This window comes from Saccostrea echinata, unplaced genomic scaffold (genome assembly GCF_033153115.1).
Source record: "Saccostrea echinata isolate AGI-Se365-2 ecotype Australia unplaced genomic scaffold, CSIRO_AGI_Sech_v1 ptg000038l, whole genome shotgun sequence".
Taxonomy (NCBI): Eukaryota; Metazoa; Mollusca; class Bivalvia; order Ostreida; family Ostreidae; genus Saccostrea; species Saccostrea echinata.
The window spans coordinates 1,732,161-1,804,249 of NW_026889787.1; the positions used below are offsets into that span (position 1 = coordinate 1,732,161).

A 72,089-nucleotide genomic window follows, 5' to 3' on the forward strand; every position below is an offset into this window, starting at 1 on the left:
TTGCGACGTCTACGACATTACGTTTTAAACCACAGCGCTATCAAATGATCCCTGAAATCGATATTATGATAAATTCAGAACTTATGAAGTAATTACTATACATTTCTCCGTTTTTTCCCCGATTTTTTTCTTTTCGTAAATAGTTTACAATGTATAAGTACCCAGGACTTTGAGTAAAACGTGATGGAATTTTTAAATGACTTATACACGTATATTTTATACTTAAAGGTATTCCTGTGTGATATGCATTTTTTTTTTTAGCAAAGTGTTTCTTAATGTATGTATGCAGAATTTTGATAAACAAGGTTGTAGATAACATTTTTTCATAAAAATTGCTATGTTTTGGAGAGCATGTGACGAGTCCTTTTATGCACATGCAACAATCCTGTTCGCACATGTGTGCGATCATTTCATGACTATTTACCTTAATGAAAATAATTTATGCATTAATTCAGTGTCCTTCGTCTTAATTAAGTTTGTGTTTAATATTAAGCAGACTCTAGTATAAAGAAAGAATTTTTATTTAAACGTTTTTCCTTCTCATATGTTATAAGCGTAATACATGTAAGTCATATTTTTAAATGCTAACATTATAGAAGTCTCGGCAAAAGTCCTCTCTCACTCTCTCTCTCTCTCTCTAAAGTCCAGGGTGAATTTTTAATTATATAAATTAATTACAGACAACTTTAAATTCGTTTTTTAATTTTTAGGTCTTTCCACCTTTCTGTGGAAAGACCTATTGAAATTGTTCTGTTTATTAGGGCTTTCCACCTTTCTGTGGAAAGTCCTATTGAAATTGTTCTGTTTATTATAATTATTATTTTTCCGCCACGTGTTTTTGAGTTTCAAGATTTATCGAAAAGATTCATGGTCCATAAGAATGTACTTGGTGAAAGACTTTTGCAGTTGACCCTGCGTATATGAACTTTGAACCCTCGAGGAGTTATAACCCCTTTGGCAATAAATCCTTGTTATCGCTACTCCTCCGAAACCATAAACCCTAGAGTTACGAAACCTTCACCGATGTCTTCGACTACTTGAGAAGACTTTTCAATCTTGGTATTGCGAAATGATAGTTCGAGCACTTTGAAGAGTTATTGCCCCCTGAAAGTTTTTGTTCCTCACGAATAATGAAAAAAATTTAAACGATTAATCGTAGAGACACGAAACCAACTGCATTGGATTCTTCATCATCTGACCTTCAAAATCTGTTCAAGGTCAAAGGTCAAGGTCACTCTAAATATGAGAAATATAGCTCTTTTTATATCTCTTTTGTCTTACAACATATATTACATAACATTAAATACATCATATGTCCTTTTAAAACTATTTTCAGATTTCACTTTTCAACCCCTAAGCCTGACGCATTAAAAAGTTCTTGCCCCTTGTGCGAAAAACCTTGTTATCGCTACTCCTCCGAAACCATTGACCGTAGAGATGCGAAACCTTCGACAGTGTCTTCGACTACTTTAGAAACTTTGACCTTGAAATTTAGGTCAAGGTCAAAGGTCAAGGTCATCCAAAATACGAGAAATACAGAATATATGAAAGGGGGGGGGGGTGTTAAACCAATATAAATGTATGAAATAAACTATTCCACGCTTTAATTATCTTGTTTTCTTCTTAAAATGCATGTAGATCATTTTATTTATCATAGCTGCATTTAATATAACCCACATGGAAGCTTGTTTCATTCAGGAATCTTCTTACTGAGCCTGCAACAATCTTAGGATCCGCAGTCAGGTCGCTTTGAGTCCAGTCCATGTTTTCCTATATGACGACCTACATACCATTAGCCTCGAGTCCGATTTATTTCATCGGCACTTTTCTAAGTAGTTTAACTAAATCAGAACATTTAACACCTCAAATTAAACCTTCGAATGCACAGTGCACAAAAATAGAATTACGATATGCACAGTAAAACACATGTCATGCATGCATTGTACTTCCATGGTAACTATGTAAACAAATGCCATCAACACGGAAGCAAAAAGAAAAAAGGAGAGAGAGAGAGAGAGAGAGAGAGAGAGAGAGAGAGAGAGAGAGAGAGAGAGAGAGAGAAAGGAAGAGAAGAGAAAGGAAGAGAGAAGGGGAAAGAGAGAAAAATTGGCCCCTAAATCGCAAAAAAAAAAAAAAAACATCTTTTTTTGGAGATGCGCAAAGACCTTTTGAACTCTACAGAGAAACGAGCCCGACAATAAATGTACAGCAAAATACGAATTTTTGATTTTTTATTTATTTTCTTGCTTTTTTCTTCTTCTTCTTCTTTCTTTCTTTCTTCTGTTCTTTTGAAAGCCAAATGATATGGAAACATGTTTCTCAAAACTATTCAATTCCGATAACTACGTTGTACAACAATTTTTTATTCTTAAATAGGTAGTTTACTGCATACATCTTCATCGGAATTGGTGGCGTAGTGGTTAGCGCGCCTGCCTTTCAAGCTAAGGGTTCCGAGTTCGATCCCTGCTGGAAGAACAATTTTTTTTTTTTTTTTTTTTTTCAGTTTTCTTCTTTTTTTACAGCCCAAATTACATAGAAACACTTAAAAAGGTGGAAAGACCTCTAATTGTTCTGTGAACAATTAGTCTACTAGTTATTATTATTATTAGGTCTTTCCACCTTTCTGTGGAAAGACCTATTGGTTTTCTTCTGTTTCTTATTATTAGGTCTTTCCACCTTTCTGTGGAAAGACCTATTGAAATGCTTATGTTTATTATTATTATTATTATTTTTCCGTTACCGCCTTTTGAACCGAAAGACTTTTCGAAGAACTTTATAGTTCATGATACTCGACATCAAAAGTTATTTCGAAAAACTACCCAACGAGTATGACCTACGACCCCTTTCGGAGTTCTTGCCCTTTGAACGAAAAACCTTGTTATCGCTACTCCTTCGAAACCATAAACCCCAGAGGTACGAAACCGTTACCAATGTTTTCGACTACTTGAGAGGACTTTTCAATCTTTCATTGCGAAATGATTTGTGGAGCCCTTTATTAAGTTATCGCCCCTGAGAGTTTTCGATGTTTACGGATAATGAAATATTTTTCAAAACGACAAGTCGTAAAGACATGGGACCAACTGCATTAAATTCTTTGACATTTGACCTTGAAATTTATATAGAGGTCAAAGGTCAAGGTCATTCAAAATATGAGAAAATTAGCTTTTTAAATATCTCTTTTGTCTTTCGACATATACTGAATACCTTTGCATCTATAATATGTCCTTCTAAAACTATTTTAAGGATTTCATTCTTGTCCCCCAAGCTTGACCCATTCAAAAGTTGTCACCCCTTTCGCAATAAAACCTTGTTATCGCTACTCCTCCGAAACCGTAAACCGTAGAGATTCCAAACCTTCATCAGTGTCTTCGACTCATTTAGTACACTCTTCAATCTATGTAGTGCGAAAGGATACTTTGGCCCCTTGTATGAGTTAATGTCCCTGAAAGTTTTCGCTGTTTACATTTAATGAGCTTTTTTTCAAAGGGTCTATCCTAGAGACATGGGACCAACTGCATGGGCATGTTTGACCTTTGACCTTGAAATGTAGGTCAAGGTCAAAGGTCAAGGTCATTTAAAACCATAAGAAATTCCTTATATGTATGTAAAAATGTAACAATCAACTAAATGACCTTGACCTTGAACTTTGACCTTGACCTTTGACCTTGAACTTTGATGACCTTGGCCTTTGACCAAAAGGTCAGAATCAGTAATTAAATTACTCCTCTTCTCAACAAAAAAAACAAAAAAAAAAAAAAAAAAAAAAAAAAAAAAAAAATCAAACCAATAGCAACGTAGAATATTTCTCAAAAACTCGTACAACACCTTGGATCGACATAAAATTTCGGGGGAACTGCAGAACAGACCTGAAAGAAACTTTCCTGAAAGTTTTACGCTGAATCTCTGAAGCATATAGAAATTATGAATGTTAACGGCAAACACTACATTTTTTCTCGTATCTGAAATTTAGGTGCCGATGAACATAAAAATGAATTGAAGCTTTTATCGGTTATTTCTTCAGTTGTTATGAATAGCAGTCGATTCTCTTGATATGATATGATATTTTAATACCAAGCATTCTTGATTTATTTAGTATGTGGAATTTATTTCAATTTTATTTAGAATTAATATTAATCGAATGAATGTCGAAAACAGCGATTTTTCAGAGCAAATAAATTTTCACGCTCTCATTGACACCTTTTTCTATCTAAAATGCATATCTGAGATTTTAATTTATGCTACTTACATTTAATTCAGTCCACACAGAGATGCTTATTTCAATCTTACCTAGTATTTCAGGATATTCAGTCATATCCGAACCCGATCCGATATTTTCATATATTTGTAAACAAAGTCACGGCACTGCAGTACTAATGCATCATAGGCTCTAAATGATTAACTCAATGCATTCAAATTATACACCAACTCAAATAATTTTTTTAAACCGAAAATCTGCATTCGTATTATACACCAATCGTGTTTCTCAAAACTATCTAATACTGATTACTACATTCCATAACAAACAAATCGCCACGTGCTTTTAGATTCCTATTTATTCCTAAACAATATATTTACTACCTCCATCTTCATCGGAATGCATGGCCAAATGGTTAGCGCACCTGCCTTTCAATCCAAGGGTTTTGGGTTCGATCCCTGCTGGAGGAGCAATTTTTTTTTTTTTTTTTTTTTTTTGCATTTTTTGCATTTTTCTTCTTTTTTTTCAACCCAGATGACACGGAAACACTTAAAAAGGTGGAAAGGCCTCTAATTGTTCTCTGAACAATTAGTCTCCTAGTGCTTTATTAGGTCTTTCCACCTTTCTGTGGAAAGACCTATTGAAATGCTTATGTTTATTATTAGGTCTTTCCACCTTTCTGTGGAAAGACCTATTGAAATTGTTCTGTTTATTATTATTATTATTATTATTATTATTTTTATTATTTTTCCGCCGAATGGTTTTTTGTTTTAAAAGTTATCGAAAAGATTTATGGTTCATAAGAATGCACTTCGCAAAAGATTTTTACAGTTGACCCTGCGTATATGAACTTTGACCCCTCAAGGAGTTACAACCCCTTTCGCAATAAAAGCTTGTTATCGCTACTCTTTCGAAACCCTAAACCGTAGAGATACGAAACCTTCACTAATGTCTTTGACTAATTTAGTAGACTCTTCAATCTATTCAGTGCGAAAGGTTGCATAAACCCCTTTAATTAGTTATTGCCCCTGAAAGTTTTTGATGGTTACGAATAATTAATTTTTTTCTAAACGATTAATCGTAGAGACATGGGACCAATAGCATTGGCATGTGTGACCTTTGACCTTGAAATTTATATAGAGGTCAAAGGTCAAGGTCATTCAAAATATGAGAAAATTAGCTTTTTTAATATCTCTTTTGTCTTTCAACATATACTGAATATCTTTGCATCTATAATATGTCCTTCTAAAACTATTTCAAAGATTTCATTCTTGTCCCCCGAGCTTGACCCATTCAAAAGTTGTCACCCCTTGTGCAACAAAACCTTGTTATCGCTACTCCTCCAAAACCGTAAACCGTAGAGATTCCAAACCTTCATCAGTGTCTTCGACTCATTTAGTACTCTCTTCATTCTATCATTGCAAAAGCATTCTTTGGTCCCTTGTATGAGTTACTGCCCCTGAAAGTTTACGCTGCTTACATTTAATGAATTTTTTTTTAAACGGTGTATCCTAGAGACATGGGATCAACTGCATGGGCATGTTCGACCTTTGACCTTGAAATATAGGTCAAGGTCAAAGGTCAAGGTCATTTAAAAACATTAGAAATTCCTTATATATGTGTAAAATATGGCAATTTACCAAATGACCTTGAACTTTGACCTTGACCTTTCACCTTGACCTTGGGTCAAATGGAAAAGTAAGGACATGCATTCAGCTCCAGTATCAGGTAAAAACATAGAAAAGTAAAGATTTCCCTCTTTTTTTTTTAATGACCTTGACCTTTGACCTTGACTCAAAGGTCACAATAAGGCTTAAGGATGTGGAAGTAGTTACAATTCGTAGTTTAAAAGAGGCATAAAATAAATAATTCACCCCCCCCCCTCCCTTCTTAAAAAAAAAAAAAAATCACATCAACAACAATGTAGAATGTTACTCTAGAATTCAAACCAGACCTCGGATCGACACCAAATTTGGTACAAATGTAGTATAGACCTCAGAGAAACTTTCTGGAGAGTTTTACGGTGAGTCTTATAAGTTTATAGAAGTCATGAAGTTTCACGGCAAAAACTACAAGTTCTGTTGTGTTTGAAATTTAAGTGCAGGTGAACGAAGAAATGATCTAAACCTTTTATCGGCTATTTCTTCAGATGTCTTTAGTGGCATTTAATTCTCCTGATATGATACGACATTTTAATACCAAGCATTCTCTCTTTCTTTTACATTTGGAATTTATTTGATTTTTATTTAGAATTAATCAGTTTCCAGAAATAGCGATTTTCGGTATATTAAAAACAATTCTCGCTTTCAATGTCGTGTTTCCCTTCTAAAAATGCATGTTGGGAATTTAATTTGGGCTACACATATTTAATTTAACCCAAAGAAATGCTTATTTAAATGTTTCATATTTATTTCAGGATATTCAGTCAGAAATGTTCAAATCCGAACCCGATCTTTTAAGCTTACAACGAAGCTATTTACAAAAAATTCAGCATGCTCACAATATCGATGAGTCGGGCTACAGTCCATTAATACATTTTCATTAGGGAACAGTGTTAATGTTTTCTTACGCAGCCCGTCCCTTATTATTTAATATACTGCTTGCAAATTCAGGAACTATTTCCTTTTACGGAACTTCTTTCTTCCCCTACCGATTCTAAAAATACGCTTGCAATTATTCTATAGTCCTAAACATTTTAACGCACTATTGTTATTGGAGTGCGTGGCCTAATGGTTATCGCACCTGCCTTTCAAACCAAGGGTTTTGAGTTCGATCCCAGCTGGAGTTTTTTTTTTTTTTTTTTTTTTTTTTTTTTCTGTTGCATTTATTGCATTTTTCTTCATTTTTTTTCAGCCCAAATGACACGGAAACACTTAAAAAGGTGGAAAGACCTCTAATTGTTCTCTGAACAATTAGTTTACTAGTTCTTCTTCTTATTTTTCCGCCGCAAGATTTTGAGTTTCAAGATTTATCGAAAAGATTTATAGTTCATGAGAATGTACTCCGTAAAAGATTTTTGCAGTTGACCCTGCGTATATGAACTTTGACCCCTTGAGGAGTTACATCCCCTTTCGCAATAAAAGCTTGTTATCACTACTCCTTTGAAACCGTAAACCGTATAGATACGAAACCTTCACCAATGTCCTTGACTAATTTAGGGGACTCTTCAATCTATTCATTGCGAAATTATTCCTCGACCCCTTCAAGGAGTTATTGCCCCTCCAAGTTTTTGATTTTTAGAAATAATTTAAAATTTTTAAAACAATAAGTCATAGAGACATGGGACCAACTGCATAAGATTCATTGACCTATGACCTTAAAATATATGCAAAGGTCAAAGGTCAAGGTCATTCAAAATATGAGAAATTAAGCTCTTTTTATATCTCTTTTTTCTTTCAACATATACTTAATATCTTTGCATCATTAATATGTCCTCTTAAAGCTATTTCAAACATTTCATACTTGTTCCCTAAGATTTACCCCTTTAAAAGTAATTGCCCCTTTTACTGAAAACCTTGTTATCGCTACTCCTCCGAAACCGTAAACCGTAGAGACACAAAACCTTCACTAATGTCTTCAGGGTCTTTAGACACAACTTCAATCTATTCAGAGCGAAAGTATCCGATGACCCCTTATATGAGTTATCACCCCTTAAAGTCTTTGTGATAACTATTAAACCTTATAACTTTAAAAGTAAAAGTCGTAGAAGCATGGGGTCAAGTGCAATGTGACCCTTGACCTTTGACCTTGAATATTTGTTCAGGATCAAAGGTCAAGGTCATTTCAAAATTTTTAAAATTTTCATTTTTTCCATCTCTCAAGCCATTTATGAATTCTTTTTGTATAAAAATTAAGTTTAGAGAGTAAAATATGAAAAATATATGAAATTTAAAGAAGGTGGAAAGACCTCTAATTGTTCGAGAACAATTAGTCTACTAGTTATTTTTATTATTTTTCCGCCGAATGGTTTTTTGTTTCAAAAGTTATCAAAAAGATTTATGGTCCATAAGAATGCACTTCGTAAAAGATTTTTATAGTTGACCCTGCGTATATGAACTTTGACCCCTCAAGGAGTTACAACCCCTTTCGCAATAAAAGCTTGTTATCGCTACTCCTTCGAAACCTCAAACCGTAGAGATACGAAACCTTCACTAATGTCTTTGACTAATTTAGAAGACTCTTCACTCTTTCATTGCGAAAGGATTCGTAAACCCCTTTTATGAGTTATTGCCCCTGAAAGTTTTTGGAGTTTGCGAATAGGTAAAAAAAATGAAAGCGATTAATCATAGAGACATGGGACCAATGGCATTGGCATGTGTGACCTTTGACCTTGAAATTATATAGAGGTCAAAGGTCAAGGTCACTCAAAATATGAGAAAATTAGCTTTTTTAATATTTCTTTTGTCTTTCAACATATACTGAATATCTTTGCATCTTTAATATGTCCTTCTAAAACTATTTCAAAGATTTCATTCTTGTCCCCCGAGCTTGACCCATTCAAAAGTTGTCACCCCTTTTGCAACAAAACCTTATTATCGCTACTCCTCCGAAACCATAAACTTAGAGATTCCAAACCTTCATCAGTGTCTTCGACTCATTTAGTACTCTCTTCATTCTATCATTGCGAAAGCATTCTTTGGTCCCTTGTATGAGTTACTGCCCCTGAAAGTTTATGCTACTTACATTTAATGAACTTATTTTTAACCTAGCGACATGGGACCAACTGCATAGGCATATTTGACCTTTGACCTTGAAATATAGGTCAAGGTCAAAGGTCAAGGTCATTTAAAAACATAAGAAATCCCTCATATATGTGTAAAATATAGAAATTCACCAAATGACCTTGACCTTCGACCTTGACCTTTGACCTTGACATCGGGTCAAATAGAAAAGTTAGGACATGCATCCAGCTCCAGTATCAGGTAAAAATACAGAAAGTAAAGATTTTTTTTTGGGGGGGGGAATGACCTTGACCTTTGACCTTGACTCAAAGGTCACAATAAGGCTTAAGGATGTGGAAGTAGTTACAATTCTTAGTTTAAAAGAGGCACAAAATAAATAATTCCCCCCCCACCCAACTTCTTTAAAAAAAAAAAATCACATCAACAACAATGTAGAATATTACTCTAGAGTTCAAACCAGACCTCGGATCGACACCAAATTTGGTACAAATGTAGTATAGACCTCAGAGAAACTTTCTGGAGAGTTTTACGGTGAGTCTTATAAGTTTATAGAAGTCATGAAGTTTCACGGCAAAAACCTCAAGTTCTGTTGTGTTTGAAATTTAAGTGCAGGTGAACGAAGAAATGATCGAAACCCTTTATCGGCTATTTCTTCAGATGTCGTTAGTAGCATTCAATTCTCCTGATATGATACGACATTTTAATACCAAGCATTCTCTCTTTCTTTTGGAATTTATTTGATTTTTATTTAGAATTAATCAGTTTCCAGAAATAGCGATTTTCGGTATATTAAAAACAATTCTCGCTTTCATTGTCGTGTTTCCCTTCTAAAAATGCATGTTGGGAATTTAATTTGGGCTACACTTATTTAATTAGACCCAAAGAAATGCTTATTTAAATGTTTCATATTTATTTCAGGATATTCAGTCAGAAATGTTCAAATCCGAACCCGATCTTTTAAGCTTACAACGAAGCTATTTACAAAAAATTCAGCATGCTCACAATATCGATGAATCGGGCTACAGTTCATTAATACATTTTTCATTAGGGAACAGTGTTAACGTTTTCTTACGCAGCACGTCCCTTATTATTTTATATACTGCTTGCAAATTCAGGAACTATTTCCTTTTACGGAACTTCTTTCTTCCCCTACCGATTCTAAAAATACGCTTGAATTTCTTCTATAGTCTTAAACAATTAACATACCGATTTTATCGGAATGCGTAGCGCAGTGGTTAGCGCACCTGCCTTTCAAACCAATGGTACCGGGTTCGATCCCTGCTGGAGGAGCAAATTTTTTTTTTTTTTTTTTTTTCATTTTTTTCATTTTTCTTCTTTTTTTCAACCCAAATGACACGGAAACACTTAAAAAGGTGGAAAGGCCTCTAATTGTTCTGTGAACAATTAGTTTACTAGTTTTATTTTAGTTTTATACAATGTTGAGTATAAAAATAACACAAAAAGGAAAATCAAACGATATTCGATAAATAACACGACGGTCGTCTAGATTTTATCGACAGGTGTTACAAAATCCTTTTTTTTGGGGGGGGGGGGATTGTTAAACACGAAATATATATTATATCATTTTAATTTATTTGATTTAGTTTAACACTACATGCTGTAAAATAAATTATACATAGCGTTAAATAAAAAGAAATTAGTTAAATAGCACTAGATCAGGCTACGGGCCGGGATCATACTTAAAGTCCTAGGCGAACTAATAAATAAAATCAAATAGATAAAATTAAAATAAAGTATATATTTTAAAATATGTAGGTTTACTCAGCGGGTTAATTTTCTACCGACAACCTTTAGCAGTCGTACTTCAGCGTTTTCGCCTTCGTGCAACAAAGAAACACAGTGTCTGCAACCTCTTTATTCATATCATGGCATAGTGTCACACTTGTCACACTGTCAGCACCGTAATGGCGGCCGACGACAACGCAGCCGTGTGGCAAAGAGCGATAGCTCTGTAAAACTTGGGAAAGGGAATCGTGTATAGTTGGTAAATCTGTTGTATCTTCTTTTCGGAAGGTTGTCTCTCGGTTTTCTACTGAATTTTTTCTTGGTTGACCTGTTTTTTCGGTTTTGATTTTTGGGAGTTTTTGGTTATTTCGTTGCCGTAATTTTCTTTGTATTGATCTCACCATATATTTTTTTATTCCAATTTTTTTTTATGATTTTCCCTCTTCTCTTGACACATCCTTAAGCCATAATTCTAGCAGTTTTTCCTCCATTTTGCCAATACGACATTTTCGTATTTCTTCGGCCATGTTTTTAACAGAATGTTCGAACTTATTTTTGAATTTAGGAACTCTCAGTCTAAGTAAAGTAATTTCCGTCTCAAATCGTTGCAGCGCTAAATTAATTCTAATTTGTGTTTTTACACTGGATTCCGAGTCGGTGTTTTTTATCTTAAGCCTCCTGGAAAAAAACAATGTCTTCTTCATTTTTCCGGCTTCTGTAGGTGTCTGCAAGATTTTCATTCTTGATAGCATTCTAATACACCTGTTTCCGTTGGTCAATCCGGAAATATGAAAACTTTAATACAACCAAAAGATATTATCAATAGCTGACGACAGGCACCTAATATTAAAACTTTTTTAACCAAGGTCCGTTTTACTACACAGGAGGAAATTTCAACCATTAAAAAAATGCGGAGATCCAAGATGCGGAGCGTGTACAAATGTAGAAGAGGGAAATAAAAATTCAACTTAAATCAGGAATGGAAATTAGAACCAACTCATCAATGAACTGTAAATCTATAAACGTTATCTACTGTGCAATCTGTCCGACGTGCAAAGAATGCTATATTGAACATACGGGAAAATAAATGCCCGAGTTCGTTAACACAAACAAATAATTAAAGAACCTAGTGTGCGTAATACACCATGTTGTGAACATTTTGCAAAATGCGGCGAAGGAGTATTTCCCTTTTTATAAACTTCCCAATGAGAACGCAAATCTGCGTTTGTCAAGAGAGGACTACTTTATTAAACTCTTTAAGCCAAAGCTTAATCGCAAATGATACTTCATTTTCTATCATATTGTAAGATTTTATTTATATTTTGTGTTAAAGTTAATGCAATATTTGTACATCATCCAATACGGCAACTTTACGCTACCTTGATCTACACAATGAACTTTTGCTTTTGGACGTTGCCAGGTAACCTACCTGACATTTGCATAACTGCCTGAAGAGCCTAACAAGGCGAACGCGCTTCAAAAGATTCAAAATGTTCACTACACGTCATACAATATGGAAGGTTTCTAGATTTACACGTCATAGAGGATTTTACGTAGAACTTCATTCCCTTTTTAAAAATCATGGATTGGCCGGTTTGTAGGATTTGACAGGTTCCGCATTGAAGATCCTCGCACTTTGAAACTTTCGGTTTTTCAGGGTTTGGTGTAAATTTGGCTGTAGTATTTTTTTTTTTCAAATAAGGTGGTCTAAAAACCTTATATATTATATGACGTGTCCTACATGTGAGGAAAATTATATAGGACAAACCGGAACCAAATTAGTCGACCGTGTTCTCGTGCTTAAGCAACAGATTAGGGACCCGACCATAAGAAACATGCCATGTAGTGAACATTTTGAATTTTGCGGCCAAGGCAGTTCTTATGTATTCTTTTTTTTTTTACAAAGTAAAAGAGGAAGATGAACAATTACGCAAAGCCAAAGAGCATTATTTCATAAAACTGTTTAAACGAAAACTTAACTGTTAAATTAATTTTATTTCAAATTATTTTATTATGCACATTATACATATTACGAGAATGACGTCATAATGTAACGGGACTCAAGATAGACAGGACGCGATTTATTGCGCTCCAGATTTCTTACTTCACAACTGTTTATAAACTTCAAATTAAACATGTGACACTGTAAATATTTAGTGTTAGGGAAGTTTAGTAGTAGTGCTAGTTCTTTTTTGTTTCTCTGTTTCCTTTGTTTTCATGACTTCTTAACTTTTTTCTTTGTCCTGAGGAAGGGACAGGTCGTCCCGAAAATTTAACAATTTTTATTGTTCGTGTCGTTGGTCATTTTTAGTGCTTTATATATATATATATAATATGCGCGGATCTAGAGGGGGGTCGAGGGTCCGGACTCCCCCCTGGAATTTGCAGAGTTACAAAATATATATACCAAACCAAGAAAAGGTGACCTTGGAACCCCCTCCCCCCTAGAAATCGCGGGTACGTGTGAAATTGGTATGAACAGTCATAGTTATGAAGCTTTAGAATTAACCCCCACGAAAAAACGTTTATCACGTTTGGGAAATAACTTAACGTTTTGGTTTTTTTTATATTGTGCTTGTCAAAAAATTTCTGGGTTGGATTTTTTTTGCTGGGTCGAATTTTTTTTTTTATTTCTTTTTTTATTTATTTCTTTTTTTTTTTTTTTTTGACCAGGGTGGACCCCCCTCCCCTCCCCCAGGAAAACATTTCTTGATCCGCGCTTGTATATATATATATATATATATATATATATATATATATATATATATATATATATATATATAAAGCACTAAAAATGACCAACGACACGAACAATAATAATTGTCAAATTTTCGGGACAACTTGTCCCTTCCTCAGGACAAAGAAAAAAGTTAAGAAGTCATAAAAATAAAGGAAATAGAGAAGCAAAAACATCTAGCACTACTACTAAACTACCAAACACTAAATATTTACAATGTTACATGTTTAATTTCGAGTTTATAAACAGTTGTGAACAAAGAAATCCGGAGCGCTATGAATTGCTTCCGGTCTATCGGGTGTACTCTGGTGAAGTGTGATTTACATAATTGAACGAATTAATTATCGCTAATTAATTACGACCAACAGTAAATCGTACATTGTCTTATTCTCTCAAAATAGCGTAGCTTTACATGATAAAAAGAAATTAAAGAAAGATAATATGGAAGGACAATTTTGAAATATGAATTTGGATATATTATAAATTTGGAAATCGGAAAAAAGAAATAAACAAAAATATAAGCTGTAAATATTTGGGTAAGTTGTTCCAGGATTGCTAAAACGAATTAACGGTAAATTTTACACTATATAGAGAGAATGAACTTGTTTGTTACAATCCGGGATTGGATCTAGTTCACGTTCATCCTGGTGAAGTCATTAAGTTTGTTAATACCATTAGGGCGGAATGACTTCAGCCTGTGCATCCAGAACTTTTCCTTGCCTTTTCTCTGCGCGTCTGTCCATCTTGGATTATGGTCAATAACCACTACTGTCATGTCCTCCCATTTGTGACCTTCAAGGCTGAAATGTTCCCCAACGGGTTCATTGAGTTTTTTGGTCCTAATGGTAGAACGGTGATTATTGACTCTCCTGCGGAGATCTCCTGTTTCACCAACTTACTGTTTGGAGCAAACTTTGCAACTGATGAGATAAATGCAGTTGTCTGTTTGACAGGACAAATTCCCTAGTATTTTGTAGCTGCGGCCTGTTACGGGGCTGTTTTAACTGTCTGTGTCAGAGCTGTACCCACAGAGAAGACATCTTCTGTCAGAGCAAGTTTTAAAGCCCCCGTTAGGTAATGGATTGTCCAATCTGGTTCTTACTACCATGTCATTTAGGTTCCTCGGGCGTCTGTATGCAGCCAATGGGGGCTCCTTAAAGACCTCTGCCATTCGTTTATTTGAGTAGAGAATTGGCAGATTCGTTTGAAGGATACCGCTGAGGTTCTTAAGGACGGGATGGTATGTGGTTACCAGAGGGACCCTGTCGCTATTGTCTTTTTCCTTGTAGCGTAATAGGTTTTGCCTGTCATGTCATTGTAGCCTCTCTTGCATAAATGGGACTTAGGGAGACCGCTTTGTTCTTGATATAAGGCAGGGGATGAACAGATGCGCCGAATTCTGGTGGCTAGACCCTTAGGCACACCCTTAAATGTGTGTGGGGGATGACAGCTAGTTGGCATAAGATACAGATGGGAATCTGTGGGTTTCGTGTGGAGACTGAACTCGATTTCACCATCAGTCAGGGTAGATGTAGTATCTAGGAATATGTTTTTCGAATTAGATACGTCTACTGTAAATTTGATAGACTGATGAAAGGTGTTGGCAAACGAAATGAATGCCTCGAGGCTCTCGCGACATTCCACCCACTTCATCTCTATATCGTCAATGAAACGCAACCAGCTAAGGGGCCTCTAAATGGTGCTTGAAGTAGCAAGTTGCGTTCCAGTCTGCCCATGAAAATATTGGCATAAGATGGTGCCATTTTCGTACCCATAGCAGTGCCATTACCCTGCAGGTAATGTTCTCCATTAAACATGAAGTTGTTATACTTGAGAACATGTTCAAGGAGCTTGGCAAGGAACTCGGTAGAAGGAATTTGTATGGATCTACTATCCCAGACTTCTCTACAGGCTTCGATACCCTCATCGTGCGGAATATTGGTGTACAAAGATGTGACGTCCACACTTCACCAGCGTACACCCGATAGACCGGACGCAATTCATAGCGCTCCGGATTTCTTTGTTCACAACTGTTTATAAACTCGAAATTAAACATGTAACATTGTAAATATTTAGTGTTTCGTAGTTTAGAAGTAGTGCTAGTTGTTTTTGCTTCTCTATTTCCTTTGTTTTTATGACTTCTTAACTTTTTTCTTTGTCCTGAGGAAGGGACAGGTTGTCCCAAAAATTTGACAATTATTATTGTTCGTGTCGTTGGTCATTTTTAGTGCTTTTTATAAATTTCCATCCGTGACCTTGTATCTACTTAGTAGATCCGACACTTAGGATATACAGTGTTGTTGGTTTTTAGTGCTTTATATATATACAGTCAAACCTGTATTAAGCAGTCACCTACGGGATCCATTAAAAGTGACCTTTGGATAGAGATTCATCGTTTTTTTTTCAAAGAATTTCTATACAAATATCTCGGTTCTGTGTTTATATTATTACACTATAGAACATAAAGAAATATAGGTAGGACATCAGTGGTCTCACTTATTTTTTAAAAACTTTATTCCGTAGATCCATGACTTGCTATGGAATTTATTTCATGAGTGGGACAGGATTTTTTGATATTTTCACGAGTGCGAAGCACGAGTGAAAATATCAAAAAATCCTGTCCCACTCATGAAATAAATTCCATATTCATCTACAAAACATTGAATTTTCTGTTTAATACATTTTCTTTGATTTACCCTTTGCCTCTGTCTTTTCTTAACACAGTGTCATAGGCTTGACGTCATAGTTTAGCGGTTGAGACGTCGATCGTAGCTTAGCAGTTGTGTGATTGAAAACATTACATAGCATGGATTTTAGCAACATATTTGGGAAGAAATTTGCAGTTTTAGCTCTATCAAGATGCTTAGTTACTATCTCTATCTCATGACAGGCCAGAAATTATTTTTTACTTACTTTGATATCCTTTCACACTGTGAGAGAATATCATTTTTGGTATCCTTTCATACTGTGAGAGAATATCACTTTTATTCAATAAATAGATCACAGTATTTCACTGTTGAAAATGTAATAAATCAATAAAATTTATCAAATATTATTTTATCTAAACTGGATTCGTAAAATTAACATCTGTACATGTATTTTCTTTCATAAATTCAAATTATTGTATAATAGGCACTGTCACTTTGACTTTCATTTGATCAAACAGGTGAACAGGTGTCCTGAGCAATGAAGCGTTACTAATCCCAAACGGTCGTTTTCTTTGTGAAATTCACGACATACTCAAGCCACATTGTGTATATAAACAGTAATTATGGTTTCTACAAATGATACAAGTTTCCTAGGTGTGAAAAAATGCCTATCATGCGTAAAAACATTTTACAGCTCTCGAAGTTGGGCATGCGATGTCGTAATTAGCTTACACACTGTAAATGGGAAACAAAATTATTTTACATGTATCAATAGATAAATACGGTTACGTTGTTCTTTTTTTTAAAGTTGATTCCAAATCCATAAGTTTAGGTCCTCATAATTATGATCGATAATGTTCGGGTTTTTTTCCCGCTTACTTTTTCGGTCATTAGCATTGTTGTCCGAATTTTGTAAAACAAACAAGCAGTTTGTTAAATAATTCATATGCTTATCCATTAATATAAATGGTTTTAAATAAAGTCTACCTATTAATTTTTTGTTCATGATCCCGCAACACTTGACCAATTATTTACATTACAAAAATTAGGAATCAGCTGACGCCAGATAAGGTCACGTGATTGGACAAAATGGCCGCTAAAGACAGAGGAAAATGGCAATTTCGTTTGAAATTTGATGACCGCTGACCGCGTTACACAGGTGATCGCTTAATAGAGTTACTTTATATAGGAAATATCATTGGGAGGAAATAAAATGACCGCGTAGGCCAGGTGACCGCTGATAGAGGTGACCGCTATGACATGTTTGACTATATATATATATATATATATATATATATATATATATATATATATATATATATATATATATATATACGTTCCCAATTTGGTCCTGGAACTTTTCAGAATTTTTTTTTTTAATTTAAGTGTACTTAAATTTTTTAATTACTATTCTCTCTCTCTCTCTCTCTCTCTCTCTCTCTCTCTCTCTCGCTCTCTCTCTCGTTGAAGTACTGACGAAATTTATAGATACCCTTGTTATGCCTCAAACGTTCCTTCTTTTCTTTACCTATGCAAAACATGAGAGGTATTATAAGTTGGATGCATTTTCATATTAATTTTTTTTTTCAGATATTGTCTAGGCATTGATCATTTCATTTCTTTCTGACTTGCTGATTTTAATCGAAAAATTAATGGAAATGAGACAAAAAAATATAATTTTCAATTAAACTTTAATTTTTTTAAATTCTTAATTTTTGTCCTTTGTGAACATAAACGATGATCAGAGCTTTTTGTTTGCAAAATAAGCTTTTCTCGCAAAATTTAAAATTGGAAAAAAAATCAAATACACACTCTATTAGATATCAATACTAACTTGGTCCACTATTTCTTAAAAGCGTATCCAATTCCAAGAAATCTTCTTTGTTTGTCCTACTTGATTTTTTTTTCCAGAATATAATGGCTAGGACTACAAACACTATAAGTAATGAACACAGGATACTTCCAATGATCAATGTTGTATCGCTTGATTCTTGTACTTCAGTATTGGTCTCTTTGGTCACCATGTTAATTGAAGAATTTGCTGTAGTATATAGAACGTCAACCAGGGTACTTGAAGCGGTAGTATTGGTTTTTGTTCTACAATAAATGGAAAAGTAAATTTTTGGAATGTATATGATAGGTCCTAACTTGTTTGCTTAATTCCTTTTGGGAAAATGAGTGTTAGTTCTGATTTTTAACCTTCAACCTATATCTGAACACTCTCTAAACTTGAAGTCACAAATCAAAGAATGTTTCATGTCAGATATATATAACATATCCATTTATAAGAATATCAGTATTAGATATGCCTAGTGTTTTGCTATTCCTAATATAGATTTATGACACATTGATCACAGGACATGTCACAGGTATTGGTACATGTAGTTTAGGGTAAGGCTTTCGCTCCGTAATCAGAGAACTCGATTTCTACATATAGTTGAAAAATTATCGAACATGATTTAAAACTAAATAACTTAATCAAAGAGCATGACTTGATAGTTATAACAATAATCAAACGTAAATCATTCTTTGAGCAATTTAATATTCAATTTCATATCTATACTTACTTGTTCGGACAAAGGGGTTCTGCATAAAAACATTTTTCATCTGTGTTGATACTACTACAAGCTGAAACTAAACAGAAAATAATTTATCTGAATTTACGAAATAGTTTTTGTTTCTCAAAATGTACCAAAAAATTACAATAAACATACAGTTGTATAAGTCGGTTCCTCTGAAATTTTCTTCTGGACAACCAGCTTGAAATTGATCACATTTAATTTGATCCAAATATCCATCCCCGACAGTCACAAGGCAATGCCCTTGTTCAAAGAAAACGATTAAATTCAATCAGGATGGAAGTCAAACGACAATGAGTTTTGAGACGCTTTCGATTGACTACGGTCTAGATTTTTTGAAACAAACAAATTAAATAAAGCTAGCTTATTTTTGGACATTAATGTCTGTTTTAAGATTCATTTATCTGATATAGAATAAACTGACATGTTTTTGCTTGGAAATCTTTAAATACACGCTCGGATGTACATACGAGAAACCTAACTATTAATTCAACAAATTAAAACAGAGGAATTATATCTATATATGCGGAGTTGATTTCTCTCTCTCTCTCTCTCTTAAATGTGCTTAATATAGAATATAAATTATCACACTGATAATGTGACAAAATGCTAAAGTGCATTAATTTATTTAAACTTTTTTTTTAATTGCTTTTTTTAGGTGAAGAAACGGAGGAGTTTAAAATATATAGATTTTTGTGCAACACTTATTCATGTTGAGTTACTTTACTTGTATTTACCCTTTTGATAAAACGCTACAATCTTCTTGTAGCAGAATTCTACAAGAGCTGATTTGTCTTCGTTGGGAACACAGGTATATTGACTTCGCCCATACTTGTCCACACCACATTTAAGTCTGGTAGCGCCGACAATGAACTGTGTCTCATTGAAAGGACAGGACTGCACAACGTACCCAAACCCTCGGTATGTCATAGCTGGAATATTATTAGTAACATCTTCATTTTTATTTTTTCTGAAGTCGACCGATGAATACATTTACCATAGTACATGTATTTATAGACATTGTACATGTACCCCATTGTGGGTCACTATGTCTTTTATCAATACTGTTGATCTTTTAATTAATGTATATATTAGCATTTATTTTATGTAAAGCAATACCATTTTGAAAATGTCAATGTATAAACTTTTTCAAATGAGAGATCATTTATATTATATTATATTCTGGGTATATTTGAATTAAATGTTAAAGTAGAAGTCTGCAGAAAAAAAAATTTAAAAAAAAAATAATGAAAAAATTCAAAACTTCATAACTTGTGTAACGTCTGACTATAATCTGAAAGCGAAAGTTGATTATATAAATGTTTACTTACTTTTTCTATTCAATACATCTCCTTTGCAGTTCCTTTCATTTTTTCAGGCACTTTTCTTTGCTAACTTTTAAAATATTATTCCCCTGAAAGTTAAGAAAATAACTTTGAGAAAACAAAATCAAATAGCTATAACTTATGGTATTTGACCTTCACTTTTAAAGGTATATTTGAATAAGGTGCGACTAAAAGTGGCCTGGGAAAAAGATAAGAATTAGCATACCCTAGAATTAAAAGTTCAATTACATCATTTCCTATCATAGATGTAGTATTAAAAGACTAAACTAAATAAAGAAAATTACGCTGAATATTTTGTGCTACATCCTATGTCATTCAATATTCAGAATATAAAATAATGAAATTGCCTTGTGTTTAGGTAACAGAAAGATAATATCATTCGCCATCGGCCTCAAATACTTTTTCATTTTATTGTAAGATCTATAGAAGGTTTCGATAAGCATGTTATTCTGTTCCATAAAAAAGATTTTTACGATGAAAATTGACTATCCACTTTCTTGTTTTACGTCGTCTGCGGAAATGTTCCCATAGATGAGACGATTACGATATATAAAAAAACAGATAAATTCTTTATTTCAGACTTTATTCATATTTTAGGGTAATAATGCTACCCTCCTAAAATAAAAGTTCTTTTTAAATGATATCGTGCTTGAATACCTTGGATGCACTCAGGCACGACCATACTTCAACATCAAAATGGTGTCAACACCCTTTAACGACATTTAAAGCAAAATTGCGATTAAAAATATAAACAAGTCATTTTGGTATGAAAAAAGTTTACAATTGTGTTAAGTCATGTATTGCATTTAATGTAAACGTTTGTTCGCATTTTGATATAATGTATAAGGATATTCTGTAAACGTATCAAAATGATTCTTTTTAATACAAGGTATAAAATATATATTTCTTAAACCGATTTTTTTTTTTTACTTTTTATTTCAACAACATAATTACTCACGGACCCAATAACCCATTCACTCGCTCATTCTAACAATCACAGGCGTGGCACTATATCCCCTCCCACTTGACTGTGGGAGAATAGGAATATACATCGAGTCAGGAAAGATGAAATTTAAGTAAAAGCTCCGAAACAGTAATGATTTAACTTCGCGGTCACAATGTACAATGGGGGAATGGTAGGACTCGAAATCTCACATGGGAATATACAGGGGTTTATTTTATTTCATTTTTTTTTTACAAATCTTCCCAGGGACTCAAATTATAAGATATATGAGAGTTGTCCTAAATTCCGTAGACTGAGCTCATATCTATTGCAGGAATCAACATACCTTTAAATAATACTGTGGGTGTTTAAAATATGCTTTAGCTGATAAATAACGAACGTTCGAAACGCCGGGACTGTCTTATATGGGGATTAAAGATTATACGTAGTGTTCTCTTCATTATACATGTATGTGGTATTATTTGATTAATGGTACGTCTTTTCTTCATCATATCGTGTGCAACTTCGATTATCTTCAGTACTTTTTCATTATTTGATGTAATTACGTTATTATATAATGTACTTTTATCATTATATGAGGTGCTTTTTTACATAATTGTACATTATTAGCTGCAGAAACTGTAGCGTTATGGTTTTATATTTTAGACTTTGACAATAACGCTACAGATTCCGTAATGCAAAAATTTTGCAATTTACGGCGCAAGATTTTCTGCGCACAGTTGGGGGAGTTTTTCTCTATTTTTTTGCATTAGACAAACAACTACCTTTATTCCCTTTTTCTAGACATGTTCTATTACCAATCTGCATATTTTATCCACCTCCTACATGTAACCCTTTATAGTAGTCTACATAGTCAAATAAATTCTCGTTTTGATTTTTTTTTTTGTCGGATAGCAGAAAATCAAAACAATCGAGTTTATTGATCTGTAGAGACGAGGTGGATAAATCACAGGCCCTTAGATCGCTTAAAAAATTAAGGTATGGAACTCCTTACATAGGGTACCCACATTCGCCAATAATGTACATTTACATGTAAATCAAATGATCTAAAACTTTACTTTCTATTCATAACTATTCACATTTAAACAATCTACCTTACTACCAAAGTTCTTCCCGAAATACTGAAATCATATTCCAAAATTGACCTTATTTTTTAGTCGACATTAGCTTGGGCCTCTGAACAGTTACACAAATTGAAAAGCGGGAACGACGAGACGAATTCTTCCCGGAGTTGGTTCTATACTCTCTGAATATTTGTTTATTAGCACTCAATCTCTACAAAATTTTATCTGATTTAATCATATGGTCTTACTAAGTTACCACCAATATTTTAGCCGTATAATTTTTTTTTAAAAATCAAGATATATTATATATTCCGGGAAAACTTCGTTTAATCATAGTTCTTTTTACATTAATAAACAACGGGGCTATGAAGTTGTTGACGCAAAGTTTTCTAAATTTTTTTACGCCCCCGTATCGAACATTCGGGGGTATATAGTTTTCGCCCTGTCCGTCCGTCTATCTGTCTGTCTGTTTGTCCGCAAAAACTTTAACCTTGCCCATAACTTTTGATTGGTTGGCGGTATGACTTTCATATTTCACATGTGTATTCCTTGTGACAAGACCTTTCTTTGGGTACCATCATATTTGACCTTTTGACCTTGACCTTGGAGTTTGACCTACTTTTGCAAAATTTTATGAGACTTTAACCTTGGCCATAACTTTTGAACAGTTGGTGCTTGGGGTTTCAAATTTCACATGTGTATTCTTCCTTTGGATACCAAAAACTTTGAAATTCTGACCTTGGCCTAAGATTTTAACTTAACTTTTGAAAAACTTTAACCTTGGCTATAACTTTTGAACGGTTAGTGCTAGGGCCTTCATATTTAAATGTCTATTCCTTGTGACAAGACCTTCCTTTGGATACCAACCACTTTGACCTTGATCAAGGTGTTTGACTTACTTTTGAAAACTTTGACCTTGGCCATATCTTTTGAAGGGTTGGTGCTAGGGCTTTCAAACTTCATATATGTAATCTTTTTGACAAGACCTTCCTTTGGATACTAACCGCTTTGACCCTGACCTAGAAGTTTGACCTGGCCTACTTTCAAAAAAATTAAACCATGGCCATAACTTTTGAATGGTTGGTGCTGAGGCTTTCATATTTAAGATGTCTATTCCTTGTGATAAGACCCTCCTTTGGATACCAACCACTTTGACACTTTGACCTTGGAGTTGGGCCTACTTTTGAAAAGCTTTAATATTGGCCATACCTTTTAAACATTTGGTGCTATGGCTTTTATTCTTCACATTTGCATTTCTTGAGACAAGACTTTCCTTTGGATACCAACAATTTTGGCATTAACCTTGACCTTGGAGTTTGACCTACTTTTAAAAACCTTTAACCTTGGCCATAACATGTGAACGTTTGGTTTCTAGGGCTTTCACACATCATGAACATGTGTATCATTGTGACAAGACCTTCCCTTGGGGCCCCATTTGACCTTGACCTTGACGTTTTAGATACTTTTAAAAAACTTTAACCTTCGCCAAAACTTTTGAACAAATGGTGCTAGGGTTGTCAAATTTCAGGTTTTTTTCTCGAGACAAGACCTCTCTTTGGGTACCTACATTTTTTATCTCCGGGACCTGGGGTTTGACTTGCATTTGAGAAATTTTAATCTTCGCTATAAGCTGCCATACGGGGGCATCAGTGTTTCACAAACACATCTTGTTTTTTTTTTTTTTTTTTTGTTTTGTTTTTTTTTTTTTTTTTTTTTTTTTTTTGTTTTTTTTTTTTTTGTTTTTTTGCAAATGGAATTATTACTGAGTTAACCTTACGATCTGAAGTAAAAAATAACTTTAAAATGTTGAAAGATTGTGCAAATACTATGCAGCTGTTCGCTGCAGATCAAACACCGTCTGTATACATGTGAATAACCAGGGCCCAAGCTAATGTCGAGTAAAAAAGAGTAGGTCAATTTTGGAATTGATTTCACCATATCTCGGGAAGTACATGGAATTTTGGAATGAACTTTGGTAGTTATGTAGATTGGTTATATATGAATACATGTAGATATGAATTGAAAGTAAAACTTTAGAGCATTCGATTTTAAAGTATTTTATTCCCGAAAGTGGGTACTTAAGCGATCCAAAGGCCTGTGGATGAAATATACAGGTTGGTAATAGAATATATCTAGAATTAGGGAATGGAAGATAGTTGATTGTCCAATGCTGAAAAGTAGAGAAATACACTCCCGACCGTGCGCAGAAAATCTTGCGCCGTAAAATGCACAATATTTGCATTACGGGATCTGTAGCGTTATGGTTAAAGACTAAAATATAAAACCATAACGCTACAGTTTCTGCATCATCGCAAACGACGGCTAAAATGTACGATCCTCTCCCATGAGATATATGCGCACTCCGAACCGTGGCTTTAGACGATGTAGTTTCTGCAACTATAACATTATATGCAGTGAACATAACAATATGTAATGTACTTCTCAAATCATATACAGTACACTAGACAAATTTGCTAACGCACCACCAAATAAAATTAAAATTTTACTTTTCAAAACTTGCTAATGATGTATTTGATAAATAATTATGTTACGTTAGCAAAAAAATGAGGCATTTAAATGTCTTAACTGATAAATAACTACAATGTTAACTGAAGCGTGACCATTTCATAGAAAAAATAAAAATCGTATCCATACTTTTTGGAGGAATAAATTTCTATTTTTTTTCTTTGTGTCTGTGTTCTTTATGTTTGTACTAATTAAAAAAATCAGAGAAAAAAAATTACACTGCATGCGGCATTTGATCCTAGAAGAGCGTGCTAAAACAGTTAATATGGTGTCTGAAGGGGGTTCCTTTGGTAGAAATTATAAAAAATTAAAACAATGAAAAAATTATTTATTCTTCTAGTGAAAAATTGTTGCAAAAAGATTAACAAACATAATAATGTTTACTATACTATAGTAGATAGCCAAGCCATTAAGTAAACACCACACCACAATTTCAAGATTGTTCCACAAATTTGGAACAACCGAAAGTTGGGTGGACTGGGTATGAATACCAAGGCACTGAATGACTAGCAGGCGACATAATAGTCAATCGCTGCATATTATTTGATTTTTTAACTGGGAGACTGCTTCTGGTGTAACCTCAACGACCAACATCGGTAATCACCAACTTCATATCTGGACAAAAAGGACGCGCAATGCATGTCGGGAAATTGGTTTTCGGGCAAGGTCATTTTAGGGTTTTGTCATGACACCAAGACATTTTTCAATTGCACTGTATTGGAAAAGATGGTGTATTATATATTATTATACTTTCATGTTAAATACTAAAATCTGATTGGTTTAGACGCATTTAACAATCCGTAATATTACCCTCAGCGTTAGCAACACAGTTGGCAACGGGTAACATTACGAAAATGTCACATGCGTTCAAATCATGCGCGTACGGTTCACCGTAGAATTCTCAAAACGTCAGTTGTGCGTTTGAAAGAAGCCAAATAAACGACGTCATTAAAAGCTTGCGTCCGATGTAGCTTACTTGAAAACAACAAACGACAGACGAAACATCCTTGCGAGGACTTTTTGAGTAGCAAACAAACAATAGAGAGGTTGGTATATCTTTTCCGAAGCTTTCTTATTGAGAAAAATAGAAGCGGTGAGTTTGAAAGCTTTCTAACCGTTTGAAAGCTTTCTAAGCGTGAACTTAACGACGATCTCCGAATTTTTTTTTTTTTTTATGACATCCGAAATCAATAAGACATTCAGTATAATAAAATAAATAGTGCACGTTTTTTGAGGGTAACAGTTGAAATTGACACCCCTCGGAAAACCATTGTCAACCTCCGCTGACGCGTCGGTTGACAATGGTTTTCCTTGGGGTGTCAATTTTAACTGTTACCCTCAAAAACGTACACTATTTATATACTAGTGCCGATTAGGCAAATGTTCACTTCATAAAAAAGAATAACAACTGGTGCGTTAGCAATTTTGTCTAGTGTATATTAGTCATTATACTGTATGATTGATTTGATTGATTGATTGTATGTTGTTTTACGTCCCATTCGAGAATTTTTCACTCAAAAAGAGACGTCACCATATACCGGTGAAGGACTTCAAATTTTGACCTTTACTCGGCACTCAGGGTCATTGAGCAGTGAGGGATCTTTATCGTGCCAAAGCCTGCCGTGACACGGGCCTCGGTTTTTAAGGTCTCATCCGAGGGACCCGCAACTTTCACTTCAAAGTGCCGAGCGCATGGCGAAGGAACAGTTGCTACCGATTTTTTATCGACTTCGATCAGTCGCGGCCAAGATTCGAACTCATAACCTCCCGAGCACAGAGCGAGAGCTCTACCGACTGAGCTACCGTGAACGGTCACGTGCGGTTTGAAGAGACGATGTAAAACTGTATAGGTATCTGCGCTCGCCCTAACGGTCACACCGTAAACATATTATTTTTCATAAAATTACGAATTTTGAAAGATCATGCGATAAGAACCTTAAACACTTGCACTACGCTTCAACACGATGTTTTGCAAGGAGGCCACCATTGCTAAAATAGTCTCGTTCAACCAGACACTCGGCTGTCTCCGTAAACTCCGACGAGCAGAGAGTCTGGTAAAGATCCGTGATAGCGTTTGGTACGCCAAAACGAGGCTTACCGAAATTCTGGTAAAGTTTTTGATTGGCTGAAAAGTACACACCTCCACAATATGAAAAAAATACATGATAAATCGACAGAAAAACAATTTAAAGATTTAAAGGTTTAATATCTAAAAGTTATAACAGTTAGAGAGGAATTGTTTATGGTAATGCCCACTGGTTATAGGTAAGTGTGTTTTACAATGTCTCGCTAAAATTATTTTCGGAAGCAAAAGCGAAAGTAGTGAAGTCTACCTGCGTAATACACATTTCTTCGATTGATATTGTTATTACTCGTTTGGTAATTAAATTAAATCCCAAAATAAAGATCAATTTATTAATATAAAGTCACAATCCACATATATAACATTCGTTTTCAAAAAGGGTCATCAAAATGAAAACAAGATAGCGCCCTCTGACGGTTACAAACGCAACGTGCTTCTTTACCAGACTCATTGCTGGTCGAAGTTTACGGAGACAGCCGAGCGTCTGGTTGATCGAGACTATTGCTGAAACTAAAACTACTACCTGAGCCGATGGCGGAAATTGGAGAAAATTCCGGAAAAAATATGAAAATTGCCCCCCCAAAAAAGTTCAGGGTCGGGAGTGTAAAATAGGGATGGTTGGGTAACCAGAACCACACATATTTTTTTTTTTATTTGGCCTTACAGATCTGCATCTATTTTATCTGATTACAAAATATGTTTTTCATTGTATAAAATATAAAATTCTAATGACTCGTACATTTCTCAAGCAATCATATTTAAACTTTGTTTGTTAGTTTATTGTTTAACGTCGCTCTCAAGAATTTTTCACTCACATGGAGACGCCACCACTTGACGGTGGAGAGCTGCAAATTTTTTACCTATACTCGGCATTTAAGGCCATTGAGCAGTGAGGGATCTTTTTCGTATCAACACCTACTGCGAAACGGGACCTCGGTTTATACGGTTTCATCCGAAGGACTGGTCTCCACGTCCCACAGTCAGATTCGAACCCGCGACGTAAGGATCAATTCCTTACTCCGCGACTCTAGTGTGAACACTCTAACCAGTTCGCTCTAACCACTGCACCACGCGGGCAACGTTTAAACTTCGTAATTTATCAGCTAAAAACACACTTTACAGTTTATACACTGATCCATATTTATATAAAGATACGTTGATTTCTGCAATAGATATGAGCTATGAGCAGTGTACAGAATTTTGGGACAACCCTCGTATATGACATTTTAAATTAGCATTAAATGTATCAAGTTAAGATTTTTTTAATGTTCAAATTTTTTTTTTTCATTAGCTTTAAACTGTACAGTAGAATGTAATTTGACTTGGTATGGCTCTGAAAACATAATTTATAGCACTGTCAAATGTTCAAGTATGACAGAGTTACAATCCTTGAATATGACACTAATTTTCATATCCGAGTGGGCCTGGCCATTCACTAATTCTCTTTCGACTCTTGATTAAAAAGGCACTATAGTGCCATTCACTTGGTAAGACTGTGTCTTTTACAAATGGTGGACCCACATTCTGCATTCTTAGTTCATTTTCATATATATTTAACTTGTCCTTTGCCTGTTGGAAGAACCCTGCTTTGTATGGAATCATGTTGTCTGTTAAGCCTGTACACAAAAACCTGTAATTGACAGCTAACCAAGTTATGATCACTGCCTGAAGAGAAAACTTGTATTCACAGGAAATAGATTTGAGTGAAATAGGGGAACTCTCCAGTAGAACATCTTGCTCCGAATCATAGAACACTATCACCATGGTATCATCTGCAAAGCCTATACTTGGAACGAGGAAGTTAGATAGGTCAGGGTGCAACCTTTTCTGTAGAAAAGACGACACAACAGTTCCTGCAACCAGCTGCGAGTGATTTCTCAGATTCACATGTTTGGGAGATTTTGTACTTGGAATTTCCAACTCTTCCTCTAAATTCTGAATAACGATTTCGTTCCTTATTATGACGTCTACACTGCCATGCCACACACTGGGATTACCTGCAGAGAAAAAAACAAATGAAACAGTACAATTTTTGTAAACAAAAAGTAATGCAAAGTCTCAAATCAAAGATTCTTTTCAAAAGTTTGAAGGATCCTCTCTCGATAGATTGCACATGGAAGAGTTCTTTTATGCAGTTAGTGATCTTCTCTTTAATTAATTCAGAATCTGGTAATTTTTGTGCAGAAAGAGTTATCTGCCTTTAGATCTAAAATAAAATAAATTGAATTCTCAAAGAATTAATTTGTAATCAATTCGAGCATGCTGAACAGTTTTAAGGTCAAGATAATTAATTAAACAATTAACTGCAAACAAGTATTTCCCCATTTAAGTAAGGAGCAATGATTTCTGTTCATTTTAAAATATTTTTGTTGACTTTGACCTTTTTCCTTTTTCCTAGAATTAAATGGATGGTATCCCCTGCTGAGTTTGAAATAGATATTACCTCAACATTTTATGTCAACATTTACACCTTTATAGTACTATTTTTCTGACTGTCCAAACCACATTTTTCTATCGTGTATAGATTCATTAGATTGTTCATACTCCTTAATGGGTCTTCAAGTTCAGCTGCATGTATACATTCTCAGGTATTGATAGAACGTGGAAGCAGCCAAGTTGTTGCTGTATATTAAAGGGCCATAATAATTTTTTTTGAGCTCTGCTGAGTGACTGATGCAACGTTTTATCTCATGCCTGAAGATGTTTTCATATTAGACCTAGGAAAAAACATGTTTCTTTTTTTATTACTATTACCATGATTACAAACATGCCTATTCAAATAAGGGTTGGTAGATAGGATAATATTTTTTTTTTTAATTTAACATAAACTTTTTAAAAAAAAACCCACATCTTTCTGACCAATTATAAACCTTCCTTTTTCTCAGTGCAAACCAAAATTACATCTGGTCTACAGCATGTACAGCTGTCACACAGTGGTAGGAACTTATGACGTATTAAAGAAATTCAAAGGAATACATACCGACATACAATTTCTGTGTTGTACAAATAAATAATCCCTTGAGAAAAAGATTTTTCATTTTACCTACCCATGTTAAACACTGATCTCTTTTTCTCTTGAGATCACTATTTGAATAGACCTGAATATGCACTACCTGGAATACATTTACCGGTACAATGTACATGTACCTATAGGTGCAGTGTTGCCTGACACTGGTTGGAATGTTTCATAAGCAAACTATGTCTAATTTGAAATTATCAAAAACTGAAAGATATTTATGTCTCACAGAGAGGAAAAAAAACTACAGTACAGATAAACATCTATTTAAAAGTCTGAACAACATGATGAACGTGATGAATAGGTACCTTTTCCTCTATGTTAATCTACCAAAAAGAATAATGAGTAAAAAATACCGCAGGGATCGACATTAACGGTTGTCCGATTGCCCGGGACAAGTAAATCTTCATTTCGGGCAAGTGAAACTGTCAACGTACTTGTCCGATCGGGCAAGTGAATTTTTCTCATAGAAATGTACATATTTAGTCAGTTTACATTAATTTATAAATAAAACAATAAATTGAATACTTGATTTCCGCCAGATACCTGACTGACATTGATTTACATTAGGAAGTCTGTGGTAGCGTTTCTAGAATATACGGACGATTTAAAAATCGGGTTCATTATTCTGTTTTCTTTTGTGATAAATACGCTCTACTTATAACAAATTTGTTAACTTCTAATTAATAAATTCATTCACAGAATATAAGTAACACGATGTATCCCAATCCAGATATGTATGTTTCATAGCAATTGTCTTCCTTTACTGTTGCTTGTTATCTCTGAAAATCATGATTCACAAAAGGATTCTACGGAAATTAATTTTTAAAAATATGAAGTTTATTAAAAGAAAACGGAGGGATAATGCTGCATGGCAGTGTGTTAACATTATAAAATTGACAAGGACAGTGATACACATGTACAAACGAAGCATCGAAATTACTTTTCTATGTAGCTCAACTTGCCAAGTTGAGAGTAGTGTATTTGGTCACATTTTTTCTACTCAGTTTACAGTCATAATAATATTTTTCTTCCCTAATTTTGGGCAACTAAGTTTTGCATTCGGACAAGTCCAAGTCTGAGATCACTTGCCCGAAGGACAAGTGAATCTAAAAGTTAATGTCTATCCCTGATACCTTCATTCTTTTATTGTTATCAGGAAAGATCGAATTAAGAAAGTTACGTAGGGGAACTACCAGATTTACTCTTCTAGGAATAGATTTTGATGTAGAATTGGATAAGGTACAACAATTAAATTATGAACCAAAATTAGTACATATTAAATCAATACTTAAACAATGGGAGAAAAGGTATTTAACTCCCATAGGGAAAATTACAGTCATTAAAACATTAGTTTTACCTTTATTAAATCATATTTTAATGTCAATCCCAAATCCTTCTGAACTGTATTGTAAGGAATTGGAAAAAATCTTTTTCTCATTTATATGGAATAACTCAATGCATAGAGTAAAAAAAGAAGTAACTGTAAAAAAAATATGAAGATGGAGGTTTGAAAATGTTAAATCTGATGTCTTTTATAGCTTCCATGAAATTATTTTGGATAAGGCATCTCATCTTTACAAATAAGGGGATTGAACACCTCATTCCAAAATTCAATTTGAACAAATTTTTAAGTTGTGGAATTGAATACACTACAACCTTCTTAAAAACATTGAAGAATAAATTTTGGACAGATGTTTTTAAGTCATGGATAATGTTACAAAACCTTGAAAAAAAGTTTGATGTTGCTGGTGACTCACCATTATTTTACAATCCACATTTACATATTGGTGGAAAACCATTTTATAATAAACAAATGTTTGACAGTAACATTAGACAACTTAATGATATCATAAATGAGGATGGTTCACTCTTTACTTATGAGTGTTTCTGTAACACCTATCCAAATATAAAGATTAATTTTTTAGAATACAATAGTATTATTCATGCTATAAAGGCTTGGATGAAGAATTCTGGTAAGGAAAAAACAATAAAAAAGCTCACTAACCCATTAATTATGTCAAATATCTACACAGTAATGAAATGTAAAAAATCTAAATGCTATTATGAAATCCTTAATCAAAATTCTTCTGTTGCAGCAGGTAAAACACATTGGAGTGAGCTTCTAGAAATTGAAATTAAGGAATGGAAAAAAATTCACATAATACCCTTCAGAGTAACAAAAGACTGTAAACTCCAATGGTTCCAATATAGGATTATAAACAAAATTTTAGCAACAAATTCATTCTTATTCAAAATTAAGAAAAATGACTAAGTTCTGCAGTTTTTGCCACACCGAGGAGGAAACAATAGAACACCTTTTGTGGGAATGCAATAGTACACAAATTTTTCTAGAAGAATTTGTTCATTTACTTGAAGATAAGACTGGTCTAAAGATTAGAGTTACTAAGAAATCTTTTATTTTAGGGTTTATTGATGAAAACACTGATGTTCAAAATGCTATTCTTCTTTGGCTTAAATATTATATTCATACTGCAAGATGCACCCAGAAACCTATTAATGTACATACTGCAATATCACAAATGAAGTTTCATTATGAAACACAAAAATTTATTTCTTATAAGAATGGTGGAAAGGAAAAGTTTGATACCCAGTGGAACAGGTGGAACCTACTATTCTCTTAACTCTCTCTCTCTCTCTCATAAAATAAAAATGCACTTCTGCTTCTGAAACTTGATGTATGTGTATAATGTTATGTACGTTGTGTGAATAAAAAAAAAAAAGAAAAAAAAAAAAAAAAAAAAAAAAAAAGAAAGTTACGTAGGATAAAATCCTTCTTTTTTATGTAAAAAATTGTAGCTTTTCTAATTTTAATTTTTGATAACTCCATCCAATATTTATTTTTTTTTTTCTTTTATCACGTTTATAAGTCTATTTTTACCTATACTTGTATCTCCATAGCCTCCTGTCAACACACATCCTTTATCACTGCAACTGCATTTATTTTCTTTCTGTCCACTCTTCAATTTGTTTCTTTCATTGATTGTGTACCATGATGATATAGCCAACTTTCCAAATAGATGATTAGCCAACACAGCTGTCATGTCTGCGTTATTTTCAAAGTCCAAGTCCACCATTTCACCTGTAAAAGCAGTGATGAAATTCAAAAACTAGACATGTTTTTATCATGCACTGTAAAAATTGCGTTTAGGAAATAAACACTTCTATTACATGTTTAGATCTAAACGTGTATAGTATTGTGTTTAACAACTAAACACTTATGTCTTAACATGTTTTATATCTAAACGCGTTTAGAAATTAAACACGTTTTACTGTAAAGTGCAGAGTTATCTTCCCAGAAATGACATGCATACAATGTATATTTGAACGTTAATTTGAGCGGCTATCTAAATAAAGAAAACACAACAAGCTAAGGTGATGTATCAGTGAGAGTTATGACAACCCCATTCAAGGGATAACCATGACGAAATAGTGAATTAAATACGGTGAAAGGGCATCTTGTTGCTGCAATACATTAAAGGTTTGTTTTCTTCTTCTTTGCATTAATTAACCACGATGAGCAACGTACATAAAGTTGATTTGGGATATCTTGAATTCGTTCATAGACTTGCAGGAGAGGGAATATTATTAAATGTCATTAAAAACATCAATATTTATATCAGTGTAGGTTCACTAAAATTTAAACAATTTTGTTTTTCCAAGTAATGTAAAATATCAGTGTTACTATACTTTTTCTAAAATCTGGCTTTCTTTCCTACAGGCAATGTAGTCCAGATCGAACTCAAAATATACGTATCAGAGTACCTGGTGTCATCTTCAAGTGCAATTTTGTTGTTCCATAATCAACACTTTGAAATTTCATTTGTTGAAGACTACTGTGTTAATTCGACAGTGTTTACAATTATCCTCGTTCATTCGAAATGGATTACTTTCTGGCAGTTATTGATGGAATATAGATTATAATATGTGGTGCTTTGGGACTTGTTGAAAATTATTAAAATTTGATATTTTTGCGATTCACATGAGGAAAACTTTGCAGCCAATTCAAATTATAATGATTATAATAAATATATACATAAATATACATTTTGTATTTTTAATTCAACAATTCTTTAATAAAGCCATTTAGAAATATTCAATGAAGTTTTTATATTAAATTGTCATCTTAATATTACTTTCTTAATTATTTTGAAGATTAAAAGTTTGTTATCTATGTGTACGTTATAAATTTTGTGTCATTCTGATTGAATTGTTGAGACTAAATCTCTTCAGTTCTATCTCCTACATTATTTGTGTAAATTAAGTACATGTACATCACACAGTGTCCATTGTATTGTATAATTAAATACATATCCCAACGTTCAGTGGCTTTATGGAAAATAATCAATAGTGGTTACATATTTTGAAAATTTTGACAATTATGCGCATTTAAAAATCATATACTTTTTGTGCCTAAATTTACGAGAGTGTTTTGTTTTTCTGCAGGTCCAATTTAAACTTATTATGTGTTTAGATTTTAAAAACATCTGCTGTTATGTGTTTAAAATATAAACACTTGTGTTTATGTGTTTAGATGTGTTTAATTTCTAAGCACACAAGTGTTTAAATTCTAAACATTAAACACTTTCTAAGACATGTTTAGGAATTTTACATGTTTAGAAATTAAACATATAATAAAGGAGGTGACAAGAAAGTGTTTAGAAAAGTGTTTGAATTGTAAACACATTTTTTACAGTGTGTTCAATTCCAAATTCAGTCTTACAAAAGATTCTGGAACATTCTACATGTATCTTCATGACCTGATCTCTGTTTAAAGGTGTTTATTTGTTAGTAAACACTTATTCTAAGACTGAGAAATCTGGATATCTATTGTTTTATTTAATGCTTGATGCTCTTTTAAAAAAATGCATAATACAATCATTCACTTTTCATTTTATTTTTGGACATTTTTTTTATTTAATGTCTGAACATGCTTAAGTGTCAAAGGCGACTAATACAATGGCATTAAGGGAATGATTTCCTCTTTTCAAATTTTCTCATCATAAGCATGATCAGTTGTCACCGATGATGTCTAGGAATCAAAATACATGTGCATGGATACCAACTTCTACATACCTGACTTCAAAAATCTTACAAGTACTTCAAGTAGAATCCTTTCGTGCTTTGCTTCTGGTATTTTTCCATAAAGAAAGTCAATAAGTATTGTTATCCCTCTTCTAAATATATCTCCCAAGACGAAACCTTTCTCCAGTTGTTCTACATCACAGAAAGCCTTACGGAATGGTATCCCTCCATTAGAAGTAACTGCATTGCAGGAGACAAATTTGTATGGTAACAGGACGGGTTTACATCAACAAAGACTAAACAACACTGCCGATATTTCATCCTTCAGTAAAAAATCGCCTTTGAACAAGAGAGGGGAGTCTGTCAGCTCTCTACTTTTGGTTGTTGAAGTAGCTAATCCACCTAAAATTAGAAAATAAGAAATAAGTTTTAAAAATAACACCAAAAGGTCTTGACCTACAATACATGGTTAAAAATAAAACACATTTCATTGGCTCCCTTCCTGTGAATATATAACTTGCTATGAATACTAATAGCAGGAGCAGGACTAAAGCACCAAAGGGCAATAACTGTAACTTACTCCAAATCAAAAAAAAGAAATATAATGAAAGATAACTCTTACTGTCTGTATTTATAGTCTTTTTCAAAATGTTGAGTAACAGTGATCCAGTTTGGTGGTGTCTAAAATAAAATAAATAAGAGATGATTAATTATATCACCTTTTACATTCAAAAAGGGAAAAAATTTTCCTGAAATGAAGAAATATGGTAAATGAAAGGTGTTAAATGAGATGTAAATGCTATAAAAAATTACCTTTTATAAATAGGTTTCCTTCTTGTATGTCAATATTAATCTCCCTCTCTGTTAACTCAAACTCACTGCCATTCTTCCTTTCTTTATCATCCCAGTACACAACCTAAAATATAATTTGAACAATTATAATCCCATTCTTATCAGCTCTTTTGTTTATTAAACAAGTACACAATCTAAAATATCATTTATAAAACTATATTCCTGTTCTTATTAGCCATAAATAAGTGATGAAATATTTGAAATTAACTTGTATGGCTGATACAATTATAAATTTTATAACTGAAATACATGTATATATAAACATAAATTTCAATTGAACATTTAGGCAATACACCTTACACCAAAAACATTAATATAAACAATTAACATTTAAAAACATGCACAAGACATAAATATACTACCATTAAAAATTAGTGATGAATGCATCATGATGGAGAACCAAAAAGATGACTGATGTCTACTCAAATTGATGAATGAAATGATGAAATTATATATTTACTGGGATGATTTTTTTCTTAACAAAAAGTGTGTTACATTAAATAACACACTGGTCTGGATATGTGTTAAATTATTATTATACCTCATTATTAAATGTATAACATGATTGTTTTACCCAAAAAAGTGATAGGCTAATATACTTTGTATCTCACGCAACATCCACCAAAAACTCAAAATTTGCAAGGTACGTACAACATGCCACCATTTTGCATTTTTCTGTTTAATACATCGCTTTGACTTTCTGCACATATTTTAAAGAAAATGAAATCTTGTCACCTTTAACAACTTCCAATAACTTCCGTTATATCCATTTTCACACTCCAAATAAATTATTCTAGATACAAGCTGTTCTCTCCTTTAAAATTTTTAAGTTACTTCTTAAGTATGTTATTAATTATAATACCAAAAGTATACTTTAATAAATTATGTCATATGCCACTATTGTCAGGTACCGCTAATAGATTTTTTCTTAAAATCTGGATTTTCTTTGAAATAAAACTTTTCATTCTTAAGTCACCTAAATCACTCTATATTTCTATCTGTTTTCGTCCGTTGTCTTGCATCTAGTCTGTGAACATTTGAATATCTTCAACTTCTTCTCTAGAACAACAGAACCAATATCGACCAATTTTGGAATATAGCATGTATGGGTAAAGGGGAACAAAATTGTGAATTTCATGGTCCCTGTCCCCCAGGAGCCTGGGACCAAAACCATCAAAATTAATGCAATTTTAAAAAAAATCTTCTTCTTTACGTTTGGACAATAAGCAGTCAAACTTTCGGCACGATTGTATTAATTACTGAGCCCTTTATCAAAATTCATGGCCCCAGGGTCAGGGATTTTGTAGTAAGGGTGGAGCTGTAGGTACTCATCATATACTGAAAATGCATTATTTCTTTGAAAATCTTCTTCTCTGCCCTGGGTTGTATTTTACTCTTTCTTCTATGGATCCTTTACATTGTTGTATTGTTCTCAGGTGACAATTAAGGCCCTTGGGCCTCTTGTAAATTTATTTAGAGGATGTTTTATAAAATTTGTTATGATATTAAGTGCCATGCACAATTAATGCATTCTGTGAAACAGTGTAAAAATCTCATATTCAATTACTTTGTAAACTCCATTTTCAAAACTCCTTATCTGGCCCTCCCAATCTTGGTTTTCGCCACTCTCTATAGTCCAGGTATGCACAATTTCTTTACCTACTAAGTCATCTGGATGGAATCTGGTTTCTTGCGCATTTCTTCTCAATTCTATTAATTTTAAAAGATTATCCAGTAATTTGTTATGATCAAAGACCTTTCCTTTTGAAGAAAACTGCAGCAACTCCTTCTGGTTTTTTTCAATTTTAAAAACTTTTTTGTAAATGTTGATTTGTTTCTTTAATGTCTCTACTTTCTCCTTTTTTGTCTTCAGCTTCTCTATTTCTTCTCTAATCTTCCCTTCACTCTCCCAAAGCCCAACTTTTCTCATGTCCTCTATTGCTCTATCTAACTCAGTTGATTTTTTTTCCTTCTTCCTTCTAGCTTCTTTTTCTTTTTCTTCTAAAATCTTTGTTTGTTTTCTAAAAAGTTCTTCATTTTTCTCTCTGTCTTTTAGCATAAAAGTTCTATTTTCTGAACGAGCCTGATCTATTATCTCTTGTTGTTCACTTATATCCTTCTTCTTTAACCACTCTTCTGTTCTGTTATTACAATATAAAATGCTACTTTCGATGGAATTTAATGATGATGTGGAGGATGCTTTTAATTTAAAATCTAATTGTCCCATGAGTCTTTCCAGGCAAATGTTATTTGTATCACATGAATTACACTCTTTTAATTCATTCCCACTGATGTTAAAATATTTCCCTCCACTTAAAAATTCACTAAATAGTTTACTGGCTTTCCTTTTTAAAACATTACAAAGACGCTTTATAAAAACACATGTAAGATTGTCATTCAGTGAAGTTTTCAATAAAAATTCAAAAACCTCGTCATAAAAATATGGACCATAAAAAAGTGAAACTTCATTGTTCAAAGCTAAAATTGGATTTTCAATAAACAAATCTAAAACATATAAAAGTCTCTGAAATACAGAACCCATATCTAAAATGTTTCCAACTTCTGTTGCTTTTAAAAAATAAGGTCCTGTGATAATTTTGCATAAAATGCCAAGTGATCTTAAAAGAGTTAAAAATGTTTTGTTCTGCAAACATAATAAAATAAAATTCTGATTAAAAGTGTAAGAAGCTTTCAAAGAATAAAAATACTGTAATACAAGTTTGTGCATAAAAAAAGTACCTGCAGCATTATAAAACATAACATTAAAACGATTGCCTCTAAACTTTACAAAGGGAATGTCTGAAACACTATGATTTTTCATATAAACTTGTATATCATTGGGATCACCAGTCCCATCTTTAAAAAATAATTTCGATACAGATTTTAAAAGACACAAAGTAAAAGGCTCTTTCAATGAATGGGTATACCCAGGAAATCTTAAAGACAACTCCTGTTCAATATTAAAAATTTCTTCTATACATACATCTGAAAACTGCAGGAGGGGGTGAATAGAACATTTAAAAGAATGTACATTATGATCTATATCTTTACTTAAAATATCATTTACTTTTTGTTCAGTAGCACTTCTGTCGGTCATAAAACAAGAGACATTGTTTAAAATAGTATCACTGTCACCCTCTTTCTGTGATATATCTATTAAAATATCTTTTGTAATATCTACATTTGTCTCCCCCTTTCCATCACAGACCTCTCTTAAACCTGCAGACAGAACTTTGTCACCAGTATTAAACTGAACTCCATAATAATGCTTCCCTTTCTTCGTAGTTGCGTCTCTATGCATTGTGATATTTGCACTGTTCTTAAGTTCTTCATTTAAATGATTTCTCGAAACTACGCCCATTTCACTGGTTAAAATACCTGCCGTACTCTTTGATGGTAGATTTTCTACATTGATATTAAAAACATCTAAAACAGATTTAATAATTGGGGCAATATGTACTAAAGCTATATTCCTACTTCTAAAATTATAATATAAGTTTCTTAATTTAAAATTGTACGGTTTCCCTTTACCATTCTCTCTAAAATCAATATTTTTTTTTATATGTACAACATCATCATCATCATCACAATTACTTTCTTTTTCTGACATTAAAAAATCTATTTCTTTCTTCAAGTCTGCAATAACTGTTTTCATAGTATTGCACTGTACACTTTTATCTTTTTTTCAACATTTTCTTTTGTCTTCATTTTTTTAATAACATTTTCTAATTTTTTTATTTTTTCTTGGTTTTTTTTTAATTTTCTGTTTGTATTTCTAACATTAAAAGCTCTTATTTTGTCTTTAAGAGCCGTATTCTCTCTTCGTAGGTGTTCAATCACAATATTCTGCTCCGATATAATTTTGAGTTTCTCCTTCAAAAGTTCATCTTCCTTCATTTCTCTCAGTTCCTTTGATGAATCCTCTTTTCTAATTTCCTTACTCTCCTCTTCCTCTCCACTTCCATTACTTATCAATGAGTTTTTGGTTTGGGGTAATTGAAAGATATTGTTTAGGTATGAATTTATTTTGTCTTTGTTGCTGTATTTCTTGAGTTTATCTATTTCCTTCTTTATTCGATTTACTTTGTACAAGAGACTTACTCTGTTAACTTTTGTATATTCAATTTTCAATTCGTCACACACTTCATGGTGTAAGTATTTCATAAAATTTGCACGGTTTTTATGTTTTAAATATATTTCGTAAACACCTAAGTAAGTGAGAACCATGATTATGTGCAAAAAAGTGAGTGTTAACTGAATTTTTACCATGAATGCTGTGCAAAATGAAATGAAAAAAAAAAAAAATGAAGACAAGCACAAAACAAAGACAATAAACTAAATATACAAGATGAGGACAATAAACTAAACATAAAAGACAAAGACAGTGAACCAAAGAAAATAAAAACAAAAAATGAAATAAAAATATCACACATACATAAAAGCAAATTATGCTAAAAAAAATTGAGATATATTTACCTTTTATGGAAAAATTCAGTCACTGTGTCTCTCGTAATTTCTCAAGTCCTAGAATACGACAAAAAAAAAATTTAATATAAGTTTTTAATGAGAAAATCATTTTATCACTTGTAATACTGCTTTATACAGTGGACATTGCTCATACGATATCATTTTCATATCCACAGTTGTGACATCACAATGGTTTTTGCATGAATTTGATCAAGTCAAATATTAAGGATTTACATATATATAATACAGTATAACGCATAAAAAGCTATGTGTGAAACATGTGATAAAAACAAACTCCCAAGTTTTTTGGTTACATGTGATTTTTTTATCAAACTCATTGTGTGTTTTATCCCCGAGCCTTAAAAAAATCATACCCAACCACAAATCATGAAATATCCTATATGTCCAATTTGCCTTTTTACGTCTTTATATTAATATATGTTTTCCGAAGTCTATAAAGAAATGGACTATATAAAGGGCAGGTAATTTGATTCCCAGAAAATGCCTGTGTTGACCAATCTACCAACTTTCAAAATAATCGTGCAAAAATGTGCAATGTTACAGAAAACATTTTACATTTCAATAAAAATCAATAGCCTTTAAAAAATCATTATAAATGTCTAAATTCATGCTACTTCCTATAAATGCCAAGGAATCATAGAAAATACAAAAGCTACGACCTTTCTTGTGCACATATTTTTGTTGTTCTCAATTGATTTAAAAACAATTAACAGGTTTTAAGAGCTTTCTTGCAAACCAAAAACTATACCCCAACATAAAAACACCTTACGCACCACTGTCATCAACATCAAAGTCCGTCAAGTAATACTTACCTCGATTTATTTCTAGGATCCAAGACCCATCGACAAACGCATGCAGATATGGCTACCAGGTGCCTTCCGGTTGTTACTATTTTAAGATTAAAATGGCGTTAACTGGAATAGCTAGTTGAAGGACCGTGCTCAGCCATGATGTATTTTTTAGTAATCGGGTTCGGCATGTCAAGTTCTGGAGAATCAAAGTACCGAAAAGACTGCAAGGTTAGCAGGAAATAAGCCAGTAGAATACACAAAGTTTTTATGCTCCCGTAATCGAAGATTCGGGGTATATAGTTTTTACCTTGTCTGTCCGTCTGTTTGTCTGTCTGTCTGTCCGCAAAAAACTTTAACCTTGCCCATAAGTTTTGATTGGTTGGAGCTATGACTTTCATACTTCACATGTGTATTCCTTGTGACAAGAACTTTCTTTGGGTACCAACATATTTGACCTATTGATCTTGACCTTGGATTTTGACCCACTTTTGCAAAAAAATACCAACTTTAACCTTGGTCATAACTTTTGAACACTTGGTCCTATGGCTTTCATACTTCACTGTATATTCATTCTGATAACTTGAATGTCTTTCCTTGGATATAAATATTTTTTGACCCTGACCTTAGAGTTTGACCCACTTAAAAAAAAAACTTCACCCTTGGACATAACTTTTGAGCAGTTAGGACTAGGGCTTTCATTTTTCAGAGGTATATTCCTTGCAACAATAAGGCCTTTCTTTGGACACCAACAAATTGACTTGGAGTTTGACCTACATTTGAAATACTTTAACCTTAGATATAACTTTTGAACAGTTGGGGCTAGGGCTCTAATATTTCACATTAGTATTTCTTATGAAGGCCTTCTCCTGGGTACCTTTAATTTGACCTTTGACCATGACCTAAATTTAAAGCCTTAAACTTGGCCATAACTTTTGAGTGGTTGGTGCTTGGTGCTTTATATTTTACAGGTACTGTATATTCATTGAAACAAGTTCTTTCTTTGGATAACAACATTTTCATCTCTTGCCCTTGGAGTTCAATCTGATTAAAGGAGCTGCTTTTAATCAGATTGCCTTGGAGTTTGACTTGCATTTGAGAAAATTTAACTTCGACAAAAGCTGACATACGGGGGCATCAGTGTTTCACAAACACATTTTGTTTCTTCATGTTTTGAGATGGTTTATGATTTGTTTTATCCATCAGGTTGTGTTCCAATCAAATTAAAAATTGGCCCATCGTTTTATTTGTAATATAATGCTGTACATAACAAATAATAAAGCGAAGGATAAAGAATGAGTGCACTTTAGTTCATCATTTGGAACCTTTTCGGCTACCCATTTTAAGCTTTACATTACAATATATCGCTTAATTAATCTATGATTATTGTGCAAGCATATTCTTTTGATATTTATTCCTTGAATTTTTTGTCATACATATTTCTATAATTACAGACAATGTCATTGAAAAGAACATATACAAACCTTAAATTCCGGAAATTTGAACGGGACCACTTACGAATTTAAGGTATCCGCAAATAGGCGGAGATATTTAAATCGCATGGACGTGGAATGTAAACATTAGCACATATATGATTTTTTTTTCGCACCGCGAATTTAAATGGAGAGGAGAGAGATTGTGTAGTTTTATGGTGCACAAATAATAAATGATTCTAGTGTTTAGGGATGGGGAAGATGTCTCGCCCTGCAGACCATTATACAGAGGCGACATGAGCCTGTACATGTACTTACTAATCACACTGTCAATACCAGAATTCTTTCAAAACACCCGTAATGAAAAATACAAAGTAAAATAAGAGACATATAATCTTCAAACCGTATCAAAATTTGCGCAAAAATCTTCCATAGTTTGAAGTTGGAAGTACGATAGATACTGTCACAATAGAAACTTTCAATAACAAACACAATGAAATGCTCAATGAAAGCCTTAGCGTATCGAACAGTGGAATGTCACGTGAGTAAAGTGATTATAATATCAATCGTTGACACTCGGTGAACTGTTAATTTAGTGGCTAATTCGACCGTAGTTTGGAGACTTTTTAAAAAAAAAATAGATATGAGCCGTAATTTGTCCAACATTGTCCTTTGGATATGTTGAAGTTTAAATCAAAATACACATTCTGTGCAAATGAGACCAATGGACAAGTTGCGGCTCGATGTAAACAATGTCGTTGAAAACTGGTATGCATATGAATAACAATAGAAATGTGACAAAACTGTTAGACCCCCCTCTCAAAAGCTAGCACTACTGGCTTTCAAAACCCCTGTCCGTATGAAAATCCCCTGTCTTTCTCTGTAACCTACAGCATTTCCACAATTATCTACGGTATATCTACAGTATGGTACGGTACGTCTCCTCTGCATATACAGTAATTCTCAGTATGCCACTGTATGTATCCCCAGCATGCCACAGTTACCTACAGTAGGCCCCAGTACGCCTACGGTAGGCCCCAGTATGGCTACTGCTTCCTACAGTGACCTACGGTATGCCACAGTATATGCCCCAGTAGGCCCCTGTATTGTTCAGCGAAGCTAAACGGAAGAAGTATACACACTTCCAGAGGCGCTGTTTACCTAAGATGTGAGGTTGTCAGTTCAGTACACAGGATTATTTCCTTGAGAAACTTTTGAACATTATTTTATACACATAGTAATACAACTGAAGTCAACTGATACGGGTCTCGTGATCCACATTAGGCAAAAACTTCACGCATATGTTATTGCCACAAAGAAAATATCGAAATGGTCAATAATGTTGACTGATCTGAAGTGTACATTTCTTGCTGACAGAATAACAAAAATACCTATAAAGATTAAAACTGTTATAATTATTAATTTAATCGTACATTTCATTATGTTTACAATTGTTAATAGACTTGTAGGGTTATGCAGTGATTCTGAAAAGTTTACAAATCATTGCTAAAAAAAAAATCATCAATTAATGAATTTTATTTATTATTTTTTCATTTTTTATTCATTCATTTATTAATTAATTTATTTATTTGTTAGTTTATTCCTTCATTCATTCAAAAAATATTTAATTTAAAGCATCAAATTGGGAAGGGCATACATTACGACCAATAATTCTGCAATGAAGATTTTATTCACTTATAGTACGGCTACATGAGAGACCTAAATGTATAAACTTATATATATGCTCCTGGCTAGTGGCTACATGTACTTGTAAAATATATTCCTTGGTGTTTAAATAAACTTGAACACGTCGTGTAACTAATGACCTATATCCTTAGTATAAAGGTCCCTGGTGTAAGTAAATCTCACCGATGCAAATATTTGAAAAGCAATCCGCGTCGATACAGGAATGTAAAATTTATTTTATTTAGATTTTCTGCCTGCTCAGCGAGAAAAAAGTCTTTTAATCTTGGTACATGTAACCATTCTAATAAATGGACATAGCTGTATACGGCAGCAGTGGGTCTGTCATAGTATCTAATGACATGGTATCTTTAGGTAACACAGCTCTTTTTCTTTATTGTCAACCGATTATTTTTTTTTCAATCGACCTTTGTTCATTATCTTCAACTTTAACATTTTTTTACAATTATATTTTACATGTAATAACATGCTGTCCAGGCGCGGATCCAAGAATTTTTCCAGGAGGGGGGGGGGGATATTCCACCCCAATTCCAAAAAAAATTAACGCAAATTCCATTTCCTTAACGTAAAAAAACCCTATTTCGTGGTGGGATCCACGCTTTCGGGGGGGGGGGGGGGTTCAAAGTCATGTTTTATTTGCTTCAATGTAACTTGGTTCGGAATGCCCCCCCCCCTCCTAGGTTAGAGCATGCTGTCAGTATTAATTTTAATCGGAGAATTTCAATATTAAACGTATAATACAAGATCAGTTTATGCAAAAGAGGCACAAGTAAATTATATGCAATTGCCGACGGACAGTGAATTGTGTAATCTGTATAAAAACTGTAGACATAATTTTCTAGAAATATTGGCATTTCAAATTTACAAAATAACGATTTAAATGTTCTATTCATATAGCTATTCACTCATTTCCCACGTCAAAATGCGAGTTTCAAATATAATGCATATAACATACACTGTAAGACAAAGAAAAAATCACACGCATGTAATTAATATATATTGCTAAAAGTGATTTATAGGTCCGATGGGCCGGGTGTTGTACATATATGCTTATTTGTCTAATGAACGTAAAATTATTCGATACACAAGTCACTATGTATAATAAAATATTTACTTACTTACTTATTGTATATAATTTTAAAGCAAAATTCATGCGAAAACCCTTTTTTCTGTCTTTTTTTTCCCCTAGGGGGCAAAGCAAACAAGCCACCAATTTTTTTTTAAAAAAATCTTACGTTTTGTGTTTAATGAGGGAACAAGTTTACTATTAAACAGAGATGAATTACAAATATATCGAACCTATTAATTCCGGCTTGATTGACAAGAAGTGCGACATCTATTTTGTACATAGAAATTTGGGGGGGGGTATTTTATACAATGGAAAATTAAATCGAAAGTCAAATATTTATTATCAAAACACGTTTACTTAGAACAACAATATTTGACAGACAAAAAGCTCATCTTGAGTTTCCCCTACGAAATATGTACGTTTAGAAAGGTACATGAAATGTATGTGTTAACCAGCACGAAGAGGACTTAGTAAGTAAAATGTTTTCATAAAAAAAACATCAAAGGGTTGATTATTTTAGACACCGTTTTGATTTTCTTAAAAATATAGTATAACTACATCACAAATGTTTCATCATAATATTACGGGATCGAGATCCGGAAAAAACTCCTCAAAAGAAATCGCAAGAGGCTGACCTTGACAGATGAATTAAACGAGGACGCATTTTTCTTCATAATCATCTTTCTGAATGTATTATAGTAAGTTCCAGCTGTAGTGTGTGTTTCTCATAGTGAATCCTAAAAGGTGCAATTGTCATGATTGTGCGGGACATCATTACTTTTTTTAATTACTCAGTGGACACTGGTTGTCATAGGAGTTCTCAATTTTATCAATAAAGTCAATAGAATCACTCGATTGACCAAGCATGAGCTATGCGTTCGCATATTGGCTGTGCTTACGCATACATGTTGCTCATGCTAGGTCAATCGATGCTAGGTCAATCAAATGGTTTAACTTTATTTATAAAATTAACTTTATTAATAACATTGCGAACTTCTGTGATTTAGGCTGTAAATAATCTGGTAATACAACTTCCATTATCAATAACGTACGTAGTAATTGTCAGTGTTTTTTTTCCGAAATCCTTAGTATGAAGACAATCCAATTAGATGACAGTTTTTCCATGTAAGCAGACTTAGCAAGCCACTTGTTCATGATAAAAAACAAATGTTATGGATTCTCTGTGATCGGGTTGGTGACAGTGACGATGCAAATGGACCTGATTAGCTGTATCAGTCTAACGTAATAGTGTACAGTGTAACAGTAATACTTTGTTGTGACTTGACTTCTACATTCTGATCAATGTGAATGGATTATGTTTACTGTAGCATGACATTTTTTAGATTAATGGAAAAATCTTTAGTTAAAACGAATTCGTTATTTGTGTCAGTGATTGTGATGTTCATATTATGAAACATAATATAGGCCTATAGCTGTGTTAAAAATATATTGAACACGTTCGACAATTTCAAGAAAATGGAGACCCTAAAAATTATTTTGCCATGTCTGGCAATTTAAAAAAAGTTACTCAGTATTTGATATTAATTTCTTTCTTTCTTTTTTTTTTTGGGGGGGGGGGGATTTCTAATTGTCAGGGATGAATATACATATATATGACGTGTATGTACATACTAAAAATGCATGTTTACAAAAAATTGCTTTTATATTTGTTCATCTTAAGTTAATTGCAATTTAGAATTTGTGTTTCCATTCTCTTTGCAGTAAATCAGCACATAAAATTATAATAAATAACTAGATTGAAGAACAGTCTTCGTTTACTGTTCATAGTGCTAGCTGTCGATACTTATGTCTAGAATAAGGATAACGTAGTAAAGAGCAAGGAGTTCGTAAAGTAAGCATTTAATTAGATTTAGGATTTAGGATATTACGATATTTATCGCATACTGTTAGACGAAGGATAAATGTACATGTATCACATTGACATGACATTAACAGGTATTGGTGGGGAAGTCCTTTCCCCAGCATTGTCGTGCATTTCATATCATGTGTCAAATAACGAATGCGAACAACTCCGTTTGTTTTGGCGTTTTTGCATTGTAGATGGATGTATACACGGAAATAATTATAATTTTACCTCCCCCCCCCCCCCCCCCGAAGCAGCGTACATGTTAAAAGATTTCATTCACTCTTATATATATATAATATAAATTTCTTTTACAGTATAACAGGATTTAATTCTTATTTTCACTGTTTAGTTCAATGAATTCTGATAAAAGATAATTCAATTATGCAAGGGACTTTAATTTCAATCCATTTGTCCTCAATTACAGATCAAAGAATTATATCAGACTTTGATCTCGCTTAGCTTGCGTTGGTGTTGGGAAAATTGATAACCCACTCTAATTTATGTTGAATAATCAAATTATTGATTTTAAATGTTTGATTAATTTGATATTACTATCATGTCTTTATTTAATTACATGTATTTACAAACAATATAAACTTTTACATCTTCGGGCCAGTCTACATGCCGGGAGAATCGTAATTCATATTCGCACGTGTCACAATTTTCAATTTTTAAAGGACAAAAAAATGTAATGCATCTGCAGTGCCTTGGTATTTATAATGAAGTCAGAAATTTATCATCGCAGGTAAAAAAAATCTTCGGTGTTTGATTTCTGAGAATAAATTGAAAATAACATGCTAGTTCGTCGCGCCAATTTGTATACCGGATCTTGAACTGATCAGGAGCCCGTGGACTGTGGAATCATGTACATGATTAACAGAATTTATAAATGTTACTGATTTCTGTATTACAGAAAAGACCATGGGTAAACGTTATCGTTTTTTTTTTATTTCTAACCCTGACACTTAGCATCGTTTTGAGGGTGAGGAAATGGGGGAATAGGGTTTTTAAAAAGTCAGATTTCTTTTTTTTTTTTAATTGTTTGAGAAAAAAAATTAGTCATGCATATTTCCGTGCCCTGTCTTGTGTCTAAGTATGTTCTTGAGGTTATAGTCAGAAAGAATGAGTTTGATACGAAACAATTTAAAATAAATTTTCAAAATAAATGATACGACTTATAGCATTTCGGGAATTAATAAAGACTTAGTATTGAATTATCTTCTTCTTTTTTTCCAAAGGTTTGAGAGATATATCCAGGTGTTTTAAATTCCTAATTTTTTTCACATCAATTAGCGTACGATACAAACTGTATATAAAGCAGAGTAAATTTTAAATTAGTAGATTTTGATATAAAACTGACGGAAGATTTTGGTTCATGTACGGATCCTCTTTTATCCCTATTTCTCAACTGTTTTCGTTGACCTTTGTTTAAAATAACTTCTTATCCATTTATTTTGCATAATCTAAAGTGTAATTATGTTTCTCGCTCTCTCTCTCTTTTCTCTGGACTCGAATTATTTTAATGACTGCTTATTTCAATGTACCAGTGAATAAGAGGATTATAGGCATTCGTGCCTGCTTTTCAGTGCATTTTACATTACAAATATATGATATTTTTAAAACAGAAATTGTATAGCCGAAACTTATATTTTTAATTCATGCGTTTCACCCCTTAAAGAAGCGCCTAAGAAACAACATCGATGTTGAAAGTATTAGCAAGGATAAAGTACAAATTAGCAGTAATAATTGTAAATATAATGTTTTTCAGTGTTCATTTTTTTTTTAGTATTTTTTTAAATTAAAATTTTCTAGCATATCTATACTATAAATTAGACTGATATTTCATAGTGAATGTGAAAACAGTCTTGTTACGAGTGGTCGGTCAGTTGTTTATTTAGTACTAACACCAGTGGTCAGACGCAGACGAGAACAATAAGCAATTAGGACCTATTGTTAAGCTGACCACTGCAAATTACATTAGATATATATACTAAAACCTACCCTGGTTCTGCCTCAGTGCATATAATGAAGTTGATAAAAGAAAAGCGCGGGGCGGATCAATGATTCTTAATCATAAGTGGGTCTGAAAATTGAAACTAGATGATAGAGTAAATGAAATTATTATTAAATTATAAATTCATTTCATTTTAAATAGAATTAATTCTGTATCACCATAAGAGCATACAAATTAATTTTATGATCGGGAATCGGAAAATTTTGTTCTGATAAGGTCCAAATTATGCAGAATTTCATCACGATATTAAACAAAAAGGTGACTTAGAATTAATGTCTAAAACTGTGTACAAGTAATCAGGCCCTGTCTTTAGCGTGTTTTACGGAGACAAGAGGGGGTGGCTTATAAACTTAATAGCTTGATACAATCCTCCAATTATAAATAGTTTGAGCTCTCAGCAGTTTGAAATATTTATAAAAGTTGCGTATAAATTAAAAAGAAAATGATTGATCGATTTCACAATCGAAACTTGATTGACTTTTTGCAGAATATTACGTAAATCAAAACGAAGATTAGGATTCGTCAGAAATGCGACAAAAAAAGAATGGAAAATTACATTCAAATGATTTCTGGGCCGTTTTAAAATAACGAGAAAAAGAGAAAAGAATAATAACATTTCAGTGCTGTTAATAATTGTTTCTGAATTCGTTACATAAATACATAAAAATTAAATATTTTCTGAATACGACTTATAATTCAATTTGATCAAGTAAGCGTCAGGAAGAATAATTTGTTATAATCACGTCCCTCAGTTCCTTAGTCACTGTCATTTTTATAAATGGCATCATTTTTAACAATATTTATCGGGAATTATGCTCCTAGATAAAAAAAAAAAAACTTCTTTACAAATTTGTTAATTTTATCTGATTGAAAAAACATGCGGTCTTAATACGAACTATAATTCTTCTTTTTAATAAGTTCGAAGAAAGTCCAAATATGTTCATTCAATGTGTCAAAACAGACTGACCTTGTTGATGATTCGATGATTCAAAGTGATATAAAGATTCCCAGCCACTTACAACAGGACAGGACTTTTTCTTGGAAAAATAGTGATTAATTATCGTTATTTCTAATATATTGACCGTAATCATCCCCGTCAGAAATAAATCTATTATACTATTTTTTTTTTTTAATTTTATTTGTTACAACATAGCAAGTATATCATTACTTTAGAGTTGTAATGTACAAAAACAATTCTATAAATCATCATAATCTTCTTCATAAATAATTTTAAGCGATGAATAGCTTCAACTGTAGAAACATTGCCTCTTAAAACATTGTGTACTTCTACCGTTTTGCTTCGGTTAACAATACAGGGGCCTACTGGGGCATATACTGTGGCATACCGTAGGTCACTGTAGGAAGCAGTAGCCATACTGGGGCCTACCGTAGGCGTACTGAGGCCTACTGTAGGTAACTGTGGCATGCTGGGGATACATACAGTGGCATACTGAGAATTACTGTATATGCAGAGGAGACATACCGTACCATACTGTAGATATACCGTAGATAATTGTGGAAATGCTGTAGGTTACAGAGAAAGACAGGGGATTTTCATACGGCAGGGGTTTTGAAAGCCAGTAGTGTAGTGTCGCTCGGCATTATTTAATACTTTCATGTAATATAATATACCAAAACCTGCTCTTAAGACATTGTTTAATACCTATAAAACATAAAGTTTATGAACTTTGGAATTTTATTTTGCGCAAAACACCGGGACCCAGCTCTCATAGCTGGTGCACTCATCCTTTAGTTAGACATGTTAGACTGCACAATTAATTCTCTAGGGCACGGACGTCTGAGAAAGTATTCAACTACAGTAATTTCCCCCCATAAATGACCAAGCCACTCAGATTCAAATAGTTGATGACTATACATTTCCTTTTTATTCTAATTCTATAATTGTCTGATATAAATTATATAAAAGAAAAGGGACTAATGATGCATGTACATAAAAAAAAATTGATTCTGAGCATTTTTTAAATTATAATATTAAATGAAAGTACGAGGGTTGTTAGAAAAGTTCGCGGACACCTTGATTTAAGGAAAATATATAATTGTAAACTTTGAAGAATGACGTATGTCTAATTGAATTCTTATCTTTTGTTTATTAGTATTAAAAGATCATGTCCATTTACTAACATTTTGAAAATATACTTCGATTTTTACTGCGCGGTCATCGGATTCACGGAGCAATCACTTGACGTTTTATGACGGTAGGTGACGTGACAACCTGATTCCAGACCTGTGAAGATTTTTCACAGTTGTAAATATCTTTCATTTCTATAGACTTTTCCTGTTCTTTTCTGACTTAAAAATTAAATAAGTATATCAAGACATGTTATATATTTTTTAATGTCTTTTGTGGCGTATCGGATATTAGTGAGATCTTTAAAACAATGTCTACGCAGTTCAGCGATCAGTTATGAGAAACAATGCAAAATCCATTGGCGCAACGTCCATGCGATGAGCAGGATATTGGGGTATCGCAGGAGTTGATAATCAAAAATGCTCATCCTTCCATTAATTCTTACAAAGTTGCTACCACTTGAACACTTTGGTACTAGATACGTGTAAGCCATCCCCAACAGCATCTAAAAACATTTTAGTCTCTTTCGGGCATTTCCCTGTCTGCACACATATTTTTAATAGCTCGGTGCTCCAAGACGTTCAATGACGTTACCATTTTCTTGGCTTTGTTTTTTACGCATTGATCATCTATAATTAGTAATAAAATAGTCATAACTCCTCCAATTTAATTCAAAATTTCGCCAAATGACGTTTCATAAATATCTTAGCGAGTGGTGAAATATCATAAATATTTATGCGCTACAACAGTGCAATTTTTAATTTCAAAATTATGTCTCTGAAATGTAAAAGTGCGAAAAAGTAACATGCTCCGTGAAGCATATTTTATCTAAATAATTTCGCTGTTTATTTTTTAAAGATCATCGGAAAACACCAAATTTTGGCATATTAATTGGAAAATACGTATAATTTTTACCTGCAGAGTTTTACTGATTTCATGCAAATAGCGCGCTCACAATAGAACTTCATGTCCGCGAACTTTTCTAACAACCCTCGTATTTGAATACAAAGTATCGAGAAGGTTAAAGTTGTGGCAGTGAGGTGTTGCATACTGCATGCATACTTAAAAATTCCAATTCCTTTCTAACACGTTTTAGCATCCATTTTAGCTATATTCGATTTAGGGAGCTTCAGGCACCCCTAGTGAGGATAATTTTAGGGGGACATCGGTGGATATCATTACCCCCATGTTATTTTGTGCTTGTTTCCATAATAATCATAATTTTTTTTTAAAAAAAATCTATTTTAGTTTATGCGTTATTAAATTAAGTGTACCCTGCCATCTTCATGTAACAAACAACAAATGTGCAATACTAGCATGACATAATATTATATTCTTTCTCCTTGGAAGGGGGGGGGGGCTGCACTCTCGTCTAAATTCAGGCCCGTATTTTTGGCATAATTATGTCTGGCTCCAGACCAGTGCAGAAATTTTAACCATCCAAGTTAACGAAGCAGTGAAAAAAAATCATAACGTTATATATGATACTGCAGCTATGATTTTTTTTTTTTAAATAAAACGTTAATTCTACGTATTTTATTTTATTTATTTTTCATTTGGATTTACATTGTAAATTTGTACTAGAAGATTAATTTATGAAAAAAAAGACAAATAGAAATATCCTTGGACCCGGGGAGGGGGAAGGGGGTGGTCCTGTCCACAAGCACCTGTGAATTAGAACAATTAATCTACGATCACATTTTTTTTTTTTTACTTTTTCGCCGAGAATGACGAAGAACATTGATTTCTATAAAATCGAGGTCGCGTCACCAACTTAATATTGGCCAGAGAGTGTTCCATACGAAAAAAAATTACTAAAATTCAATTTGAGTATAAAATATGAAGAGGTACCCCTTTATTTTTGTATCTTTTATCTTATCACATAAGGCCATCTTTAAAAAATTGTTTGGCTGCCTTTCCCGATCGATTGGCTAAAAAGGGCCCGACTCAAAACTTTTTTTAACCTCCAGGAAACGATTATTTTTTTATTCATTCCGGAACATAGATTTTAAAGATTCAGCATTAATTGATTTGAAAATTTTCTGTGAAAAAAATCCTCATCTGCCTACCGACCCAATTTTTTCATCCTGAGTCGGGAGAGGGCAAACAAACTTTATTTCAAATTTGGCCTAAATTGTTATTATTATATTTTTATATTGTACATAAAATATGTCTGAATGAAAAACTTAAATTGTATTTTTAAATCAGAAAAATGCTATAAATTTCAATGGAAATTGTCCCATAACTGCTTACTAGATAAAAAAATAATTTAACTTTGCATACCAGCTGAAACATCATTTAATTTTCTCACTCAGAAATGAATTAAGTACCTAGTTTCTTACAAATTTCGCTACCGCTCTATCTAATCTATAGTCTGAGTATGCCTTGTTCCATGTACATGTGCGGCAATTTTAATTTTGAGAAAATTTTATGAAAAGAAAAAAATTACGATTCTATAAAGAATACCTATTATTCTTATTATGAATTATTTCATCATGATTGTAAATCATTGTCAATTCTTAACATTTGTAACCTTGACCTTCTTGGAGAGGACTTATATAGGCCATGCCTGATGTCCAATCCAATTATGTAAACTGACTTTACATAATAAAATACTGATTAAATTAAATTAATACCTATTATCACTCAAAAATTATTTTTTGTTAAACAAGAATTATTAAAATGAAAATTATGTTAACCAAATTAATTAATGTACATGTTAGATGGGAGAGGTGAATTATATGCGGCATACATGTAATTATGCAAATAATAAAGATGTATTATGGACCCACGTCAGATGATGTCTAGTGAAGAAATTCGCTATTGACAGAATTCGTTTTTTTTCCCGGCATTGGAACACCTTGAGTAATTTTTACAAATTTGTTTTAGTTAAAAAGGCACAAACCATTCGATTCTAGCTTTTGACTGATGAAATCAAATTGATCTAACTTCTCATCAAAACCCATTGAATATCCTTTCTTCAAATTTGCTAAATTTAAATAAAAAATCAACCCAAAAGAATATTCTCTGCTTCTACATGTAATTTTATTTTATAGTAATTTTGTTTTTCTTCTTTTCAAATCGCAGAATGTATATAACTTACATGTAAAAAGTTCATAAATAAAAAAAAAACCACACACACAACAACAACAACAACAACAACAAAAATTGTCACACATGAATGGAGAAGGATTAGCTTGATGTAGAAACTTCCAATTTTTATAACAAAGAACTGGGTACGTTAAGTATAACAGAGCGGCCCTGTCTCCAAATTTGATTTCATTTTTTTTACAAACATGCCGATGATGTGTCCTTTCAAAATCATTTTATTTTTTTTTAATTATCACAAACCGTTTTTCCATCAGAGGTCTCGAAAAATGGAGAGTTTTCTTTAGAAATTACAAATTTTGACGTGATAACGTCATCACGGCGTTACTGATTTTAACGTTACGTTAAAAGAAATCTGTAAATTCTCTGAACTGGAAACTATTTACTTTAACCTGCCTTATGTTCCAGAGAACAATTTTGAACTTTTATTTCAATTCATCGTAGTGTATCTTTGATAGCTGGAAGGAGTAAAATAATTTAAAGGAAATATAATTTTATTACAAACGATTTCATCAGACAAGTAATGAAGCTTGATTCATCCATACAGACGAGACAAGGTAGTACTTCCTTTGAAATTGTGCTCGTATCAAATTTATCATTTTTTTTTATGTAAAAATGTCCTAATGATTTCTTCAATCATTTTCCGCATTGTCTATGAAGTTACATTGAAATTTTTAAAGATACTTGAATCAGTATTAAAAAGAAAATTGGAATGTCCCATATAAAGTTGTCAAAATTGGATTTTTGGCAATGAAAAAGCCATCAACATCACTCCCCTTTTCCATTCCAACAAATGGCAGCGCTATTAATTTCGTAATTTTTTTTTTTTTTTTTTTTTTTTTTTTTTTTTTGATAAACGTATAAATTACTCACTATCACAGGGTTACGAGGTGTCTTAAACTGCGTTAAAAAAAATTCTCTGATGATAGGATTTCTTTTATAGATCGTTATTTATTCATTCCAGTGGATCAGCTTTACTGCTAGTTCATGTAAAATACCCTAACCAGGAACAATTAATCCCCAATATACTTACACACAAAGATTTGTATTTATCAATTTTAATTTGTGTATGTTTTTAATTTCATAACCTCAAAACCAATTTGTCCGCGTACAATGCACATAAAAAAACTTGGAATGGTCTTATCATACCTTGCGTTACAGACCTTTAAAAATTTTGCTTCAAATAAAAACCGTGAATCTCCGAAAGCTTAAAAAAGGGTGTGCGATTTGTTTAGATCAATTTTACGATGAACAAAACATTTTATATAGCCAATGCTAATAATTTAATTTTAGAGACAAACACATTACTTTGCATGTACATACTCATTACTTGATTCACAAAATAGAAAATTATATGCCTAAATCTGCGTAGTGAATTCGACAGGAAATGCACACGAATTCTCGGGAAGGGATTCAGAAGCCTGTAGTACACTCTAACGGGCATAATTCCCTAAAACTAAAAGTTATAAAAATAAGGATATAATATTATGTGTATGATTTTTTGCATATAGAGTTTATCCGCGTCAGCTATGAAAATATGCGCATGTCGTCTTCAAAGCAAAGCAGCATGAAACGGCAGACACTTGCATTGATATCGATTAGTAAAAGATCGATCAACGGTCACAGTCCAGTGGGGAGCCAAAGGAAATTGGAAAGGGATGTATTTAGTTTTAAAACAAATTCTGATATAATTTTTTTATTGATACTCATTACAGTACCTGTATAATTTGATTATCAGTAAGCCTCCCCCTACTATTTACATAGAGACAAAATACAAATAATTGAAATACAGAATAACAGAACACTCACATAGAAGAATCAAAATTCACTTTCACGTCCCTTTTTATAAGCTACATAGAGATTTTATTTCTAGTTCAGTTATCAAATTATACGAAATCTTATGTTATTTTGTTACTTGTGGGAACAATACGCAAAACACGTCACAGTGCTTCTTTATAGAGTTATCCTTGCCATTCCCGGATTATATCACTAGCTTGATTATGTTTCTTTTTCATGTAAGTGTCTGATAAAAAAAAAATCTTAAAAAATATACCTAACAAACTGCTGACATGAATTGCAAGACGATACATCACGTCATCTACTAAGACAAAAACTGCATTAAAATAGATAAAGATTTTCTTTAGAACTCCTCCCTATGTTTACATGTTACACAGCCGTAGATACATGTATTTGATATAATTATTTCGGTGACAATGATAATTTTATCACTTGCTTTGCATACACATGTACATTAACTCTCTGGGACATTTCCTTGTGCATTTGTCCTTGTAGTAACGATAAAATACTTTTAATTTGTTTTTTTTTTCTGGAACGGATTATCATCACGGACGTTGAATCTTTAAAATTTAGCGATGATGTGCACGGCCGTTTTCACAGAGGTGATATTGGACAGGACGCTTCTCCAGTCCCGATGAACATCTATTGGAACACTAAACATATTTCCTATGAAATATATTACCGGGTACTATTATATAAATACTGCATGTAGTTGAGTGTAACATTGAAAATTTTCACCCCAAGAAAACCATTGTCAACCGAGGCGCAGCCGAGGTTGACAATGGTTTTCGAGGGGTGAAAATTTTCAATGTTACACTCAACTACATGCAGTATTTATTATATTATACTGAATGTTTTATACAAATACATATTACGGTGAACCTTGCGCGCATGAATTCTGCGCAGTCAATATTTTTTGGAATAACACCCGTCGTCAAGCAATGTTAACTGTTGCTACGCTGGTGGGCGTGGCTTCATTATTCAGCGGGTAATAGTGTTTTTTAACAAATGTTTCTCGACGAATCAGATTCAACTAATTTACATGAAAGTATAATATTATTTTATGGATAATCTGGATAAAATCCTTTTAAAAATACTCGCTTACTTCAAGATTAACAGTAGTGTACATGTAGTTAATATGTACATTCGTATTTATACAGATAAATATCGAAAGCGTATCTTTTTTTTTCTTTTTTTTTTTCATTTCAAGACTTGGAATGCCTTAAAATGTATTAGGAAAACAATTTCTGAAGAAGAAAAAAATAACGAGTTAAACCATCGATTATATGGAGCGGAAAGGGGGTGTCTTGTCCACAAGTAATGCAAGATCGTGTTTGTATTTCTTACAGAACTGTATGGGAACAGATAATCTTTATTTATAGACAATAAAAAAAGGTTGATTGTATCATGTTTCACTTAAATTTTCATAGAAAAGCGTACACCACTGTATACGTTTTTTAAGCATTATAAACTTGGTCAACACAATTATCTAAAACTCCTTGTAAATTATAAATTAAACCCAATTTTACTTGAAAACACTGATGTCAATATTCCGATCAGCATGATAAATGTATATATAATTAATAAGTGTAATTACATATAAGAACTTTTCCATTCCCAGCTGCTGACCTTCAATAAGTAAATGTAGGCCGGCAGTGGCAGATTTAGAAGTATTTTGTCATAGACTATATAAAACACATCCTGATTATGCGATAAAACACAAGAATCCTTTCTGACATAATTAATTTTGTCAAATAACAATCTGCAACAAGACAGTGACAAGGATAACAAGTTTTGAAAAGAAATGTTCAAATGGTGTCTGCTATACATGTAAGCCAAGCTTCCAATCTAACCCTCCCCCCCCCCCCCAAAAAAAAAGTTAGCTATTGTCTTTTGACATTCATGAATCCCAGACATATATAAATTGAAAACGAATAAAACATGCTTTAAAAAGCTGATGATTTTCAATAAAAATGATAAAAATAATCTTTTCTTAAAGTCAAATAAAGTCAATGTCCACAATGAAGGAGACGAGCGTTTTAATTGGAGGTACATGTAGTGTTAAATGTAAATTGATTGTCTGAACCATCCCAACTTATGTCGTTAAATTACTTTTTCACGCTGTAAATATTGATTGAATATTTATCATAAATGCGAAGACTGAAGAAATTGTTTCAAGTACATATTTTCAGTATGATTGCTCTTTGTGACGTCATTTTTTTCAATGCATTGCGTCACTAATTTACATGTAATGTCCCATAGTAAATTTCACTGAGAAAGGTTCATATGGTTTTCATTTACATAAATAATTGTATTAAATTAATTTTTTCAAATGCAGAATTGAATTTAAAAGACATAAAAAAAATAATAAAGCCTTCAGATATAGAATTAAACAATTAATTTCTTTAAAAATATAGATTTTATTGTGGAGAAAAGGTGACGTCTATCCAAAAATGCAGCATTTTTTACTTCAGTTTTTTGTAAAAACGGATGTGGCCGCACTTTTGTAAGGTTATTTTTTCTCTTTAATATTAGAAATCGTAGTGTATTTGTTCTTTCTGCAAAGTTTCGCATACATACATGTACTCGGATGCGGCCATATCGAAATATAGACTTGAAGAGGAGGAGAACGTCCAAAATAGGGGAAATCCGGAATATTAGACCGGTTTTGAACGTTATATAAATAAAAGGGCACGTGAGTTGAGAAAAATTTATTCCTATTTCACACACAGGTAAACCTTAACAGTTAATTGATACAATTGATAGAATGTAATCGTGCGTTTAATTTTTGCTGATTTTACAGGGCCGTAAATCGGTCTTAACGTACCCAGCTCTTAACCAGGTTCGTTTAAAACTCTAAATTCTAAGAATTCTTGGCCTTTTTCCCCATGGGAAGAACTGTTCGATCGATATTTAACGGATCGGGACACACAAATCCTCCTTGCAGCAGTCATCTGTACATACGGAACAGCTGCTTCCTTTAGAGTACGGGTCTTGTCCTACATAATTTCCTCTGCGAAAAAAAGAAACCTCGGAGTCAGTAACTAAATGGGGGAAATTGTTTCAATGAAAATTTTAACTTCTGCATGGGGGTTTCAAGGCGCATTCGATTTTAATTTTGACATATTTATTATTAGGGTCTCTTAATTTTTTCAGCGGAAATCGGAATTTTTTTTTTTTTATTTTTCACATTAAAATTTATAGCAGTGTTGTATCAGCAATGACTTTCAGTCTACAAATCATGTAAATTTTATGAATGAGTTGTCGTTCAAAAGTCTTCCTAGTATTAAAAAAGAATCTTTTTTTCGTCGTTATTTTCAGGATTTGCATTTAAAGTGTATTTCGTTTTCTTATTCTGTGAAAACATTATGAAAATTTGATGTAATTTTTGGTTGGCCTGTAAAGAATATGCGCATGCGCACTTACCCTTCCCCATAGTTGCAGACATGGAAGTATACGTTATTCCAGCCACTTAGGCCATTCATGGAGGAACAAAACTGAACAGCGCAGCCCACGTACTCTGAGTTATGCCAGACAACCTGTAAAAGTTCCAACAAATGTTTTTTACCTTTAAAAGTAGAACTGATATTAGCGAAATCTGGCTTGTGACTTTTCTGTAGTTCTTAACATTAGCTCATATTAATTATGACAGGTGTAGCTTTTACACTGTAAAAAACAATAACACGAGCAATGGCTGTAATTGAAAAGGACTCTCTCTCCAACCCGTGTTTGTCAATTCATACGTAATACATGTATCACGTAATATAGACAAACGTACGTTACAGGGGCGTCGGCAAGTATTTGACATTGGGGAGGCGAACGGCGAACTGGATCGAAAAAAGCTGGGGGTGGGGGTCCTAACTAACTTGTGACTTAAACTACTAAAATTTTCCTCCAAAATCTTGATATTTTTCCTATTAAGTCAATAGCTTAAAGGTATTTTCTGATTCAAAAAGAACAATTATTAAACATACAAAATAATAAATAAAAACGTTTTATTTGTTTTTATTCACTTTTCTTGTCATAAATATATACATACAATGTATAAAAGCTGTAAGTTCATAAGAGAGTCTCAGGCCAAATATACTTAATAACGAAATATTGTCAATTCCTGGTATCAAGGTATAAGACAATTCCAAGTATCAAGGTATAAGACAATCCTCCACTTTTTAAAATATTTCCGAGCGTTATTTTATGCCTATGGTAGAGATTTTATTGCAAGCTAACCAACCCCCAACCCCAACCCCCCGTATTTCCCCTATATCGACTCTCCACTCGACATGTATAATTCAACATATACTTGTATTTAACTCAGTGTGTCATAAATCTTTTTATGTTATCGACTATTACAACGTCCTTAAAAAATACAAATATCTATATAGCTACATGCACGTACAGATCATTTATGCCACCACGGAGATGTGTACGTGTACTAATTTACATCATTATCCCCTCCCAAAGAAGTTTGAGGGTATATAATAACGCAATTGTGTGTGTGTGTGTGTGGGGGGGGGGGGGGTAATTGTGGGTGAGTGAGTTAATGCTACGCAAAACGGAAGTGACGTAATTTGCATCGGGATAGATGTCCAATGCCGTTTTGATTTATTTTATATATGTGCTCCTTGCGAGGGGATGCCCCGCCTTGCTGTGCCCCTGTTATATATTTATTTGTGAATTTTCAATGTATGTTAACTCATTCCTCCTTTCCATACTACATACGTTTTGGGGAGGGGGGATGCAAAACAAGATGGAAAAATTAAAAAGAACAGACTGTTTTACCTGTGTGTAGTGAGTACAGATTCCAGAACTACAGGTCTTTGTATCGTAATTGTACTTGCTATTCTCTAGCCACCAATACTCCACCGATCTATGAATATTTTTCTTAGCTATAAAACGAAGGGAAAAAATCATCCGCTCTCTGTGGTCAATTCTATGTATTTTCCGTTCTGATTACAATTGAAGCAACAAAAATACATCTTAAGATTATTTATATACACTTGGGAGTTTTATTATAGTGTAATTGTCATAGTTTAGATAGATTAAGCCTAAAAACCCTCAGAAGGTTTTTGAAAAGTCAGTCGCCAAGTGCAACAAGATTTAAAAAATAAAATTAAAATAATATAACTGAAGAAAGCAGATAAGATGACGTTTCCATAAAATAACAAATAAAAAGTGGATTTGCATAGAAAAATGCACTTACTGCATATAATGTTCATTAGGAAAAAAGAATAAATTTAAAAAGTTAAGAATTTATAAAGTACATGTATGTCAATATTTTTGCCCCCCCCCCCTCCCTCCCCCAAAAAATGAAATCCTTATACATATAATTTTTTAGATTTTTTCTTACCCGAGTTAATGTACTTGTTCTCTCCGACATAATTGAAGGTCCTTTGAGACGACGTTCTTGCGCCATTGTGGGCCCACTTACACTTGGCGGCATAATTTGCGGCTACAGTGGCTAATTCATCGCTCCATTTCTACAAAAGATAAGGCGCATGCTTGACATACTTTTCAATATAGATGATTTTATGAAATAACACCCACCCACCCCCCACCCCCGCCTATAAATTATACCCATTGGAGTCTTTTCATCTATCAGATACAAGTACATTGACAAAAAAAATATAATAGCAGTATTGAAAGCTTTCAGCAATAATTTTCCATGAAACGCGAATTATTCACTGATGATATAGTAAAGAAGCAAACGCGTGTGCCATGCAGGATGTATGAGTTAACTTTTCAGCTTTAACTATTCATTTTTTGGTTTACATGTACATCAACATAAGTTTAACATATGTAGCCTATACATTTCTTTTCAGAAGGGGAAGGGGGGGGGGGCAGAAAAAGGAGGGTTGTTAAACTTCCAAAAAACCTATATTTGAATGTTAACCATATATCTGATGTTTCCTGCAGTGGGCGTGGTCTGCCTTCGGAACTCATTGTGGGCGTCCACGTACTCCTGCTTCTCGGAATCCGTCAGAGCGGACCTTTTCACGATCTCTCGCTTGTCTTCCGATGGCGGATGCGTTTCTTCATCGGTCATCTCGCCACCATTTGACCTACCTACTTTCTGAAAAAAGATATATGCTGTAAAATGGTTTTTCAATAACGATTTTGTATTTCTATTGCAATGAGGTTTTATTATTATTATATTTTTTTTTTTTTGAAAGTGAGTTAAAATTATGATAAATTGTATGCCTAAATACAATGCTTATATATATTTCACTTTTCTTTCTTTTTTCTATTTATATCTCTATCGATATATCTTTTTTTCGAAAGTGAATAAAAATATGAAAGATGATAATCCTTTACTTTATGCATATTAGAGAAAAGTAATTCAGGAAAGAATATTAAGTAGGGAAGATAACAAATGTTGACGAATACTGAAAGAACGTGCCTTTTCTAAACAGAGTACATGTACATTTGTTTAAAAAAAACTCTAAGTTTTGAACTGGTAAACCTTTGAACAGGTTGGGCACAGTTCCTTTTTCGAGGAAGTATCACTATAAAACAGAATTATTCCTCTTTTCAGTAATAAAAAACATTCCCATATTCAAGGATTTTGTTGTTGTTTATCAAGAAAGGTAACAAACCCGTGCATTTTAGTAAAAGTGCACGAGAAATGTGAGAAAGAAAATGTGTCCAACCTGTTGAATTGTGTTCACCATGTAGAATTTTCAAATTCTTTTAAAATGTTTGTACAGAAGCAAGGACAATCTGCAACAATGCTGCGATGCGGTGAAAGTTGTTTCGTAAAGTTTTGTATATAACTGTATAGTTTATTGTAACTCGCTGGGGTAGCATTTACTACATGCGAGTTCAATCCAGGCGTGCTGCACGAAGTATAACATTGCATAGCATTTTTACAAAAATAAAAAATTTAAATAAGCTCACAATTAACGTATCTTTCCAGACATTCTTGAGCAACCACACATGTAAATTCCTATTCCTTGAAAATTCGTTGGAGGTAATACATGTATATACCGTCAAAAAGTGGGTTCTCTTGAGTTTTACACTTATGCGTTATCATTCTTTTTCATCGACCAAAATTTATGAAATGAATTGTAATTCTAGTACACTTTCAATTTAAATCTTACCTCTTTTTCGACCAGGTCAGTCAGCAGCTCTCTAAAGACCATTTCTTCTTCTTTAGGCATGGCACATACAAAGTGCGTGCAAAACACGACTGCCAGTAGGAACTTCAGCATTTTGACGTTTAAAGGTTCAGGTATTCTCTGCAAACACAACCCTAAAAGGTGTCGACTGCTTTCATAATTGTCGCAAATGGCCGAAAGGATAAGGTGTTAGATTTTTGGGTAACTGAAGGAGTAGAATTTGATGTACGCGATAGATACGAAGACTGCTGATAACTGTAGAGATTTGTCAGGTCATCGGACTTTACTTGGCATCTGACTGAAATAGTGCGGAATATTCGCTCTCTATTGGGTAGCGAATGTCACGTGCCTTCGTTCAGACCACGTTGGCAGAAAAAAATCAAAGTACTCAGGGTACTGTAAGTCAAGCTGAATTAAAAAATAATTATATTGTTACTAATAAAAATAAGGGCTTCAGTGATATCATATTTGAAAACAATTTTAAAAAATCGTATGAAAAATTTATTGTAAAAAAATCAATATAAATGTAAATGATATACCAAATTTATTTTGGGACCTACATGTAATACCACGGTCTTAATTTATAAGAGTCAGAGTTAACCTAGCACTGCCAAAGATTTATTTTTAAAAAAGCACCATTAATGCAAATGATACATGTCAAATTTATTTCATGACCTAATACCTTCTTCCGAATTTATCAAGATTAGAGTTAACCTGGCAGATCAGCCTGGTTTCCTGTCCTTTGTTGAGAACCAGGGGCCCGTTTTACAAAGGAACTTACTACTAAGACCAAAATTCAATTCTGCATATAACTTCCTAATTAAAATTATATTGAAAATGGTTTAATTTAATCTTTTTCAAAGGAATGCTGTGAGACACTTTTACACTAGCAATTTTCAATAGAATCATAAATTTTGCAAATTTTTACAATCAACTTAAGTTTTTGGTCTTAGTCGCAATTAAGTTCTTTTGTAAAATGGGCACCTGGCAACGACAACATTTATTGAACTAGTCTGGTACTCTTTCCACAATTCCGTTCGCGCACTCTCAATGTAGAGAGTCCGCAAACGGAATCGTGGGAAGGGTTCCAGATTATTTAACCATCAAAAAACCTTACGCATGTGAATTAAGCTATTTGACTTAAGGCTGAAATTTTGAAAGTCATAACTATTGATGTTAATTTGTATAGATAAAAACTGTTTTATTTTTGTTGTTTTATATAGCGTCTGTATTATCTCAAAACCGGTTGAGAGTAAGTACTACATTTTTACACGTAACTTTAATTTGGCGGTTGTAGGGTCAACATCCTGCTTGAACAGGCTGACTATATAGCTTGTGTGACGACGAAAAGTGACCCGCGCGTAGAATATTGACCGGGGATCATTTTCAACGTAGATATTTGACCCCTTGGTCAATATTCTACGTAGAAAAATGACACACGTTTTCGTAGAAATTATAGCCTTTGGGTCATTTTTCTCTGCATGGATTGTAGAAAAATGACACCTTAGAATAATGACCTGTCATTTTTTATACAAAAAAACTGCATGGTTTTGGAAGGAAAATTCTTGTTAGGCAAACACATAGGGTCATTAAAATCACACAGTCTTATGATATGAAGTGATCATTTCTAAAAGCTTTAAAGTTTAAAAACAAAATTGAAAGGTTATACTATACTTTACATAAATAATACAAGTTGGTTTGTCCCCATTAAAGGAAAATATAACAAGGCTATCAGTGGCGGATCCAGGAATTTCGTAAAGGGGGTCGCAGTAGAAGGCAGGGGGTCTGTGGGCTGAATTGAAGCCCCAAGTGGGTCTAGGGCAAGGCCCTGGTGGGGGTCCGGGGGTCCGGCTGACAAATTCTTACAAATAAGATGTTTTTTCCTTGATTTTAGGATAATGGACATATAAGTTCTACATACAAAAAATTCAAACGGGAGGGAGGGGGGGGGGCGTACGCCGGAGGCGCCGGCCCTGGATCCGCCTTTGGCTATAATGATGTTCTTTGACTATTAGATTAAGAAGAATACGAGCTTTCTTTGATTTGTTTCATCACATTTTATTAATAATATAATTTTTCACAGTTTCCACGGTTTCAATCACTTAAAGTTGCAAAAAATCGAAATAAAGTCTTCTTTCTTCTTCATTAGTTATAAGAAAGGTTAACGTTTTTTAACTCTTCTTAAATAAATTTGATTTAAAAAGGGGCGATTGTTAAGAAAATTCGATCTCGTACAAATCTTTAATTTTCTATTATGCCAAATTCTTATTTATGTAGTGTTGAAGAAAGTAAAATTTTGAATAGTTATAAATCTGACCACATACCAGTACAGCTCCGCGCACTTTTTAAGCTCACGTGGTTTTTTCGCACAGATTAGCGTCACATTGTCATAAGGCGATATTGTGTATCGAGGCAACAATATATATTTTAAAAGTGATTGTTTACATTATTTTAATTTTATTTCACTAATTAAAAACATAATTCACACATCATAATTGGAAGGACTTTGATTTACTCTTGTCTGATAAATTACAACCATTCCCAAATGATTTTTTATGGTTTCTTGCCAATGGCAGCCGTCGTTTTATCCGTTCTTATGAAAGCCTTAGCTTTTTGCAGAAATGTAGACACAGGTACAGTACAGCTCCCGTAACTTGTATTTTTCTGTACATTCTGACTCTATAGCGCAAGATGATAACTGTATTTCTCATCTGTTTACCTGCTTTCTATGTTAAAAAGCTAGCATTTTTCAGACTAACCTTCGAAAAATCTAGAATCATGAAAGATCCATCCCACTTCAAAATTTTAAAGTTTCAAAAATGTAAACCAATACTTCATTATCCTACCTACTTGCAAGGTTTCTTTCTGCAATGTTGTCCCTTTTCGCCTGTACATTTCACAATACCAAGAACGAGTATGGTAAATTAGCAAAGTATTTAGAAAAATACTCACCTTTAAGAAGTTAATTTAAAAATTTCAACTAGATGGGATCAAAGAAAGCTCGTTTTATTCACCTTGTAAATATCTAAGGTAGAATCATAAAGTTGATATATCCTACCATTTACTGATAAATTCCCCTTTAAAACAACCACTTTGGAAACTTAAGATAATAATTTTAAAGGACATTTACCCTTGACATTATGTATGTAATACAACTTATAGGACTATGTCGTCGTACTGAAGTTCGATAATGTTAATTTTTAGTACAAGAAGAATGTGACCTCAATTTGTGCGAAAAACCACGTGAGCTTAAAAAGTGCGCGGAGTTGTATATCAATGAGCTGTCACATGGAAAAGGATTGTGGAAATATGATTACTCACTTCTTCAAGATATGAGATATATTGAAACAGTCAACAAAGTTATTGATTGATTGATTGATTGTTGTTTTACGTCCCATTCAAGAATTTTTCACTCATTTAGAGACGTCACCATATACCGATCAAGGGCTTCAAATTTAGACCTTTGCTCGGCACTCAGGGCCATTGAGCAGTGAGGGATCTTAATCGTGCCAACGCCTGCCGTGACACGGGGCCTCGGTTTTTAAGTTCTCATCCGAAGGACCTGCAACTTTCACTTCAAAGTGCCGAGCGCATGACGATGGAACAGTTGCTACCTATTTTTATCGACTCAGGTCAGTCGCGGCCGAGATTCGAACTCACGACCTTCCGATCACGAGGGAGCGCTCTAGATACCACAGTTATTCAGCAAGCAAAAGAAAATAATGCATTACCTATATATGCTAAAGAATATATCAAAGAGATATCAGATGCAGAAATTCAGTTTACTATAGAGGATCAGCTTTTTCTTGAAACACTCTTAATGGAAATTAGAGGCAAAATCATTTCTTTTTCTAGTTATGCAAAGAAAAAAAAGCAATGAGAAAGAGAAACAGTTAAGAACTGCGAACGATAGTATTATTCTCCCGCCTACCTCCAAGTCAATTTTTAAAAGTTAACATATTTGAATGATTTTTCATATCTATATACCGGTAGATATTTCTATGATCTTTCATAAAAGATTACTTATTTTGAAAAACAAAGAGAGAATATTCTATGATTTTGGTAAAACTTGCGTTTTTCACTTTAGAAATCAACGGTATCAATGGTATTAGAATTATTAATCAATTACCATTGAACAGTTCTTTGCATTCAACAAAGATTTAATGGCCAATTTGGAATTAATAATGAATTAAATGCGTGTAAAATGTAGTTGGGAATCGAGAGTTAGCGTACGTAGTTTTTTCTGATATTGAAAATTTGGAAAAAGACTATGATAAAAATCTACAAACAATTAATAATAAGAAAAAGAAAAGGAATTGGAAAATATGAGAGACCACAAACCTGTGGGAATCAAATATTGTAAGGTGTAATTGTAAGAGTAAAATGGATAAATGAAGGGGAAAAAAACCTACTATAATTACTGTCTCAACCTAGAGAACCGACACTATACATATGAAATAATCCCTAAATTGATTAAAGATGAATCAATGGAAAAAATATTCTTGAAATTGAAAAATATTATAAAATACTTTATGGGGCTAATTCTGAGGTTACAGATGTTGATCTAAGTGATCGTACTTGGGACATTTTTGCGGAAAAACTTGGTGATACACAAAAGAATAGTCTTGAAAGGAAAATAACTTCGAATGAAGCATTACTAGTTTTGAAAAATAAGTCAAATAATAAAAGTCCTGGAAGCGATGACTTTACAAGGGAATTCTTCAAAGTTTTTTTTTTTTTTTTTTTTTTTTGGAAACAGCTAGGTTATTTCATAGCTCAATAAATTATGGTTACAAAAAAAGAAAGCTTTCTCTAACACAAAAACAGGGAATTATCACTTGTATACCTAAAGAAGGAAAAAATAATTTTTTTTTACATAAAAATGGCGCCCAATATCTTTACTTAATGTTGTCTATAAAATAAGTTCTGGCTGTATAGCGAGTCGAATGAAAAATATCTTGAACACGATCATAAGTTTAGACCAGACAGGTTTTCTACCCGGAAGATATGTAGGTGAAAAAAACCAGATTAAATTATGATTTAGTGCAATTTACAGAAGAAATATCCCTGGATTGCTATTAAAGATTAATTTTGAAAAATCTTTTGACACAGTTTCATGGAATTGTATTAATAAATCCCTTAAATTCTTTTTATTTTGGACCTTCTCTAAGAATATGGATTTCAGTATTTCAGTCTAACATTGTATCAGCTATCAATCAAAAGGGCCATTTATCCAATTATTTTAAAATAGGCCGTGGTTGCCGTCAGGGTGATCCAATTTCATCATATTTATTTTTACTATGTGTGGAATTTTTAACTTTAAAAATAAAAAAAAAATTAATGGCATTAAAATTGATGAGAATGAATACTTAATGTCTCAATATGCCGATGACACACTAGTCATACTAGATGGAACGGAAATTGCATTGAAGAAATAAATAAATTTTATAAATTATCGGGACTTAAAATTAATCTCTTTAAAACACAAATAGTCTGGATAGGAATCAAAAAGTATTCAAATGAAAGCCTATTAAATGAAATGAATTTCCAATGGACAACACAATTTAAATTATTTGGGAATTTATTTTACTGTGAACTTAAGTAGAGTTCCAAAACTTATGACAAAAAACTGGTTAAAATTAAGAACTTACTACAGTGGAGTAAAAGACGTACTACCCCTTGGGTAGGATTTCACTTATAAAATCACTACTAATAGCACAGTTAACAATCTCTTTATTGTCTTACCTTCACCTTCTGAATATTTTGTTAAAAATCTAAATAATGTTATATTTAATTTCCTGTGGAGATCTAAAATGGGCAAGATTAAAAAGAAAAACAAATTACTCAAGATTACATGAGTGGTGGATTGAATATGATTGATATAAATAACTACATTAAAGGCCTAAAATCATCTTGGATCAAAAGACTACCCAATGTCCAGGATTCTAAATAAGATCATTGGTTCAAAATACTTCTAATATTGAAAAACTATTTAATACTGGTTCAAATTATATTGAACTAATATTACAAAGTATAACTAATAATTTTTGGAATGATATATCAATATATAAAAATATAGAAGACAAAATGAAAATAAATTTATAGGAAGATTTTATCTCTCAACCATTATGGCACAATAAAAAAAACTTAAGATTGACAATAAGCCATTTTTTACTCCAAATGGTTTATCAATGGTGTAATATTTATTTCAGACTTGTTAGGTGAAAAAGGAACTTTTTTTTAAATTAGAAGATCTTCAAAGAAAATTCAATATAGATACCAATTTTTTAGCCTATGCAAGTTTACAGAAAGTTATAAAAGTAGCTATGGCTGTAGAAAAAGTAAACAAAGAAAGATCAAACCCAAGGTCCATTCTATCTATTTATTTTAAATGATTTTGTGTATCTAAAAAAGGAACAAAACCTATGTATATTTATCTTGAACACAGCACATGTGGTACCTTTTTAAAAATTAAAATGGAGTATACATTTTGAAATTCAAGATGGGCAATGCTATACAAAATTCCTTTTCAATGTACAAAAAGTTCCAAATTACAATAGCTACAATTCAAAATAAATCAGAATATCTTAGTTACAATAAAATGTTATATAAAATCGGTTTGAAAGATAATAAATTGTGTAGCTTCTGTCAGACATGTGAGGAAACAATTTTTCATATTACGTGGGAATGCCAGAATGTTCAGGAACTTTTAAATAGTTTTACAATTCTTTGTGAAGCTCATAGTATAGAGTTTCCAAAAGATAGTTGTACGTTCATATTTGGAAGCCCAATAGCAGGGAATTAGATACAATACTATTATGTATTAAATCATTTATATAGAGAACTAAATGTCGTAATGAGGTTTTGAGATTACAAGGATTGCCTGGAGATATTAAAACATTACTTTCTACCATGAAATGTAGTGCAACAAAAAGTAATCAAATTAATGAGTTTAATAATAAATGGAAAGATTGGCTTTTACTTTTGTAAAACCCTGAAACCAGGCACTCAAAGACATTTTGCAATTCTAGGACATACTCTTACCAGTACTTTAATTAACAGACATTTCTCTATGATCATGCTCTTTTTCTCCCTCTTTCACCCTTTTCTATCCCCCCTCTCTCTTTCTTTCTCTCCCTCTCTAAATTGTCACTATTATAATTTTTTTGTATGGTTTATTATGTTCATTAATGATATATTGTTGTAATTCCATATTATAAACATGTGCAGTGCTACCTCGGTATATTGCCAGCTTTTGTCCAAGACAGATTTTGGCATTAAAGAGAGGGTGGATATATAGCGAATTCTGCCATAAATTACAATTCAGTGGGTAATCAATACAAAAATAAATACTTTACGTAATTTATTTCAGTTACAGTCTGTTAATGTCATGCTTGTGCAATATGTATAAGGACAGCTCTCATTTCTTTTTGAAAAATAAGACATTATATTTTTGGGCTTACAATATTTTTACTGAAAAGAAATAAAATGGCAGAATATTGAACACTTATCAATTCCCTGTTCTTTCGTCCTGCTCTGAGAATTTAATAACCCGATGACAAAGATGTCAGTAGCTGTTATAGCCTCTCGGTATAAAAAAGTTTTTGAGAATTATTATTAATTTCATCTGAATTGAAAGAAGATTTTTTTTCACCGTCTCAAGAATTTCTGATACGGTTGGTAAAGTGTCATGACTGACGAATGCCAAGTCACGTGTCAGACTACGTCAACCATGCATTCTTATGTTTGCTGGTACCTGTGTACTTCTCTTCCGATTCTTTTTTGATATTTATCCATCAACCCAATATGTGCCCAACAATTTATGAAAATTTCAGGGGTTTGTTTGTGAATGCAAAAAACTGTTCAAATGAATATTTACATTTATTATGGTTTGGTGCATTATCCATGATAAGCAATAATCGGCGATTTACAATCAAATAGATAGAATGTTAATCAATCATTTTTTTTTGTTTTTTGTAATCCAAATTTGTACGCTTTCTCTTGCCTGATGTTTTCATTATTGTGATGAAATAATTCTTCTATCTTATAAAAACACGCCAAAGACATTGCTAATTTTGAGCTTTATTCACCAATTATTTTTAATTTAGAGTAAATCCTTGTCATAGCAACCACTGTCAAAGCACGGGTGTGTTGTCCAAATTACCGACCCGCTCTAGATAATTGGCATTGTTATCGAGGGTTTTCATTAATATATAATTTGACCTTTTGTTTCCCAAAACCAGTGGCGGGTGGCAATAAGCGGGGATAGCAATATAACGGGCGTATTAACACAGGGGGAAATCCGTTCTTCGAGAATTCTTGGCAATAAGCGAGGGTGGCAATATAACGGAGGGCTATAAACCGAGGTAGCACAGTATGTGACAATTGATATTAATTTTTAAAAAAATGAGAAAAAATATCACGCAGAACTGAATCAATATGCCTCTAACCTTCGATATCAGGGGCACAAAATGTGATTAGTTCTAAATCTTTACCAATTTCTGTTGTCGTTTGCTAGTGTCAACAAAGCCTTCACAAAATGAAGCTTTTTACATAAAAAATGATTCACTTAAGAAAAAGGGGTATTTATTATACTAAGAATTGACACAAGTCATCGTCTTTTCCCTTTCCTTTGTCATCATTCCTTCTCTCTCCCCTCTCTATACCTCTCACCATTGCCTCTCATTCTCTCCCTCACTTTCCCTCCCCATTTCCACTCTCTGCCCCCCTTTCTCTACCCCTTTGTCCCCACGCCCTCCACACACTATCTCTCCCCATCCCTCTCACCCAATCTCCCCCTCTTTTCCCACTTTCTCTCTTTCCCAATCACTCTCCCCACTCCATCTCCCCACTCTCCCTCACCCCCACTCACTCTCTCTCCCCACTCACTCTCTCTCCCCCACTCACTCTTCCACTCACTCTCTCCCACTCACTCTCTCCCACTCACTCTCTCCTTCCTCACGCTCTCTCTCTCACTCACTCCTAACTCTCTTTCCCATTCTCTCCCACCCCACTCACTCACTCTTCCTCTCCCCACTCACTCTCTCTCCCACTCCCACCCCTTCCCCCACTAACTCTCTCTCCACTCCCTCTCCCCCACTTCCTCTCTCTTCCCCCACTTACTCCCTCTCCC

The 72,089-nt window shown here is 33.2% G+C and overlaps 1 protein-coding gene and 1 pseudogene across 1 annotated transcript; both read right to left on the reverse strand.

Annotated features, from left to right (window-relative positions):
* Positions 1–27,971: 27,971 nt before the first annotated feature.
* Positions 27,972–35,099, reverse strand: LOC133200303 (uncharacterized; annotated as a pseudogene).
* On the reverse strand, positions 35,040–38,268 carry LOC133200350 (myb-like protein X). The gene is made up of 3 exons (XM_061336165.1): positions 37,052–38,268; positions 35,446–35,548; positions 35,040–35,313 (listed from the first exon to the last, which is right to left on the reverse strand). The coding sequence occupies exons 1-3, from the start codon at positions 38,240–38,242 to the stop codon at positions 35,276–35,278; spliced, it is 1,332 nt and encodes a 443-aa protein (XP_061192149.1). The 5' UTR covers positions 38,243–38,268; the 3' UTR covers positions 35,040–35,275.
* Between the last annotated feature and the right edge of the window lie 33,821 nt (positions 38,269–72,089).

Coding starts and splice junctions, on each gene's coding strand:
- LOC133200350 (XM_061336165.1), bottom strand. CDS start 38,242: ATGTTTTATAATGCTGCAGGTACTTTTTTTATGCACAAACTTGTATTA. Junction 35,549..37,051: donor TTGAAAATGGAGTTTACAAA/GTAATTGAATAT, acceptor ATTATATTTTAG/GTTGTGTACTGGGATGATAA. Junction 35,314..35,445: donor AGGAAACCTATTTATAAAAG/GTAATTTTTTAT, acceptor ATTTTATTTTAG/ACACCACCAAACTGGATCAC.